The sequence below is a fragment of the Juglans microcarpa x Juglans regia genome, chromosome 4S (genome assembly GCF_004785595.1).
Source record: "Juglans microcarpa x Juglans regia isolate MS1-56 chromosome 4S, Jm3101_v1.0, whole genome shotgun sequence".
Classification (NCBI taxonomy): domain Eukaryota; kingdom Viridiplantae; phylum Streptophyta; class Magnoliopsida; order Fagales; family Juglandaceae; genus Juglans; species Juglans microcarpa x Juglans regia.
In genome coordinates this window covers 14,567,968-14,630,203 of record NC_054601.1, presented here as the reverse complement: position 1 = coordinate 14,630,203, position 62,236 = coordinate 14,567,968, and the positions used below count along the sequence as shown (strand labels likewise).

General features: G+C 37.6%; 2 protein-coding genes across 3 annotated transcripts; one reads left to right on the top strand and one right to left on the bottom strand.

Moving 5' to 3' along the window:
• Positions 1-5,473: 5,473 nt before the first annotated feature.
• Positions 5,474-12,476, bottom strand: LOC121263823 (serine/threonine-protein kinase Nek2-like). The gene is made up of 15 exons (XM_041166903.1): positions 12,197-12,476; positions 10,640-10,746; positions 10,489-10,555; positions 9,986-10,051; positions 9,796-9,842; positions 9,625-9,670; positions 9,410-9,490; positions 9,278-9,320; positions 9,097-9,146; positions 8,928-9,009; positions 8,777-8,826; positions 7,957-8,030; positions 7,720-7,771; positions 6,701-7,165; positions 5,474-6,270 (listed from the first exon to the last, which is right to left on the bottom strand). The coding sequence occupies exons 2-15, from the start codon at positions 10,723-10,725 to the stop codon at positions 5,641-5,643; spliced, it is 1,839 nt and encodes a 612-aa protein (XP_041022837.1). The 5' UTR covers positions 10,726-10,746; positions 12,197-12,476; the 3' UTR covers positions 5,474-5,640.
• Positions 12,477-36,363: 23,887 nt separating this feature from the next.
• On the top strand, positions 36,364-44,903 carry LOC121263540 (sulfate transporter 3.1-like). 2 transcript variants are annotated; one of them, XM_041166488.1, is made up of 12 exons: positions 36,364-36,742; positions 36,844-37,051; positions 37,471-37,642; positions 38,251-38,316; positions 39,819-39,932; positions 41,379-41,495; positions 42,029-42,155; positions 42,395-42,681; positions 42,977-43,167; positions 44,085-44,170; positions 44,273-44,349; positions 44,481-44,903. In XM_041166488.1, the coding sequence occupies exons 1-12, from the start codon at positions 36,442-36,444 to the stop codon at positions 44,661-44,663; spliced, it is 1,929 nt and encodes a 642-aa protein (XP_041022422.1). In that variant the 5' UTR covers positions 36,364-36,441; the 3' UTR covers positions 44,664-44,903. The 2 variants fall into 2 exon arrangements, with proteins under 2 accessions (XP_041022422.1, XP_041022423.1); XM_041166489.1 differs by having other exon boundaries at positions 36,556-36,746.
• The last annotated feature ends 17,333 nt before the right edge of the window (positions 44,904-62,236 follow it).

Here is a 62,236-nt window from a genome sequence, read left to right as displayed (position 1 = left end):
ACGTGCCAATGGTCCTTCAATTGAAGAAAGATATTTCAAGAATGGTTCAAGATCATGATTTCAGTATTTCTTATATCACTCGGTTGAAAAGCTATTAAGATGAGGTCGTAACTTTTTGTCCAACGCCGAAATGCACTTGTGCAGTTTTGCAAATTGCATGTCTTGCAGTTTCTATAAGGTTTTAACGAGACATATGCTAGTGTTGGTGGCTGGATCTTCTGCCAAACATAAACAACATCTTCCCTCTTGTTCTTAGAGAAAAAGGCAACGATCTATCACTCTCATGACTAATATTCTAGAACCTGTTGTGATGCTCGTGGTAAATATAAGTGTATTTGCACACACTATGGAAAGAAGGTCATACCACCGACAAGTGTTACAAGCAAAATCTCAAATAATAATCATTTTACTATCTATCCTCTTGCTAAACAAAAGAGGCTTTCCTTTCCAGCTAGTTAGTATATATAGCAAAATCTACTTGTGTGTTTGATCTCATTTATTGTGGCATATGGGGTCCATTTCCCACCCCATCTTATCAAGGTTTTCATTATTTTCTTTCCATAGTAGACATTACATGACATCATTTTTCCAGCTTTTATAAACATATCTGATTCCAAAATCAAAGTTATATAATCTGATAATGGCAACAAATTCAATATGATAAATTCTACAATAATAGACGTGTTATATACCATAAAAGATGTGTATACACACCTCAACAAACTAGTGTTGTTGAATGTAAGCATCAACACATTCTAAATGTCACTAGAGTCCTCACATTGCAATCAAACATTCATCTTCTTTTTGGTCTAATTGTATTCTTACCTTAGTTTATATTATGAATAGATTACCTACATTGTTATTGTCTAACAAATCCCCATTTTAAATGTTATCTGAAAATTAATTTCTTATAATCATTTTGAGGTTTTTGGATGTCTCTATTATGCATCTATACTTGCTGCCCATCGTTCTAAATTTGATGCAAAAGTTCTACCTTGTGTCTTCCTTGGTTATCTTCCCGAAATTAAAGGCTATAAATTACTTAGGGCTCGTTCGAACATTTAGAATATTTTAGAATTCTATGAATAGTTATGAAATAGTTTAAGTTAAGATACTTTATTGAGTTTTGGAAAATGAGAGCAAAATTTTAAATTAAAATATTATAAAGTTAAAATTTATTTAAATATTATCTTTGTTTTGAAATTTGAAACAAGTTGTATTATTTTTTGTATTTTATTCGAAAGTTTGGGAAAGTTATATTGGATTTTGTGTTTGGATAATGGTTAGGTAATTGTTAGATGAAAATGTTAAAGACTTGAAATTGAAAAGCATTTTGTGTTTTAGTGACGTTTGGGAAAGAAATTATGAGAAGATTTGAAAATATCTGAAAATATCTCGTTACCCAAACTAGCCCTTCTTTCTACCAAATCTATTTTCAACTCCAAAGATGTTATTTTTCATGAGGACTCTTTTCCTTTTCAATCCTCCTTACCATCTACTTCTATTTTAGATCCATTTCTAGTCATTCCTTCTCCCATTACAAAAGAAAATAATCTTCATTCTATTCCCATCACATCTAATGATACTCCTCTTCCCACTCAAAGAGGTCTCTTAAAATAGAAGACAACCTTAATGCTTGCAAGATTACCTTTATTGATTTCTCCAATCCATCTGATTCCATAGGAGATGGTTCACACACTGCAGGTACATTATATCTGATCTCTTTTACTCTATCTTATTCAAAATTGTCTACTGCTCATCGTGCTTTTACTTGTCTATTTCTTCCCATTATGAACTTAAAGCCTTTAACCAAGGTATCAAATACACATACTATAAAGAAGTAATGGTTGCTTAATAAATGCTCCTAAAGAAAATAAAATCTGGGCTCTAATTGATTTACCATCAGGTAAGAAATCAATTGGTAGTAAGTGGGAGTACAAATGTAAATTTAATACAAATGAGACTTTAGAACATTGCAAAGCTACACAATAATAAAGTATTAGTTACTCTAATACATTCTTCCTTGTTGCAAAAATTGTCACTATTCAGTGTCTCCTACCTTTGGTAGCTGCTCGCAACTAGCATTTACATCAACTTGATGTAAATAATGGTTTCCTTAATAGAGAGCTAGATGAAGAAGTATATGTGCAAGTCCCACAAGGTTTTACAAAACAAGGAGATACACGAGTTTGCAATATAGTTCAGCTAGTAGATGTTATTGTGCTACCGATATCCGTGGGAATAGAGCCATGCACAATCACCACCATGGCAGACTTTGTAGTGGTTAAGACCCATTTCTCCTACAATGCAATTATAGGGTGATCAACTTTGAACAACTTGAAAGTCGTCACCTCCACCTACTACTTAAAGATGAAGTTCCCAATAGAAGTAGGAGTCAGCAAAGTCTGTGGCGAGCATGCATAGCACACAAGTGTTACGTGCAAGAACTTAAGGATGGAAGAAGGGATGTGCACGTAGCAGAGACGACGATGAGATCAAGCATTGGAGAGATGCCACCACACCACCTCCCGAACTTATCGAGCATGGGGTTGAGGCATGAGACGAGCAAAAATTGAAGCATGGAGGAGTTTATAAGCCCTTGGAGCCCATAAACATGGATTCAGATCGCCCCGAGGCAACAACAAGAATAGGAACAAGAATGGGGACCGAAGTTAGGTGTTGACTAAAGTGACTCCTAATAGAGCACAAGCCTGGTATTGATGCAATCATCCAGCACCACCCCTGTGTTTGCCTAGAGGTCATGAAGCTTTGCCAGAAGCGAAGGAGCTTCAAAACGAAGAAATACACAACAATAACAGAGGAAGTCGAATGCCTCTTGGCTGCAGAGTTCATCAAGGAAGTCCATTACCTGGAGTGGCTCTCCAATGTGGTCTTCGAGAAGAAGTCAAACGACAAATTGAGGATGCGTCGACCTCACTAATTTAAAAAAAGTGTGCCCAAAGGACAACTTCCCTTTATTCGCCATTGACCTGATAGTCGATGCCGAGGCGGGTCATGGAATGTTAAGCTTTATGGACGCTTACTCCAACTACAACCAAATCTGGATGAGCCCAGAGAACCAAGAGAATACCTCGTTCATAACGGATAGGGTTGTATTGCTACCAAGTGATGCATTTTGAGTTGAAAAACACTAGTGCCATGTACCAAAGGTTGATAAACCATATGTTCAAAGACCAAATTGGGAGCAACATGGATGCCTATGTGGACGAATTGCTTATTAAGAGTAGGGTGCACGAATACCACGTAGTAGACTTACACAAGGCTTTCGTTGTTTTGTGGCAGTACAAGATGAAGCTCAAATTGACAAAGTGTGCTTTTAGAGTGGATTCAGACAAATTCTTGGGCTTTATGATCTCAAAAAGGGGAATCGAGGCCAAGCCCAAAATGATAAAGTGATAATCGACATGAAGGTGCCTGGGAGCCTCAACGAAGTAAGGAGATTGACCGACAGGATAACAGCTCTCAATAGGTTCGTGTCCATGTCAACATATTGGTGTTTTCCCTTCTACCAAGTATTAACAAAAGACCTACTCTTGTAACAGTGAATGCGACGAGGCACTTGGGCAACTAAAGGAGTACCTGTCCAACCCGCCCCTCTTGAGTCAAGCCAGGCAAGGGGAAACTATATGCTTGTACTTGTCGATTTTTTCATATGTAGTCTCAAGCACCTTAATGAAAGAAAACTAGAACACTCAAAAGTCAGTGTGCTACACAAGCCAATGTCGGTAAAGAGATCCATTATGCGATAAAGTTTGCGTTCAAAGTCACCAACAATGAGGCAGACTATGAGGCGTTTAAAGAAATAAGATTGTATTAACAAGGAAGTTTATAGGTTTGAGATATTTAGTGGTCAAATAATAATATCATATTCCGTACCAACAACAACAAAGGTATAAATCTAAAGATTTATAAAATTTGAGTATAGAAGTGGAGCTTCATCCTTCATCTCATTTAGGGGTGAAAAATGGTTGGTCCGAATCGGAGAAACCGACTGGACTGGACCAAGACTAAGACCGGTCAATCTTAGTCCATGTTTTAGAGGACCAAAAAGTTTTGGTCCGGTCCGGTCCAAGGTTTTTCCACCCCAGATCTAACCGAATGAAAAATAAAAATAAAAGATATATTTTTTATATATTATTTATATAATAATTGTACAATTTATCATGTAATTTTCATCTAACCTATCACCATTAACAATATAAAATTATAAATATGTTATTAACACTTGCTAATATTCTATCAATTAACTAATATATAATAAAAATTAGCTAATTATATAGTAATTATATAAATTAATAATGTAATTTTCATTTAATTAATTATCATTGACCATATAAATTTTTTTTTATTGAATTAGTTACATAATCCACATTAATAAGTCACTTAATTTTAATTTAGTATTTTAAATAATTAGGCCGGACCGAATGGATCGACCGGATCGTATCGGACTGATAGTTACTAGTCTGATTCGGTCCCTATGGGTGTTCAATCCGGTCTGGTCTAGGAAAATGGAACAAAAATGGTTGGTCCATACCGGATCGGACCGGACCGACCGATTTGCACCCTTAATCTCGTTGAATATAAAATTTATTTGGATTATACCTACTCATTGTGGGTTTATAGATTGACCCGCAATTGATTCATGTGTCGGGCACGACGAGTCCCTATTCTAGATTAAAAAAAAAAAAATTAGTAAAATTGACTTTTTAATTTTTTTATTAAAAATAATTTTATAATTGTTTTTAGTTAAACTGATTGTTGTAAGCTCTTTTTAGCTAAACATACTTTTTAAGATTTTTTTTTACTTAAACTGATTTTCTTTAGTATTTTAAGTTAAACAGATTTTTGTTTTAAAAAAATTATTTTAGTTAAACTGCTTATTTTTTTTTTATCTAAATCAGATTAGTTTAATTCTTGTCATAGATAGAAGTGGCTAATTACAAATTATTTAAAATCTTAGATTTCAATGTTGCGTCATGCGTGTGTGAAAAACCGAAATGGCTTTCTGTAAACTAACTGAATTTGTAATCAACGGCGCAATATTGATTCAAATTGAACAAAAGACATTGTGTTTACACAAATCTACAATCATCTCCAAAAGTGTAAGGGTGAGTTTGGATAGACAGTTCAGATGAGATGAGATGAGATGTTTTGTTGAAAGTTAAATAAAATATTATTAAAATATAATTTTTTAGTATTATTTTTATTTTGAAATTTAAAAAAGTTAAATTGTTTATTATATTTTTATATAAGAATTTAAAAAAATTATAATAATAAAATGAGATAAGATGTTTTGTATATCCAAACTCGCTCTAATTATTAGCTAGGAAAGGTGGTAGCAGTGGATGAATAATGATGACCCTCCATCCAATGCGTTTGATCCAAAAGTTAGGATAAACAACTTTTTTGCTATTTTCTCCTCTTTGAGATAAAAAGAAACTAACCAAGTACTTAGCAAATCTGATTCCTGTCATAAAATCACAACATGTTGAGTCTAAATAAGTGTTAGTGTAGTTATCACTTATCAGTCTATGCTGCCTTCAAGACAAATTCTCTTTCAATCATCAGGCCTAGAAACAACTTGCATTTGCAACAATCATTGTGGTATCACTATTTCATCTAAATTGCTGTCTCCTTGAAGCTCTTAGTCAACCATATTGCAGTTTCCCTCGGAGAAACTTTCTCAGGCCCAAATGGCTTCAACAACACACCAAGCTCATCAAGCCTTTCCTGCTGTAAGAGCCGCGCGCTGAACTCAAGCAACCCTTCCAATGCCTCTGCACGTTGCTGGTATGATGAGGTGTCAAACCGACGCTGCTGTGACTCAGAAGATGAACGACTTGAAACACCAGTTGGATTATGCTCCAAGCATTCGCTAACATTTCCTGCAACTCCATGGCTGGCATCAGTGGGATTGGGCCTGGCAAAGGTTCTGTCCATGACTTGGACTGTACACTTGTCCTTTGTGATTGAGCAGTCACCTCTGTCTGGCGAGTTAGAAGAGCATTGTGCAGATGTTGATGAAGTTTGATGGATTGGAAAGAGGGGATCTTCAGAAGAAGCTAAGTGGAATTTGGCAATCTTGTCAATCTGGGGGGCATTGACAGAGATGTCTGTAGACTCCATGCTGCCAAGTAAGCCAACATTAGCTCTATAAGGGGTTCCCGAGGCTGCAGCTCTTGTTGGCAATGGAAGAGACGCTCTTCGTGTTGCCTGAGATCTTCCCAGTGGAGTTTGTGACATCGGAAGCTGCAAGTATAAGCATTGCTTTAAATAATCAACCAGACAAGTAACACAAAGACAAGACTTGGGTTCTTAATCACGATCCTCGAATCCTCTACAGAAGTGGGGCGTTGCAGGATTCCCAATAACTTGGTAGTAATAGATGATCATCAATCACAAAATCTTATTATTATTTTTTTAACCATTTGATTTGACAACTGTCTTTGATAATAATCATATAAAGTAACAAATGCAGTGACACTTCACAATAACCACACAGCACAAAATTAAGATACCAGACTCTATTTTCTTCCAGCTGGAAAATTTCAGAAAAAAATATAAGGGATTAGAAGTCTTGGAAGATGTTATTCCGGCAGCTATTAACGTTAAGAACGTTGATATGTTGCATGAAAAATGAAGCTGAAATGTTGCATTTACCACGTACACATATACTTACTGAGTCGCGTTTGGAAACAATATGGGATATCTTTGATGGTGTCGTCTGTCTTTTTGGCGTAGCAGAAATCTTTCTTGGTGTGAATCTTGGGGTTTTGGAAACACTTGAAAACTTGCTGGTTATTGACTTGTCAAGATCATATTCTTTGTGCATGCAACCAACAGATAATTCTGCGAACTTTTGATTCATGCTTGGGAATTCAAATACCTGCGCTCTCTGAGAAGAACACACGGAGTCTTGTTCAGTTCCAGATATACTAGGATTCAGTGTCCTGTCATTGCTGAATGACATTCTCTTCACTTTCACAGAATGAATTGAAATTGTTTCTGGCTCCACAAATCTTGTTCTCTTTATGTAGTTGGAATCAGACCACCGGGTTGGGATAGTCTGTCTTGGTCTATTCAGGTTTAGATGAATCTTAAGGACGTATGGTTGAAGATGTGGATGAGTCAGCAGCTCTGCAGCCTGACAAAACAAAGTTACACCTATGGTGAATAAGCTGTACGAAGAATGAATGCTGAAAGCATATACATTTGAATAATTTATACTGACAAGCTGTGGCATATTATGGACAGGGATATGGTTCTTAATTTTGGACATCTCCAAAATCTTCTAATTTTGGGCCTTAAGTTATCAATGCTGATATTAATCAACACCAATCTGTTTTCTTAGTTAAATATTACTTAAACAGAAGAAAATTCTTGACTACAAAATGTATATAGAAATCCCATTCATACAAACCATTGCATTTGTTTTAAATTTTAATCCAATCCAAAGTATCATACCCATAGGGGTTATTTATCATATAAATCCAACATGTGGTAATCCGTAATCGATTCAGTTACGAATGGCAAGCATGGAAGTGACTCAAGCAAATACATCAACAATTCAGGGACCCATATGGAACATAGACTTCATGATTTAAATGCCAAATGCATATGGCCAACCAGATAACAGAAAGGATACGTGCTGATAAAATAAAACAAGTATTACAAGAAGAAAGGAACAGATAGAGTTACGCTTGGTCTAAGTTCCGGATTTTTCCGCAGCATGCTTTTAATGAGCCCTCGACTGGTGAAAAAAGGACAGGAAAACAGCAGCGGTGGCCAAAGCCCATTAGTTCATGGCACAGAGAGAGAGCATTCATTTAAAGAACAAAACAACTTCATTATTTGCTGCTCGGATATTTCAAGTCATTAATGACATTAAACGATATAGAATTATAATAATTTCAAAAGAAATTGTTGAGGACTCACAATGCACCGGTATACATGGTTGGAATGGGAGCCACAATAGACTTATTTATCTTGTTAATGAGAGCTTGGATGTCCTGCTCAGAGAAAGAAGACAAACTCATAATAGTTATATAAAGTGGACCGAAAGAGCAGGAACTTGACACTAAAGGACAAGAGACCGATAGAACCAAACACATGAATATCAAGGGATATGGAATCATTTTTTGTACTTTAAATAGCATCTTCAATGAGTGTCTCCAACAGAATATCTTTCTAAGGGTTTAGAGTAAGAATTAAGAACTATAAGAAAGAAATTCATTACTGGCGATTTGAAATATGAGTGGACTCAATTTTACTTTGTATTGCTTATTTAAGGGAAGCATTTCTTCAACTGCTATGGGAAATATACTGGAATTCTGCATTTAGTCATCCACAAGCACACAAAACAAATTGTTTGAATTAAATTAGCATTTCTTTGTAATTAAGTAAAGAATTAAGTTGCCAATTGCCTATACAGTCTCATATCATAAGTAGAAAGGTTTCCATATTTCAGTCTTAGATGATACCTTTCCTCCCCCACCCCCGCCCCCCCCCCCCCCCCCCCCCCCCCCCCCCCCCCAACTTTGATGTGACAGGTAAGATAATAGCAACACAATCCCATATGATCCAAAGATTAGATTTTCTGTCATCATCACAAGGTTCCGGAGGCCTACTTAATTGAAGAAAATAGAAAATAACAGCACTAATTAAAACTCCTTGGTACTTAAAAATGTCCCTAAACAAGGAAAAATGGCAAAGAGACAACATTACAATCCATACTTACTGCAGGTCAAAAACTTACAAAGGCTTTAAATGCAGGCTTGTGAGCAGTCATCTCATAAATACAGCATCCTGGAATATGCACAGCATTACGTTTGCACATTAAAATCCAGCAATCATGAACACTGATCAAGTCCAGAGTGATATTCCAAGTTTAAAAAAATGCAATTTACCCAAAGACCATATGTCTGATTTGGAACCATAAGGTAAATCAGCAAGAAGCTCAGGACACATGTAACTTGGAGTTCCGACAATCTGGATATGAAGCAGAAGACCCATGGTGACTATGCAAAGCAGAGGTTGGGAAAAGATGTTGTCATATCATTGGTCATGTTAACTTACAGAGGAAGCAAGATCATCAGAAGTCAACATCTTAGCAAGACCAAAATCACCTGTAACAAATTTTCAAATTTAATCTGGTAAAACTAATTAAAATGTGCCGAATGATAAACCAAGACATAATTGAACAAAGACAAAACAAACTTATAACATACACCAAAGGGACAAAAGGAGGACCACTTACCAAGACGAGTGTCTTGATCTTTTGTAAGAAATATATTTGAGCACTGAAACAATTTTGGAATCATCAAAGCAAATTAGCTATGCGACTTCATGTATAAAATCAAACTAGCTTCTCTATTAATTTTCCACTAACCTTGACATCGCGATGAAGAATATGGTTGGCATGCAAGTAATCGAGCGCCATTAGGAGTTGAACTAACCATCTACAAAGTTTCTGCATTTACCAAAAATTTCAAGTATGAACCACACATGGAGCGCCTTAGTTTTCAAATAAGTTCCTAATACAGAATATTCGATTGTATTTTCCAAAAAAAAAAAAGTGGAGACTCAGTCCAAAAGTGTGACAACCTCTTCAGAAAAATGAACACCGTTGGCCCTTTTAATTGCTTCTGCCCTGCATAAAAAGAGGTGGGCAGTTGTGCATAGGTCAGAAAACTATACAGAATAAATTATGTTCAAGCAGATAGCAAAACATTTAATCAAAATCAAATGACCAACTTAACCGTTAAATTTACTAACATGTCTCCTCCTTCACAATATCCAATGACAATGCACACAAAGCAACCCTGCAAGTCAAAACACAAACTGTCATCAACTTTAGATTAATCATAATTGGGGTCATAAGTTCCTTAAGATGTATGGGACCAAGCAAAAAATCTACAACGCTACATTAGAAGTTAGACAAGTGAAATGCATGCTCAAAACTGACCTTTTCCACCCAGGAATCTTTATACTCCACAATAAATGGATTCCGTACTTGAGAAATAAGCTCCATCTGCAGGATAAAGAATCAATACAGCATCTTACAAGCTGGTAATTATGAAGAACCATATCTGGATCTAAACATCAAGCAAATCTAAAATTGAAGACAAGCACCTAATAAAGTATCCAGTACGCTAATATGAGCAACTGTAACTTCTCAAATATTAGTAAGACTGACCGTTTCCATTTCTTTACATCTTTATAATACAAAAAAAAAAAAAAAAAAAAAAAAAAAAAAAAAAAAAAAAAGAGAAAAAAAAGAGAACTAATGTGTATTTAGTTTAAAACAGTGAGTCAATAACTCTTAAATTTCACCTCTTAGATCACTTCAAAGACTAGAAATAAACTCTCACCCTCTATCCCTTAAATCTTTCAACAGAAAGGAATAATGACACTAATATTACTTTTGAAGCTTCAGAAAATGATAAAAAAAAATACAAAAATACTGACCTCCTGGTGGGCAGATCTGCGAGTCCTATCAGTCTGGCGTGCAAGACGGATTTTTTTCAGCACATACCTTACATAGGAAACAAGATTTCTCCTATCAGACATGGTTCAAGTTTCAAATCAAATGTTAAGCATGAACGGGTAATGTCCTCACTTCTTTTTCTCATTTCTATGCCTCACGAGAAGAGCATAACCAAAAGAACCTTTGCCAATCTGCTCTAGAATTTCATACTGCTCCATTTTTCTTGTTACAACTTTCCCCTGCTCAGAAAAGAGCTATCAGTCCTAGCAATTATTTAGAAAATAAAAATGAAAATGAAAGATTACACACAACACATTTAAAACAGTCTTTACTAGGTAACGCATAGCTACTACGAAGAACTAATGAAATCATGAAGAGAGAACAGTAAAAAAAAAAAATAGTGTCTGAAACCCCGCACCAGATGAGGACCTGACCAAAAAGGTACCCTGGAAGTCATATGAGATTAAGACAGGCCATGAGAAGGCATAGAAATGAGGATGTACAGACTCATAACGCTCCATGATTTGAACATCACAGCACAACTATGAAGTACATGTCCAGAGGGTTAACTGCTAGATCTAAGCTTCGCCTGGTCTAAGTAGGGTTTTACAAATATCATTTGCTTTTGGGTTTTACTCTGCAGTACATAAGATGCTTCCGCAGATTTCTACATGCTGAATTGAGCTGGATGGCATCAGACTGATGAAGGGATCTAAATTTAATGGCTGAAGGAATTGTAAACAATTTATACAGCCCAAAAGGGTCGTGAAGCTTGTTCTTCAGAAACTGTGTGCCGGGTACAAATCTCCGTTGGGGGGCATTATTTCCCTATTTCCACCGACCTATGTGGTGTTCACAGGCAAACACTGCCTAAATTGAACAACCCCCCCCCCCCCCCCTCCCCCAGGAAAAAAAAACCCGAACCACCCACTGAGGCGATCTGAACTAAAAAAACTAGATGACCATCTACCACCTTTGTTATTGAAGTCATTTATATTAGAATCACATGGTATTTAGGTGTCAAACCCAGGAAAATGAATCCTTGAGGACATGTATGGACCACAAGGAATGGAAGGCGAGCAGAGTTGCATCATTATTGAGGTAAATAATGGTAAATTTTTAAAGTGCCTCCATCATTCGCTACCCAATTGTGCCTTCGAATGTAAATGAATAGAATGAACTCATCAAAGCCCTAAACCTACTATTTGAAAAAATATAGGATAAAAGTGAGCTGAAAACAATCAAAGCTATCTAGAGTTTCTTTTGGCTCACGATTATAAATTTATATAGGATCAACGCGCCGAAGCCACTAAATGTAACGCACAAATAGAAGCCACTAAATGTAACGCACAAATACCACTCCTCCCCCCCCCCCCCCCCCAAAACCCAAAACCAATCCTAAATCTGAAAGATTGAAGCCAGCAATAACAGGCAAAAAAAAAAAAAACAAGATTTTGAATGCATTCACTTCTTGAAAAAGAAATTGTTTAAGGAAACTGAGACCAGTAGCACCAAGAAACAGATACAACATTTTCTAGCTGCGAAAGGTTATCTAGAAGGTAAGACAAGAAACCCAAAAACGAAAAAGCTCGAGAAAACAAGAAATTTTAATGGGTAGTTTTAAAACAACAAATAAAGAAACGAAATGGAGAAACGGTGCAGAAGAAAAGCAAAGGAAATAGCAAGTACCTGAAAGCTGAAGAAGATTGGGTGAAGAAGTAGATCCTCAAGTTCGTGGTTGAAAGAGAAAATGGGGAACTAATTCAACTTCATTTGAATTTGCGGAGATATTTGAAAGACCAACACAAGGAGCTGAAAGAAACCTGAAAGCTCTCCATCTACTGTTATTTATTATATTATTCTATATGTCAGAGAGAGAAAGAGCGGCAAAAGAATCGCAGATTAAAATCAAATGTGGATCCCTCCGTACTGTCCTAGGTTAGATTATTTTCTGTCTTAATTATTGTAGCTGAGATTTTCGACTTTTTTTTTTTGTGTTCATTTTAATGCTTAAAACAGGAGGTGAGATTGTCGATAAATTAATTAATTTATTTATCTACTTGTTTATGCTGGTTCTTGAGTTTTATTTTGAGATGATTTAAGTTGCGTTTGATGAGATATTTTAAATATTTTGTAAATAAAAATAAAAAAATAATAAAAAAGTATTAAATAGTAATGAAAAGTATGAAAAAAATAATAATAAAATAATAAATAATAAATAATAATAAAATATTCTAAAAATATCTTATTCTAAAAATCTAAATTAAACCTTAAATGATCTCACAAATAAATTATTTTTAATAAAAAATTAATTAAAATATGAAATATTAATTGAAACATATTAATAATTGAATGAAAAATAATAATTTTTTTCTAATTACAATAACACAATAAAAGTGATGGAAATGCTACTAATGTTTGAGAGAGAGAGAGAGAGAGAGAGAGAGAGAGAGTGGGGTCAAAGCAAAGGTCATTTTAAACATTATGTTTGATATTGTAGAGATTCCTGAAAGTGAAAGGTGTGCACGGGTGTAAGCCTTAGGGAAAGGGGATCCGGTTCTCTACACCGGTTTGTACCGTACGGATCATCCTGTTTTCCTTCCCACGTGTGCAGCTATTTATTTATTTATTTTATTTTGTTTTATTTTGTTTTAGTTTTTAAATTAGTAAAGGGTGTTTGGTTTAAGAACACTCTTATTAGATTATAAAAATACAAATTCAGTGGAGGGTTTGGCTTAGGATCCAAAAATGTGTTGCATTAGATTATGTAAATGAAAAAATAGATAACTTTTTGTTACAGTAAATTAGTTCTTTAAGTCATCTTCGATAGTCACTGTAATATGATCAAAGGAATAAAAAATATTTTCTTCCTTGCAAACTCTCTCTCTTCCCTCTGTTTTGGCTTCTACTTACCTCTTCTTTTTTTTTTTTTTTCCACATCTTCTTCGTCTTTAGCATCATTTGTGTACGTAATTGTGTTTCGTTATCCTTCCCTGTTGCATTAATAACAATAATCGTTAAACCCAATTATTTCTTTGTAGCATTAAGAGTATTAATTGTTGTATACTGAACAATTGTATTAATTTTCCAATTAATGGTTGTATCATGAATGGTCGTATACTCCAAGTCTCCCAATTATTTATAGATGTTAAAATTATCAAAATTACCATATATAGGTCAACTAAAAAATGTGCCATATAGAACATTGAGACAATTTTTTGTTGGTACTACACCACTACAATTTCCAAAAGCTAAATGTAGGAGCAGAATACAGGTAATGCGTGATCTTAGTGGAGGGTGCTCCCTTACTTAAGTTAGAAGTGATATTAGGGTTTTTGAATGCATGGATGGAGTCCAAAGCCTCGTATGTCTTTCAAGGGAGTATTTATAGCAATTGGAGTGTTTCTTGTGTGGTAAGTTTTACTACACCTGATCATCTAATGACTTGTATTTAATGATGTCATTTTCCCAAATGTATTTAAAGATGATCATGCGTTAAGTTTTAGCGTCGCTATTGTCAAATCAATCATGACCTGCCGCAGGCCATATTTTCACTTTTATTATGCAGTCTAATCACTCATCTTGTGAATCCTTACTCCTTGATGCTACCCTCCCCTTGGTGGTTCCCTAGCTTTGGTCGGGGTTCATCTTGCAATTCAGTGGGACCCTCATTGTTGGGCTCTGTCTTGCCTCATCTTCTACGGTGGGGTGCTCACGTTTGATCCTCATGCGCCAACTTCTTTAGGAGATGTCCCTTGTTGAGGCCTCATCTTGCCAATCCTCCGTATCGGGTTCTCATCCTGTGACATCATATCTAGGCATGCTCTTGGAAGTCTTTTCCTAGCACGTCGGTTAACTCATGTCTTCTCTCCCTTCTTTCCTAACCCTATTTCCTTTGCCATTCTTAGGTACTTTAAACTCATCTATTGGGAAATAACTACTCTTCTGATCTAACCATTTTAGTCTTCTCGTGTGGCTAGTATGCTCTGACCGTAATTCTATTATAAGGAAACCTTTCTCTCCCTATACAAGAAGTTTCATCATCTTGAAATAAATTACTAACTTTATCAATAGCCTTCTCAATCCTTTTTAAGGCTTGAAGGACTCTAATGATAAGTTCCTCATTTTGCGGGAAGGAGCCCGTTGTTAATTTGATGGTCTAGTCGTCCATTTTGAAAAATAATAATATAATTATCTATAGAAGTTTTGAGAAGTTTTTATTAACTTGAAAGTTATTTTAAGGACAACCATATAAAATAACGAAAAGAGGAGTGTCACCAATTAGCTAATTATTACATAAATTGTAACATTTTTACCTCACAAAACATATTTATACCTACATGCGCGCTTATAGGACAATGTTGAATAATATTATAAGTACACAAGCATCAGTTGCATATAGGTTTCGTGACTAAAAAAATCCACATTCAAGCACAAGTAGTGTTGAGGACTACCCAAGTAAAAGCATATTTGATGCATTTTCTGGGATCATTACAAGAAAAAACACTTTTTGCAACGAATTACTTTTTTCAATGCCGAAATTCGTTGCAAAAAGTAGCCAAAATTGCCGCAATTGATCTTTCCCGTCAATTTTTAGTTCGCTGCACATTTGTTGGAATTATAGAGTCACTTTTGCTCTTAATCAATGAAATCCAAAAATAGTCGCAAATAACTTATTATTTCCAGCGATTAAGTTGGTCTCAAATAATTGAAAAGTCGTCGCAAATGTGCATTCTTTTCCCGATGGAAATTGTTGAGAAAAAATTTTTGCGGTGATAATTGTTCGTTGCAAATACTGTATAAATCACCGCAAATAAGCAATTCTCAACGAAATTTTGTTTCGACACTAAAAAGTTATAGAAACCATAAGGACTTTTTTGCAACTAACATTATTCGCCACAATCATACATTTCCATCGACCAAAAAATCATCGCAAATATCTATAGCCTTTTTCGTCAAAAATCATCATTGCAAATAACGTTTTTTCGACGAATTTGGATTCTAACGCTGAAAGCATATTTGTGACATACGTTAATCATCACAAAAATCTATTTTCAACGAAAAAGGGTTCTTTTGCAGCGACTAAAAATCTATTACAAAAATAAATAAAAAATACTAGTGAAATGTTTCACTAGTATTCCAATCCATTGAACGAAGTATCATTATCCTTATGATAGCTTTTTATAGTATTATCAATATGGATTAACTTCTTTATTGCACAATCAGTACTAGTACTACTACCTTCAAAAAACAGAAAAAGCAAATTTACTATAATTACAAAAACCAAAAGCTATTTAAGCATATATGCCTCCAATTTAAGATTAAAGAACCAAGATTGCATAACTATTGTGGATAAGTTAAAAAACTGCACCCAATTGTGAGAACTTCATGTGACTAAAGTGTTCCTAGGTAATACATTAATTCATAAGGGGCAGTTATGACTTTAACATTAGCATGAAGCCACTAAATACATATAGAGTTGGCATGCACTTGAATTGAATGGGAGAAGCTAACCTTGTCAAAAGAATTTGATTGTTTCTCAGTTGGCAAATAAGTCTTAGATCCACTCCTTTCAAAAGAACTCTTCTTGTTGCTTTCCATCAAGTCATTCTTGCATCACATATTTTAGAAAATGTGATCTATAACTACTTGTTAATTTTTAAACAAAATCCCATTTGCTTACTGTGTGCTCACCATACCTTGTTTTATAGGTTTTTTTTTTTTTTTTTTGACACATATGAGTGTACATCAAAGGAGAAATGCTTTTACATCACAACGCCAATTACTAGGTTTTCTAGATATCGAATCTCAATCATACCAAATACATGACAAAACTAAAAAGTACAAAGTACAAACTTTTTGAGCCTAAATCGAAGTGTTGCATTAGACTCTCCACTTACCCAAGAATTAATGCTTCTAAAATATGGAAAGAAAGATATTTTAATATTAAATCTATGAAGATTACGAGTATATATAACTTACCTAGGGAAAATTGCCCAATCCAACACTTTTTAGTGTATCAACTTAGGTTGTTAACACGCATCCACAAGTTCCCATTCTTAGAAGTCTATAAACCAGTATCAAAGGTCAATTATGCTACTCAAATTCTGTAACGTCAATGTAGAAAAATCACACACAATCCATAAACCTAAACTCATAATATAGCGATGAACTCATAATGATCCAAGTTGGTACTAGTCTATTTGTTTATGAGTAATGCTACTCATCATCCTAACTTCCATCATCCTTTCATTATTCTATGATGTGGCATTAGATGAATAGATTTTTTCTTTGTTTATAAGCATAACCTCCACCTGTAGTCATGTATATATTTGTTCACTAGGTCTAGAATCAATCTCTTTTATTTTAGAATTATCATATTCAATGGTTTAGATTATCACCTTTATGCATATTCTTGAATTTTGTTTCACTTGGGCAATATTAAATGCTTGATAAATGTTATAGAGCCTACTCTATGTCTATCTCTCTTACATTTTAAACCCTAAAATTCATGAACTCTAGGAGATCTAAACCCATATTCTACAAAGTGAACTTGTAGTAATGTGCAATGGGAGTCTCAGGGCTCATTTGGACATTTGCAGTATTGTAGAATTATGTGAATGTTAATAATTAATTATTATAAATAACTCAATTGAAATTTTTGTATTTGAGTAATATTTAGGAAGGAAATTGTGAGAAGTTTTGAGAACTTATCATCTCATTTCATTGCCCAAACAAAGCAATAGTTAACAATTGATTCTAAATTTTGAGTTGTGATTCTTCTCTTACATAGGATTGTTCATTCGGGTTCTGGCCCAGGAATTCGGGTATGCCCGGACTGGAACCCGGGTTTCAAAACCGGGCCGGAACCCGAATGAATCCGAGTTTTAAACCGGGAATCCGATTTTTTTTTTTTAATTTGAATGTTCTGATCTAAAAACCAAAAAGGCATACACGTATGTTTGTAAAATCCTTTTGTTGGATGTATGTTTGTAGAATCCTATTCGTCACAATTTCATCCGTATAAATTTTTAAAAAATGGTTATAATCATCATGTTTGATGGCAGTCAAGACGAACAGACACTATGTACCATGATTAATTAGAAGAAATTATTCATTGTTTGTGAAATTGATAGTATCAATTTAGTATATATTATTCGGTATTTTAATTATTTTACTTTGACTACAGAAATTGCAATTAATAACCACGTGTCATGTGAAGTGATCACCAGTGCAATCATCTATTAATAGAGTCAACTCAAATGCCTTTTCATTACATACAACACCACCTTGGTTTCCAGATCAAAACAAAAAAAGGACAGCATCAAACCAAAAAGCATTCAAACATCAAAATATTCAAACTGAAATGAAAAAAAAAGGGTTCCTGGTTGTAAACTCAGTACCCGGACCGAGTGTACTCGAATTTTACAACCCGAGTTCCAGCCCGGAACAACCGGAATTTGGTTTCTCGGGTTCTGGACCGGGTTGGGAAAAAACCCGGCCCGGATGAGTAGTCCTACTCTTACAGAACTTGTTATAATGAATGTTATTTGCTAAGAACTAAATATGATATGCCGAATAGTTCATAAATACGTGCATTTCTTCCATTTAATAGGAGGTTTGTCTAATATATGCTTGCCACAAGACTTCTAAGAAAATCATAATAAATAAATTATTTATTATATATATTTCAATTGATGATGACATATTAGTAGCATACTATATATGGCTTTGAGGCAACATGATATGTCATCATCAAGTTTGCAAGTTTGCCAGTAATTAGAACATACTTCGAGAGTGCAACACGATTAGAATACCATATTAACTTTTTTTATTGTTGTCTCAAATCCATACTAGATGACATAGTTTGCATAGCTCTGAGGCAACTTAGTTTAATTAGAACATACTCCATTGATGAGATGGTTTGCAACATGATTAGAACATATTTCCAGTTTGCAACATGATTAGATCAACATAATATATATTTGATCGACTTATATGTCAACATCAAGTTTCACATTGATTTGACTTTCGTAGACATGATCTTGATTCGAATATGCACTACAACAATGTCCACAGCTCTACTCAGTAGCATGCATGTGCAGATCTCAATGTTGTTGTTGTAGTTAATGGGCGCTGGTGAAGACATCCTTGACAAATTAATGACATTAATTCAAGAATGAGGGTTTTGGGTTGTCCATTGTATAACCCGAATATAGCATGCTATCCACAATATTATTCAATATTATACATAGATAGAAGACTTAGGGTGCGTTTGGTTACCAAACTCACCTCAACTCATCTCAACTCACCATTACAACTTTTTCAAATCCCAACACAAAATATAATAAACAATTCAACTTTTTTAAATTTCAAAATAATAATAATATTAAAAAATAATATTCTAATAATATTTTATCATCACAACTCAACTCACTTTAACATTCAAACACACCCTTAATATCAAAATTTGTTTAAGTTAGTTTTCTATTTGATAAGGATGAGGTCTATGCAACTTTTTTTCTTTTTGTGTAACTCAATGGTGAAAGTTGCTGAAACTAAAAAGGAGGGGGAATGAAATTGATGGAGGATGTTGGGACCTGGAAAAAATATAAATGATAAAAACATAAACAGAAGCTAAGAAACACATCCCTAAACATAGAATTAATGTCGGATAAATTGAAGAGCCTTTAGGGTTTTAGCTACAATGAAGATGATAGAAACATCAAACCGTGATAGAAAAAAATTGACTAGCAGCTGGGGAAGATAACAAACGTAGGTTTTGCTTGATACGATTGATTTGAGAATTAGGAACCTCGTCTTTGGCAAAAAACGGGTGAGAAAGAAATGGATGATGGAAAGCTAATCAACTTGTTTATTCCAAATAACAGAAAAAATCAAAGTTGTTTCCTTCTTGTACACTTTGTACTTGCATCCATTATTCATGATCTCTATTCATTTGCAGTTATAAGCTTGTTGTAAATATATGATTACGAGTTTATGCTGTAGCCACCAATAGTTAATCTTTTTTTTCAATCAATAGAAGATTCTTTTATTAAATATCAAAGAAGATTACAATTGGTTGTCCACTTAGACAACTTGTGCAATAAACTTGTCCACAATGTAATATATTCTAAATTTCAACCATATTTTGCGAATCTGTGTGCCACTTCATTTCCCCATCAGCTGACATGTTTGGACCCTACAGCTGCTAAAGTTCTTCATCATAGCTTTAATCTTTTGAACAACATTTCCAAGTGAAGACATAGAGTCCTCTTCAAATTGTATTTCCTTCACCACCAGCATAGAGTCACTCTCAATTATCAAATCTGAAATGCCCATGTGCATGCATTCAAAAGCATAGTTAGTAATTCAATGTTCTCTGGCTCTTGAACCTTATATTCCTTTTTACTAGCCGCCATCACAACTCCCCCGTATGCATCCCTAAGTATAGCTCCAACCCCTGCTCGTTGTTGATCAAAGAACATAACTCCATGTAACAACCCCGCCCCAAGAAGGGTTGGATCGCTACGTACATACCTATTCTTTCTTTCTTTCTTTTATTTTCTTTTCTTTTCTTTTCAATTAAAGTAATATGAGATAAGCATGAACATAACACATGTGTACTCCAAATTTCTAATTTAATAAAAAGGAACACCTGATAGACATTCTATTTAAACATTCATCCATAAGATACTCTCAGAATCTATCCTAACATAAGACGTCTATACATAAACATAACCCATCATCCATGTAAGGTCAAACCAACAGGGAATACGCTAAGCGTCTGCCTCTCCTTCTGTAGTAATGCCTTGCTCCCTAGCCTCTTTGTCATTACCTGGACGTTCAAAACATAAACACAAAGGTGAGTCGAATATTTAGTAAGTAGTACACCATGCAGTGAACATACTAGACATCTATTATTTTTCTTTTGAAAACATCCATACATAAACATTTTGAGAATTTGACAATGCTTTCATGCATAAACATTTAAGGAATAAACAATACTTTCATGCATAAACATTTTAAAGAATAAGCAATACTTTCATGCATAAACATTTTTAAGGAATAAGCAATAATTTCATGCATAAATATTTAAGAAATAATTATGCTTTTATGTTTCACTTTCCTTTTGGCCGGTATACACTATTACACCCCGTGTGTTAGGGTTAGCGATCTTCTTTTGGACCTGAATTCTGCCCGTGGCCACAGGTTAGGAATCTCTTTCAGTCAAGGGGCAACACTAGGTGCACTATTAATACTACTTACCCAGCATTGCAATCTGCCCAATCTTTATGATACCATCATTCATTTATTAGTCATGGCCGTTACGTATTTTCATACATTAAAAAATTCATTTCCTTTCAGTCAGTTCTTTCTTTCATTCAGTCCTTTTCTTTTCAGTCCTTTTCATTTAACAGTTCATTCATGAAAAAAGTCATTTAAAGCATGAGTTTAAACATTATCTTTCAAGGCATCCTTTAAAATGTTAGTTCATGGCATCCTTTAAAACCTTAGTTCTCAGGGACATTTTAAAACACCAGTTTTCAGGGACATTTTTAAACGTCAGTTCTCAGAGACATTTTAAAACGTTAGTTCTCAGGGAAATTTTAAAACACTTTATTCACGTCATTTAAAGCATCAACTCATAGGGACATTTAAAAACACTTTCTCCGCATTATTTAAAGCATCGCTTAAAGCATAAGGCGTCAGACCTTCATTTCATTTCATTTGCAATTAAAACATTTTCATCATCTTTTTTAGTCCGATGCACATGCATTTTTTATGACCAATATACATTTTCATGCTATATTACATATAGAAATAATCAATAAGTTTCTTGAGAGCGCATGTATGAAATCTCATGATTTAGAATCTATGTGCATGCATTACCTTATACACACACAATTATAATCGATATGGTGCTTAACAGGGGCTATCAAGAAAGGGCTTGTACATACTATATTCATTTATTCTTTTCTTTAGAAGAACATTTGCAATAAGAGAGAGACATTCTTTTATAAAAAGAACTTGGCATAAGAAGCATGGTCATAACTACTTACCTCTAAGCTCCTCGGTACTTCCAATGTCAATATAGGTCCTATTTCAATAAATAGCATAAGTGTGTTAATACTCACACAATATTCTTTAGCACTCACTTTAAAAGAGAAAGCCACGATATTAAAATCTAGCATTGTAACGCCCGTCTTTGTGGATTGACTTTTTATAAAATGATTTTAGAAAGGAAGACGAGAATTACCGTTCAATTTAAAACTTTTTATTTCCATACCCAGGATGCAAAACTCTACGTTATAGAATAAAATGTGCTTTGAGAATAAAAGAGATTTACAACGGAAAATATTAATCTTAAGATAAAAAAGCCTCTTATACAATTAAACTCTCATGCCTAGACTTCTGTGCTCTTTTCCATGGGTTGTGTCCGTCCTGACGCGTACTGTTCATTCAGTTCGTGTGGGAGAGGGGCACAGATAAAAACTAAAATGAGTCGATGACTCGTAAGCATTACTTCATACGGTTAAAATATAATAACATAGGTTTTCAATCATGCATTCATCATTCCATACATACTATACGTACATGCATACGTGCATTCATTTGGAAACATCACTGGACGAGATTTTTCTTTAAAAATGTTTTCTTTTCGTAAAACGTTTCTCTCGTCAGTGCTTTCATTTCTTCAAGAGTTCGATGCATTTATGCATTCATACATTCTTTCTTATCACTTTCATTGGCTGGGGTTAACGGTATTTTAGACTCGGACTTCACCCGTGACCACAAGTTAGGAATCACTTTTCAGTCAGAGGGCAGCACTGGGTGCACTACTAGTACTACTTACTCGGCATTGCAATCTGCCCAGTCCTTCATTCATTCATATGGTTGTTACGTATTTTCATGCATTTCATTTTAGTCCTTTTAGTCCTTTTCATTTAGTAGTTCGTTAATGGAAAAATATCATTTGAAAGCATGGGCTTAAACATCATTTTTTTATTGCATCCATAAAACATCAGTTCATAGGGACCTTTTAAAACAACATACTTTCTTTGTGTCATTTAAAACATCAGTTATAAGGCTCAACATTTCTTTTCATGAAAAATACATACAATAGATACTGTTGTAACACCTCGCTCATTCCTTCTTACGTACACTCATTCCTTCTTACGTAAGTAAATTCCAAAGACAGAAATTATGTAACAATCTGCCCCTTCTCTCTAGCGACTGTGAACCTCGTTATGCATACTGAACCTCGATGGCGTGTTCCAAAAGATATTATGTGATTTCTAAAGTACGTCCAATGTTTTAAATGCACTAGAAATATTTATATAGGGTATTTCTAGTGTTATTGAACTAAGCTTGATTTTAAATAAGACAATTATAATATTTTTGAAGAGCTCCAAAAATATTATAATTTTCGAAAATCATTTTAATATTATTATTAAAATAATTTTAGTTATTTAAAATATTATGGAATTTGAATTATGTTAAAAAATCTAATTAATTAAATAGTTTTATTCTTTTAAAGATATTAAATAATATTTCATCATTTTATTAATGATGAAGGAATATTATTTTATAAATTAAAGTTTAGTTTAAATAATATTCTACCTTAATTCCTCTCAGTGCTTTTAATTAAATTAATGTTTACTAGGGGTGTAACCGGTCAGTTCCGGTATGGTTTTGGACAAAATCTAGGACCGAACCTGTATGTACCAGTTTTTCATTTTTTAAAACCGATTACGCCCCGGTTACCCTCCTAAACAGGTACATCCGGTTTTACTGGTTTCGGTCCGGTTTGGTCCGATTTTTCGATTTTTTTAAAATGTAAAAAACATATAATAAAGTGTTACTTCTTATGATAAAATGTTATTAATAATGTAATATATATATATATATATATATATTATGTTTAAAGCATATGATCAATTAAATTTTCATCTTTAAGATTAAACTTTTATTTTATAAGTTATAATAACATTATCTTATATATAATTATATTAATAACATATGATCAAACAAATTACAAATGTTCATATTTAAATTTTATGTTATAATTTATAAATTATAATATGAAATTATTTCACATATGATATATAATTATATATTATATATAAAAATTTAATATATAATTATATATTATATATAAAGCTTATATATATAAATATTTTGTATAATATATAAAATTAATTTATATATATATATTTTTTCCAACCGGTTCGGTCCTGTCCCAGAATTCTTACGCGATCTCGAAACACTAAAAAAATAAAAAAAAAATTGATCAGGATAGACCTCCTCACCAATTCCATGTTCATGCTACCGTTCAAAATCAAAATGGCCAAAAAACTGAAAAGCATTTAAAGATCTACCTTCTAGTGATTCAAAATCAAAATAACTTTCTATTTTTTTAGATCATAAAGAATTTATTAAAAAAAAAATTTGGTATTCCAAAATTAAGTTCGGTCGGGTAATTAGAACTACGGAATGGTGCTGAAAACTTGTCGGGTCGGAACATTGAATTTCGGGTCGAGCCAGGTCAGGTGAACAATCCTAATCATAGGGGTAGAGAAAATGAAACAATCGAAAATGATTCTTTAGTATGGTTGTGGTGCTGGCATAACAAATGTAATCATTTTAGTGTACATATAAATCGGCTAACATGATGCAATTTTATAGTGTATATGGTGGATTTTTGGTAAGTATAATGCCTCTTGGGGGGGAAATAAAAGGAGAAGGTTGGGGAAATATTCACAGAGTAATGTCACTTTCAAAATTTTATTTATCAAAATTTAACAAGGAAAATGATAGAACTATTTACCCCTAAAAATATCAAATGAAAACATACTTCAAATTTTTAGAGCTATTTGAATTGTGTTGAAATTAGGTCCCAATTACCTCTGCTTGTAAAGTATTTTAATTGTAAGTTTTGAATTGTGCTATTGAAAATCCACCAGTTGTTGAATTGTGCTAAATTGCATTAAAATGGTATTTTTTTTCCTCTATATTGTTGTATTCAAGTTTTTGGAAACCCACCTTAGTGTGTGGACCATGATCAACCATACAACAAACATCCCTCCACACAAGAAACATCTATTCACCTTCTTTTATTAGAAATTGGGTTTGGTTGCCACAACAACCATTCCTCAGAGTACACCAATTATACATTCCAGAAATATGCTTAGAACCATTAAACCTAATACACAATATTTACAACCATTCAAAACTACATGTCAACAAGAGCTTGAATAATCATTAACAACAATATTATTAAATATGTTTACAAGCATTACAAGTGAAAGTCAAAAAATACATTTACAAAAGAATGTCTGATCTATTAACTTAGTATTTACAACTTGTATAAAATACACATTTCCTAACAAAGTACACCAACTTCACAATATTAATAATTGCAAAAAATACAACCTCCTCTCCTCCATCACAACCATGTACAATTCAATTGACATAGATAAAGTCTCAACATTTTCAACCCACAACATAGTCTTAAAATGACTACAAAATACAAGCTTTTCTACTTCAACCAGTAATGAAGGTAATAATATCAAAGTTTCAAACATGTATTAAATGTTGTTAGATATGAATATCACGTTAACTTCATTTTCACCTGGCTAAAAATAAATACAAAAAATATATTTAAAAATACCCACGAGTGTCTATATTTACCTCTTTGCTAATAGAAGAACAAAAAATGCTTTCATCCACAAGCCAAAATGTGAGGTTGCATCTATACAAAAATACTAAATAAAAAGCACATGTTAAAATAAAAATACTAAAATATATTGTGGACAAAATAAACAATATCTTCATCCTTGATAGTGCAATCGACGAAGCACTAAAATTAGGCAGGATATGAGTTCTAGTCTTAGGTCAGATAATTGGGCATATTTGTGATCATAACCCATGATGATGAAAAAATGTTAGAGATAACTGTAAAAATAATGATATACATATGATTTAACAAATACAAACCAAAGCACAATTAACCTTATTTTGTTGATTGTTTTGTATTTTTAATGTTTTCACTACTTTTTTTTTTTTTAATGTAGACCATTTTCTCTTTAATGGTGGTCTCCCTTTACTTGTCACCTTGATAGAGCTACCTTAACACTATTGCCCTCTCTCTCTCTCTCTCTCTCTCTATATATATATATATATATATTCTCCACTTATATGATCTAAATAGCAGATTAACTTATTACATACAACCCTCATCGCTACATGATGCAGCTGATACTGCTTTATAAGACTTGTGTACCAACCTATCATATCATTGTACCTTTAGACATTCACCAAACTCATCGTAACTTCTCTTCACAGGTGTATATTTCGGCTGCAAATCTTTACTCCAATGATCAAGGATATATTTTGAGGGCAATTTATCCATATTTAATTAAGTTAAGGCATGAGGGCATGTCTACATACCATCCTTATGGATTCAGACAATAGACAACTACATTTTAATTCAAACTCATCCTCATTAAATGAAACCCAAAACTTGCCTGTTTTATGAATCCATCACTCATTTTAACCTCATTGGCCACGTGATAGGTATATATTACATCTTCTAAGCTAATCAAATCAGCACAATAGTATAGAATTCTCCGAAACACATCCTGGACTTCTTTAAATTTGGTGTTGGTGTATACTTCTTACAGTTGTCTCTCAATGGAATAATGGCTAATATATGAAAATTGAGTGTTGAAGGAACTAAAATAAGCAACAGCTTCATTCTCAATCTTTTGTCTCAAGGCATTATCATATTACTTAACAAATTATTTCAAAGTTGTTTTGGAGTTTACATAACCATAGAAAAAGGCATCTATACTTTCATCCCGCTGCGTTGTAGTCATATCAGCTCAAAAATTATTTTTAACATAGGTTGGTACCCAAAGACACCTCTTAAAATATAGTTAATCCAACCATGCAGAGGTCATAAGCCATGAGTAGTAATTGCCAATACTCCTCAAATTCATCACAAGTTAAAGAATCATATATACACTTTTGTAATAATTTTAAATAGCTTCATACTCAAAGCATGCCTTGAGTTTTTCTAATAATTTTTCATAATATGCCAGAAACAAAATATGTGTTCGGATGTCTGAAAAACCTTTATAGTTGCATTTTATATTACGTTATCTTGCTCAATGATTATTGCATTTGGAGATCGGTCGCTCATAAAATCTAACAATGCCTCAAACAGCCATACAAAAGTCTTCTTATTTATGCTTGATATTAGCTTACATCCCAATAAAATAGACTGGCCATAATGATTTACCCTCACAAAAGGAGAAAATATCATCTTTGTATGCATTCGTCAAATATATGGTGTCGAATGTTATTACGTCTCCAAAATATTCATAAGTAGCCCTACTTCTATTTTCATTTCTCAATCTATTTTCATTATTAACATCCAACACATAATAAAATCCCTCTCCAAACCGAAGCAGCCTTGTCTCACGAAGGTAATTGCGACATTTTTTTTCTTCGAAAAATAAATTCTCATAACCGCTGCATCGGAAACAAGAGATTTTAAATTTTTGCATACTCATATTCTGGCCATGTCAATTACTTCAAGTATCCTCTTGGTGTAAGAATTTAACTTCTTGTGGAATAAAAAAAACCTTGCTTTACCAAGACTTAAAGCATGAATGTAAGCACAACACATGACAAAGTAAACCTTCCATTAGCACGTAGAGTCGCTTTAATCATAGTCTTGCGCCCAAATTTCTCCATTGGTTTAGATTTAATAATATTTGAATATGTGCTTCTTGATATTCATTTCTGCATTCATACAAGCGTCAAGTATCTTAACTTCCCATCCTTTTCGGTTGTAAAAGTTCTCTTCGCTATCCCGATTCTCGTTTGTTTTGCATATTTCATATACTACGATCTTAATTCTTCTTCCAAGTCAAAATGCATTTCAACTTTCGGTTCTTCCACAACTTCATACCCAACTTTCTACTATCACTTTCCACAAATATTATCTTCATTATACACATGTGACACACCCGAGTCCATTTGCAACATTAATAAGATAATAAACATTTATATTAAAATAAAATTTTATATTTAACTATATGCGACATTAAAAAAAATGGTTAGCTTGAATGTTTACTCGGTTATGCAATAATTACGACTCAAGAAAATTGGTTTACATTAATAAAACTTCCTTCATCAGCCAATTATGTTTCAATTATTGGTATAATTAAGCACTATGAATAGTATAGAAAAATGAAAAAAAAGTAAATATCACATAATGTAACGCCCATCCTTATGATGAGACTTTTTATAAAATATTTTTATAAAGGACAACGAAAATTACCGTTCGATTTAAAACTTTTTACTTGCATACCCAGAGTGTAAGACTCTACGTTTATAAGATAAAAAATGTGCTTTGATAATAAAAGAGGTTTACAACGAAAAACATTATTCTTACAATAAAAGGGTCATTCCTACGATTAAAACTCGTGCTTAGACTTCCTTGCTCTTCCCCACGGGTCATGTTCGCCATTTTCACTTAGTTCCTGTGAGGGGGAGGGACATGCATAAAAACTAAAATGAGTCGATGACTCGTAAGCATTACTTCATACGGTTAAAATATAATAACATAGATTTTTATTTATGCATTCATCATTCATACATACTATACATACATGCGTGCGTGCATACGTGAGTTCGGTTGAAAACTTCATTGGACGGGGTTTACCTTTGAAAATGAACTTTCCTTTTGTAAAACGTTTCTCCCGTTAGTGGCTTCATTTCTTAAAAGTTCATGCGTTCGTGCGTTACGTGCATACATGCATTCATACATTCATGCATACATACATTCTTTCTTTTCATTTTCATAGGCCATTACACATTGTTACGCCTTGTGTGTTGGGGTTAGTGGTCTTCCTTTGGACCAGACTCCACCCGTGGCCACGGGTTGGGAATCCCTTTCATAGGGGGCAGCACTGGGTGCACTTCTAGTACTACTTACCCGGCATTACAATCTGTTAATTCATTGGTACCCCTTCATTCATTCATATGGCCGTTACGTGTCTTCATACATTTTATGCTTTCATGTCTTTTTTTACTTTTCATTCATTCGTTCATGCCAACTCTAAAGAGCTGAAGCTTTCATTCAGTTCTTTCTTTCATTTAAGATTTAGTTCATGAGAAAACATTCATTTTCATGAGAAAACATTTCTTTTCATGAGAAAACATTGTTAACAGTTCGTTCGTAGAAAATTTCATTTTAAAACATACATGAGCTTAAACGTCGGCTTTAATAGCACTAAGTGTCTCTTTAAACGTCGTCTTTCACGGCATCCATGAGCATCACCTCATGACACACATGAAAGCATCGGTTCGTAGGATCGGTAAAAGCGTCTGTTTTCATATCTTTTGTGCAGTTCGTGGATTTTCTTAGAAAATACATACAATACATACAATATATAGTCATCCATTCACATGCGTACAATTAATACTTTCGTTGCGTAAAAAAGGGTTGCCGAGAAGGGCCGTACATACGTATACCTTTGAACACTTAGTATTTTCTTTCGTAAAACGTCTTTCGTGTCTTTTCGTAAGGCAACGTGAGGAAAATCGTTTCTTTTTCGTTTCTTTATATTTTAAGAAGACTCTAGAAGAGTATGAACATAACACTTACCTGGACTCCATGCTACTTGTATATCATGCAGTCCATTTATGTGCGTGTCAGGTGGCAACCTATATGCATACACATAACCTTAACGTCATTCTCTATCTAATACATAAGCAACTTAAACTAAAAATAGAACTACACATCACTTGGAACACTCTCCTTCTATCTAATTCTCTTACGAGCCCCTTAACTATGTTAAACCCTTTGAGGACCACTTATGGTCACCACATCTTCCAACTCAAGGTCTTGCCTTGAGTGCTCATCCACTAAAATGAACCTAAGATTCACCTTAGAATTAAGACACTAAGACATTAGTCTTACTCTTCTTACTAACCTCCTTCGACGCATGATTCCGATCGATGGAATCACGCATCTCAATCCTAACAATACACCCATCACTACCTTCATGCACCTTAGCCCATACTAAATCCTCATTCCCGTCCATACAAGCCACATGGCTCTAAGCCAACTCTGAGGTTTAAGTACTGTGTAACTTTGCTCATGACAGATTACCCATTACATATGGTGAATCTGTCCGATGCATGTGTCTAATCAGATTACACATGTACCTTACCCCTTTATCACCTAAGATCAACATATAATATGTTGATCACCTGCTCGTAGAGACAAGGGCCATACTCCGATACCAACCTTCTCTTAACTCGGCTAGCATGACTCTTCATGTTATCCGTCCCTTTTGACAGTTCATCTTAACACTTAAACACGACAAGACTCCATTCACCATTACGTCTTATGTCACGTCATATAGCTCGAGACTACATCCGAGCTACACCATGACCTTGTCACGTCACCTGACATCTCGCTACGTCATTTCTTACATCAACCCTTAACTCAACACAAGTACGGTTCCTCACGTACTCCTGTCACATCGTGACATCTCGTTACGTTCCTGCTACACCATTTCTACAATAACTCCTCACCCATCATAAGCATGACTGTTAGGAACCACGTCACTTCGTGACGTTGCCCAGTCATGCTTCTGTTTCTACAATAACTCCTCACCCATCATAAGCATGACTGTTAGGAACCACGTCACTTTGTGACGTTGCCCAGTCATACTTCCTCTGCGTACTCTTATTCTTGTTCTGCTACTTCACGTATATTCCTAGCCATAAGTCCATCACGGTGACACTTGTCACCTCAGACTACAAGCTACGCCATAACTACTTCGGAATACTGTTCTACAGTTTTTGACACTATTCCCCAAGTTCCACGCCCATCAATTACACAACCATCCTTATCTCTGTGACACGCTATACGAAGTGTCGCTGCCTTGTGGAGTACACTCCACATTTACTCCCTTCACACATATTACGCCACATCACCACTATGGTGTACCCGCCATATGGTGCATTGCTCCACTATATGGAGTACACTCCGCGTATACTCTTTTTTCACACGCTACAATCTATCATCATTATGACATACCCGCCATACGGTGCATCACTCCACCATATGGAGTACACTCCACGTGTACTTTCTTCATACACGCCATGCCACACAAAGTACACTCCACGTGTACTCTTCCCATTCCACAATATGCCAGGAAGGTATATTCTATATATACTCTCCTTATTCCACATTACGCCACATCACCATTATGGCATACCTGCCATATGGTGCGTCATTCCACCACATGGAGTACACTTCTCGTGTACTCCCTTCATACACACTACGACCCATCACCATTATGGCATACTCGCCATATGGTGTATCTCTCCACCATATAGAGTATACTTCTCGTGTACTCCCTTCATACACACTACGACCCATCACCATTATGGCATACTCGCCATATGGTGCATCACTCTACCACATAGAATATACTCCACGTGTACTCTTTTCACACATTACGCCAGGAGGTATATTATACATATACTCTCCTTATTCCACACTACGCCACATCACCATTATGGTATACCTGCCATATGGTGCGTCATTCCACCATATGGAGTACACTTCTCGTGTACTCCCTTCATACACATTACGACCCATTACTATTATGGTATACTTGCCATATGGTGCATCACTCCACCACATAGAGAATACTCCACGTGTACTCTCTTCACACATTACGCCAGGATGGTATATTATACATATACTCTCCTTATTCCACACTACGCCACATCACCATTATGGTATACCTGCCATATGGTGTGTCATTCCACCACATAGAGTACACTTCTCGTGTACTCCCTTCATACAGACTACAACCCATCACTATTATGGCATACTCGCCATATGGTACATCACTCCACCACATAGAGTACACTCCACGTGTAATCTCTTCACACATTACGCTAGGAGGGTATATCTTACATATACTCTCCTTATCTCATATTACGCCACACACACACACAGAGTACACTCAGACGTGTACTATTCCCATTCCACATGCCACGTTACCAATACAACACATACTCCACAACCATACTACACAACACAATCCACAACACTGCACAACACAATTCCCAACTACGCTCCACACTTCACAGCGCACTACACAGATATGCCCAACACTTCACTACACAGAAAGCAGAAAGCCTAACACTTCACTACACAGCACATCACCACAGAGCGAACTCCACATATACTAATAGCACAGTCCACAACCTAATCAACTAATCAACATCTAACATAATTAATCGAGGGATAGAGGGTTATACCACCCGTGTGTTGCTCGCCGATCGTCACAGTCGATGATACCGGAAGGGTCGTATGTGGCGGCTAACCCACGTACGGTGACTGTTTGGGCATTTGGATAGCTAAGTGTGGTCTTGGAAGGGCTCGTGATGGCCTTGTGATGGTGGCAAGGAGCGTAACATGGCGGATCTAGCCGTGTACAGTGGTGGTCAGCCACGCGCAGTGGCTGTCCATCACGTGTAGTGACTACCCACCACATAAAGTGGTGGTTTGGACCTAGGGTTCGGCTAAGGGAGTTGCTAGTGGAGCCATGGAGGCTCGGAGGTGGTGGCACGGTGACTTACGATAGCGGATCTGGCCGCACGGTGGAGGAGAAGCTGTGGGAGAGTGAGAGAGAGTGTGTGTGTGCATGGGTGGCAGATTGGGGCCGTGGTTGGTTGGGATGGATCGGTGGTGGCTTGAGGAGGCTGAAGCTGGCGGTTACACGATGTGGGTGGCGGTGCATCGCGGTGGAGGGTGTGAAACCCGTGTGTTAGAGAAGGGAGAAACCGTGAGATGGAGGAGGGGGCTACTGGCCATGGGTCACGTGGAGGAGGAAGGAGGAGGGAAGAGGAAGTTCATGGTAGTGCTTGGTGGCCGTGGGTGGCCGTGTATGGCGGCGTAAGGAGGAGAAATGGGTTAAAAACCCATTTCGGCTACTTACCATGAGGGGAGAGGGAGGGCTGCACGGTGGAGGCCAGCTTCGGTGGAGGAGGATGGGCGGTGGGAGTGGAGGCTGCCGTGGGAGTGGTGGCGTCGTTGGGTGGCGCACGACGGTGCAACGAGTACTAAGCCCATTCGAGCATTGCACAGCCAGCGGAGAGAGAGAGAGAGAGAGAGAGAGAGAGAGCGTGGGAGAGAGATATCGGGTTGGGGAGGCTTACCAGAGGGAGGTAGTGCCAATGGTGGTGGAGGTGAGGCTCACCGGCGCACGGCGGCGCCGGGCTGGGCAGTGGAGCATCGGGCGAGAGAGAGGAACAGCGTACCACGTACGCATGAGCTGAGGGAGGAGAGAGAGAGAGAGCTAGGGCAAAAGTGAGGGAGAAGGAAGGAGGGTCTGGGTATTTAATCCAATCCCTTCATCTGGGGATCCTTACAACGATCTAGCGATGAGAGATTAAAACACTGATTTGAAAATGCGTAAACATTAACTTAATTAAAAACACTTAGATGAATTAAGGTAGAATATTATTTAAACTAACTTTAGTTTATAAAATAATATTCTTCATCATTAATAAATGATAAAGTCTTATTTAATATATTTGAAAGGATAAAACCATTTAATTAATTAAAGCTTTCAACATAATTTAAATCCCATAATATTTTAAATAGTTGAAATCATTTTAATAATAATATTAAAATGATTTCCGACAATTATAATATTTTTGGAGCTCTTCAATAATATTATAATTGTCGTATTTAAAATCAAACTTAATTCAATAACACTGAAAATACTCCTTATAAATATTTTCAGTACATTTAAAACACTGGTGTGCCTTAGAAGTCACATAATATCTTTTGAAACACGCCATCGTGGTTCGGCACGCATGATGAGGCCCGCAGTTGCTAGATAGAAGGGGCAGACAATCACATATTTTCTGCTCTCGGAATTTGCTTACGTCAGAAAGAGAGAAGAGTACGTAAGAAGGAAAGAGTATGGTATTACACATAATCATTAGAAAAAGTCGCAATTGCTTCACAACAACAGACATAATTCATTAATAAGGTCACATAGACATGTCATTTATCTCATCTTTTCCATATATTCTAGGCACAAGCAATCTAAATTGTCCAAAAATGAGTCAAAGAAAGGTACACGAAAATCTTTAAATTATGCAAATTTCATGCTCATAACATTTTTTTTATAATGCAAGTTCATATCAATTAAAAGATTAGAGATATATAAAATAAATAAAGTGGTCATACAAAGAAAGGTTTATACAATAAATAAAGCTTTTATGAAAGTTTTGAAAATATATATATATATATATATATATGCAAAAATAAAGTGACTTTTTTTTTTTATTATGTTCCATCTAGTCATTATATGTTTGATAACTTTTCTAATCAATAAATATACCAAAGAAAAAGAAAGGATTTAAAGAAGGTGCTATATTTGAGAATAGAAAAAGCTTTCAGAAATTGCTATCACCTAAACTTTAATATAGTACTCTCAGTGTCCACTCTACAAAGCATATCTTTCCTTGTGATCATGATTCTTCACATCTACAATTTCAAGTTAATATTAATTCATCAAAATAAGAAGAGAATTGATCCAATATTATAGACCTAGCCCAATTAAAAACTTCATCTAGAGATTGAATGAAGCCACCCATGGGTGGTTTGAAATTATCTTAAAACTCAAAAGTCAGATTTGAACACACAATGTTGGAGTCCCTCTAGTTAGTATTGGTTAAATTCATCCAATTTCAAGTTCTAATAAGGAGAACAAAGGCAAACACAGTAATTGGCTAGCAGAATGATTTTACCAGTACTAATGTAGTTTCCATTCTCTTTGCACATTTGAAAGGAAGACAAGCTAAAAATTAGGATACATGTGAGAGCCCCACCAACACAAGGGTCGGTACAAGCCACCAATGCGGTTGAGCGGAAAAAAAGATGAAGAATACTCCATTGGTTGGTGCAGAAGATTGGTGTGGGTTCTGCAAAGTGCAGCTAGTCCAACATGTGGGTGAGCAAGCACCTTGTAGATGTCCTGGAAGATATGTCCCAGAGCAAGGTGGAGATGTGTGCATGGTATGCGAGCTAGAAAAGTTGCCCACCATGCAGACCAAAACGAGGAGCTAAAGAAGCTAGTGGCTCTGATGAGACAAGAGCTACGCACCCATGGCTAGGAAGGGTTACACGCCAGGGGGCAAGCAACGGTCAAGGACATGCTGTGTCAAATATGAGAGCTTTTCAGAATAATATGAAAGATGCTCAGAAGAGTGATAGTGTCATACACATAAACCTACACTCCACGTGAAGGGTCACATCCGGAGTGAGTTTGCCAGAGGTATTACGACTCTAGAAGTCATATCATCTGAATCCAAAAGGTATGGCCCGACGCCATTTGGAATGCTCTGGACGTTTGTCTCTATCATCCTGCAATGCGAAAGTCAATTTGAAAGGACTAATATTCAAGCATCCCTAGAGTCAGAGATGTGTTAAAAAGGATGTCTGATAGTCCCACCCTATAAAAAGAATTTGGACATAGGATAAAATCTCACTTTTACGATCTTAGGCATCGAGACCTCATGAAGTCGAAATCTTTAGAAGAAGCAAGGAATGAATGACACGATTGAGTAGTGAGCCCAAATATGTGAGGTAGGTTAGCTTCTATAATAGAATTGGGGATGTGAGATAAATGTTATATGTAAGAGGCATTTGCATTTTCTATAACCTTCCCCTTTCTGACATAAATAAATCTGTTTTGGATCATTATTTTTATCTTATGTTCACTTCTTGTTTTCTGCAACTTTGAATGTGTTGCTTTTTTTCACTGATTCGTGATCCCGATATGTGTATCTATATCTCTGTGTGATTTTCCCCTTCCTGGTCATGGTGGTCTAACGGCAGTTTCCGAACGTTTCAAGTTTTGACTCAAAGATATGATTGAGAAAAGGTCAGTTCTTCTTTTGGGTCAAAAAACAAATGGGTTTCTCCTCTCATAATATTTGTGGACATTCGAATTAAAGCGCGCGATCTTTTTCTACTATAAATTAAAGCAACTTTTGAGGGTTAAATAGAGGAAGAGAGTTTCAAGCAAACACACTTCATCACGTGGCATAAGATGCTTAGACTTTTGATCGAACGATTTGTCAATTAATGATGTGACCACTAAGTTTGCAACTCCAATCTTTTTTCTAAATTAATCTGATAGAAGTATAGTAGCTAGTACTTAAGAAAACACATGTCAAATTATGTTAGAGCCTCTTCAAAGACATCTAATATAATTATGAGTTTTGCTACAAATTAGCAACTGCTCACATCACATACCTCAAACATGACGTGATTTTTTTTTTTTTTTTATAAAATGTGAGAGTGTTTTTATAAGATATGAGATATAAGTGACTGATGTGAAAGAATTTTTCTATAATTATACTATGCACGTAATTGCAAGCTGCTAGGACATGCAACAATATTGGCTTTAGGCCAGGAAGGTTGCATTGATCTTGATCCATCTCTTGAATTAAACAACATACAATATTATACGGAACTTCAGTGATATTTGCCACCTCATGCATGAGTCATGAGCTTTCACATTAGGGAGGAGATTCTGAACAGGGAAATAAATCATCAAGATCGAGGTGGGGCTCCTCAAAAAACTTTTGAAATAAAAAGCCATATATCATGTAAACGTGTCCAGACACTTATTATTTCCTAGGCGGGACCCTTTACTCGTACGCATTCAAATTCTAAAGGCCAATCCCATGCGCACACCGTACCATTCGGTCCATTTTATATAAAGCTCCACAAGCACCTGGCATTCTTTCCTTTCCTTACAATACTGATCAGAAGTACCGGTAGCAAAAAATACAAACACAGTTTGAACATGGAGTGCACGCACCGGGTAGCCATTCCACCCCCACAACCGTTTGTGAAGTCACTCAAGTGCTCTCTCAAAGAGACTTTCTTTCCTGATGACCCATTAAGGCAGTTCAAGAAGCAGCCACCATCAAGGAAATTCATGCTAGGACTGCACTACTTCTTCCCAATCCTCCAATGGGCACCTCGCTATACTTTTGAGTTCCTGAAATCTGATCTTGTATCTGGGATCACCGTTGCTAGTTTGGCAATCCCTCAGGGGATCAGTTATGCAAAACTTGCCAATTTGCCTCCTATTCTTGGCCTGTGTGAGTGCGTGCTTTACAAATTCGACACAAATGCATATATAACTGATCATCAAGCTGTAGTTTAATTTCAAATTTTTTTTTTTATTTGTAAGAAAATGCAGATTCGAGCTTTGTTCCACCATTGGTTTATGCGATGATGGGCAGCTCCAGAGACTTGGCTGTTGGGACTGTAGCTGTTCCATCGCTTCTTTTGGCTTCAATGTTGGGGAAGGAAGTTAATGCTAATGAGAATCCTAAGCTCTATCTTCACCTTGCTTTCACGGCGACATTCTTCGCCGGTGTTTTCCAAGCCTCTTTAGGCTTATTAAGGTTAGATCAATTGCCCATTAATCCATCAGAAAAAGAAAATTCATGAGTATTGCATAATATATAAGAAGAGTTGAGAAAATGATAATTATATCGGTAAGTTTCTCCTTTTTCTTAACCTATCTTCAGGTTTGGTAAGATGAACGATCGATAATAAGTAACGTCAAAAAGTACTTTAGCATTAATGCTCTCTAAAAGGACATGACGTAGTGTGCTAAATAATAGACCCTAAATTCGTAGAAAAATTAAGTGATAATTAATTAGCACTTAATTTGGCAAGAAAAGTCATGTTAAGGAAACGTACGTATTATGCTTGATCACTCTCTCTCTCGCTCATCTCTGCTGGTTTCTTACATTCATACTGTGATTCGTGACCTATATATCGATCGGCCTTATATATATATAATTGGTGGGTGATGAAGGCTAGGGTTTATCGTGGATTTTCTATCGCATGCAACCATAGTAGGGTTCATGGCAGGAGCAGCCACTGTGGTGTGCCTGCAACAGCTAAAAGAAATCCTTGGCCTCGACCAATTCACGCATGCAACAGATCTTGTGTCAGTGTTGCGTTCTGTCTTTACCCAAACACATGAGGTAGGTAGCTAATTTTACCATTTCAACGCTAGCTAGCTGTGTTAAAATGGATTTAATACTTAATTGACTTACGAGATCATGTTCATTAATTAGGAAGCTGACTTTTCATTTCTTGTCAAGAAATTAGAAGCAGATCATGTACACTTTCAAATTCTCCATGAGCTCTATTCATGACATGTAATTCTATCATTATTTCCTCTATATAGTCTGTCTTTCGTTCCATTTTGTCTAAATATTATTTGAGGAGTGAGATAATATGAGAATTTTATGAATAGTAGTAAAATAGTTTGTAAATAGTAGTGAAATAGTTTGAGTTGAGTATTTTTTTGAGTTTTGAAAAATAAGAGAGAAAAAATTGAATAAAAAATCTTATAAAGTTAAAATATTATAATAATATTATTTTTGTTTGGAGATTTTAAAAAGTTAGAATTGTTTTTTATTTTTTATTTGAAAGTTTGAAAAAGTTATAATAATTAGTTTGAAAATTTTATATTTGAATTATGTTTAAGAATAAGATGAGATGAGATGAAATAAAATCATATGAAAATTTTGTGTCTTATCTAATGTCCCAAACCTGCCCATCTAATGATCATTGGTGGATATTACAGTGGAGATGGGAAAGCGGTGTTCTGGGATGCTGTTCCCTTTTCTTTCTCATCAGCACGAGATACTTTGTAAGTACTGAATCTAACCTATTTTTCCATGATGCAAACTTTTTTATTCTTGATATTCTTAGGCCTAGTTGGGTTACATAGATGAAATGAGATGAGATAAAAATTGAAATATGAATAAAATATTGTTAAAATATATATAATTTTTTAGTATATATTTTTATTTTAAAATTTGAAAAAATTAAATTGTTTATTATATTTTATATAAGAGTCTGAAAAAAATTATAATAATTATATGAGATGAGATGAGTCTCGTCTCGCTAACCAAATCAGGCCAATTAATTCTTAATTCATACCTAGTCATGTCATATAAAAGTCACATATAGCTAGCACTACAACTAAATAAATCACTAAAATGAAAGAAAATCATGGGGTATATATATTCAAGAAGAGGTAGTACTCATATATACTTATTTTTTAAAAAAAAATATTTGCAAGTCTGTTTATTCACAAACTTTAAATACATTATTGTTGGGGAAATTTGTTGCATGAGTTAACACAATTTATAAAAAGTATTTTTGTTTTAATATCTTAATAACTTTATATAATGGATGATCACATCATCCATGATAATTGATGTTTTATCTACCAACTTATAAATAGTACTAGAATATGGGCATTTCTCTCAAACTCTTCATCAGCATCTACCAATATTTCTCTCTCTCTCTCTTTATTTTTTTTAATTCCATTAGGCTCAAACCCACTTCAACTTTTTAATATCTTTAGCTAGCTGTCGTGTGACTTACTTCAACCCTAAATGATTAACTGATCCCACCCCAAGTTAAGCAAAGTTTCAACTAAAGTTTGAGTAGTACTCCTAGTACTATGCACGCACTTGCTTTCAGCCCCGCCCCAGCATATATATATAAAGCATGAAAATAACTTGGAAAACTAAAAGAAAAAATTGCATTATTTGACGTCCTTGCAGCCTGCCCCATTTTAGACAGAATGCGCATGCGTCTTTAGTACGTCTGTACTAAGAAAGCAAAACATGATAAAGTGACTCTGGGCAGGCAATTCTTTCATATAAACTAACGCAACTGAGATGAACTTTTCTTCTTTTTCAAGCATTCTCTCGATCCTCATTATCTCATCGCACCAACCAAACATGATATCAATTTAGAAGCTAGAAATGCTGCCCTCTAGCTAGCTAGTTAGGCCTTCACATGCATGCATGCATGCATGCATATATTTGACATGATGAGGGTAAACATAAATTCATACACAAATCTTATATATTCTTTTTCATTTTAATTCCTTATTCATGTGTTCGATCTAGTTTTCACAGGGAAATTTGAAGGGCTATTTTGAGGTAGAAAAATAATATGATCTTATAATAATATTAATTGTGTACATGATATTTCACAAATGAGGAATTCTATAAATCAGTCATTATTCACTTTCACACCTCACACTTATAATTTTTTTTTTTTCATAAGATGTGAGATGTGGGATAATATATAAATAGTAGCTGATGAGAAGAATATCTCTTTCACAAAATGCAGAGTAAGAGAAAGCCCAACTTCTTTTGGATATCGGCGATGGCACCATTGACGTCTGTCGTTTTGGGAAGCCTTGTCGTTTATCTAATCCATGCTGAGAAACATGGTGTTCAAGTGGTGAGAATCCCCGGCCCCCACTCATCATGCTTTCAAATTCCCCTCTCTTTCTATCTCTCACTCTCAGTAATAAATGGGCACTCGATCGGCATTTGCTATTAATTAACGTCGGAACTAGAAATTTATTTTCAGAGAGGTGGATTATTATTAAACTATTAAAATTATTTTTATATATGTTCATTATATAAATTATAATTTATAGTACCATAATAATTGTATAGAACGTACAATATGTAGTATAAAAATAGAAAAATTCTACTTAGCAGCCCCTATAGTACCATACACCTGCTTTTATTTTTTTATCTTTTTATTCTTTTTCGCTCAGCAAATATGTGGTGTAAATCTATTGAGTAGAAGAACTCATAAAAATATTATCAATATATCTATCAATTGGAGATATATGACGTACATTTAAGGGTTTTATGAGAACTTAGATGAGGTGAGATGTTCTTATCTCATCTCAAATTAGTTTGATTTCATAATTTTTTTTTCTCAAATATCACTAAAATACAAAACACAAATAAAATACAAAAAACAATACAATTTTTTCGAATTTTAAAACAAAAATAATTTTTAAAAATTATATTCAAACAATTTTTTTTTTAACTTTATAGTATTTTTATTTAAATTTTCTCTCTCCTTTTTCAAAATCCAATAAAATATATTAACTCAAACAATTTAACTACTATTTACAAACTATTTTACTACTTTTTACATAATTCTCGTTTCATCTTATCATTACCCAAATATGTTTTTAAAGTAATTAAAAAAGTAAGAGTTTTCCCTTCTTTAACAAATAAAATTTTCTGTTAACTACAAGGAAAAATGTTAGAGCAACGTAAAAAAATAAGTCATGCATAAAACAGATATATTGTAAAAATAAATAAATAAATAAATAAAAAATAAAGGAGACGACCCAAATTTAAGAAGAATAAAAAAAAAAATAGACGCTTATATGAATTTCTTTAATATATAAATTTTGGCTTTTAAAATGTTTTAGCGTCAAAAATAGAATTTTTTAAGCAAAAATCAAATTTGTATAAGATTTGGGGCTATAATATAAATTCTAATAAAAATAAAATTATATATATTGTTAAGTTTTTCTTAAAACATAATAAGATTATTATACATATATAATTTTTGAATAGGTGAGAATTTTTTAAAAATTTTCAAGAACAAAAATAAATTTTTCAATAATTTTTTTAAAAGATATAAAGTAAAATGAATTTTTTTAAAAAAAAAAAACATTTTCTAGATCCAGTAGTACCACTGCACTGCAGCCGTTGCCCACTGGTAGTAATTTTTTTTTTTTTTTTTTTTTTTTTTTTTTTTTTTTTTTTTTTTTATTGGTGTCTTATTTGAATGGTGAAGAGGTCTGAATTAATGATGCATGCTGCTAGTGCTGCTACTGAAAGCTTTTTTTGTTTTGATTTGTTTTGTTTTCAGGTAGGAGAGTTGAAGAAGGGGCTGAATCCAGTGTCGTTAGGGGATCTAGAATTTGTTTCTCCTTATCTCAAAGCAACTATTAAAACCGGCATCGTCACTGGTGTCATTGGTTTCGCTGTAAGCAAGCACTTTTGCTACTCTGATTGAATTGAGACACCGAGCTAGCTAGGGTGTATGATCATAGTATAGATTAATAAAGTTTTATTTTCTCTCCTCTTCATGACAAATTAAGAGTTTAGAGACTCTGCAAACACAACATATCTTTCTTTCATTTTTAAAATTTTTTTTTTTTTATGTCGGGAAACCTCTCCAAGGTAGGACCCTTCAGACCCACTCCTGTAAAATAAATCCCGGTCCTGTGCACCACATCCTTAAAAGTAATTTCCTTACACAAAATTGATTAAATCGTTAACTTTTTTACCAGGAGGTGTGGTATACCTAAAGAATTGTTTGCACTCCTGAAATGTTGAATCTTGGACCTTGAATGGAGTAATACTCCAAGACCAAGATCTTCACCACTTGGATCTTCAACACAACATATCTTTTACTCAGTTCAACTTTAGAACTGCAAACACAACGTATCTCTGGTTTTTTTTTTTTTTGTCGTGGTTAATGCTTGTGATGAAGGGACTGCTCATGGTTATGTGCAGGAAGGAATAGCAGTAGGAAGAAGCTTTGCAATGTTCAAGAATTACCATATTGATGGGAACAAAGAGATGATTGCTTTTGGAGTGATGAATATTGCTGGTTCTTGCACCTCTTGCTACCTCACCACAGGTACATGCATGCATGATTAATTCATTTGCCCAACCTCTTTGCATGCAGTACTCTCTCTATATATCTGATCTCACTTCTAACTTGCTGCATTTATTATAAAATAGTGCCTAAAGTAAGCATAAATGTTTTCATGGCCTAATTACAATCTATCAAATGCTCAAAGCCTATTTTTCTACTAATAATTAAGTAATATTCTATGTTTTTGCTAATGATTTAGCATTCTCGTACAATTTAATTAGGTCCATTTTCAAGAGCAGCAGTAAATTACAGCGCAGGATGCAAGACAGCATTTTCAAACATTGTGATGGCAATTGCTGTCATGTTTACATTGTTATTCCTAACTCCCTTATTCCACTACACTCCCCTCGTTGTGTTGGCGGCCATAATCATATCCGCAATGCTGTGTCTAATAGATTACGAAGCGGCCATCCATCTATGGCAGGTTGACAAATTCGACTTTGTAGTATGCATTAGCGCATACATTGGAGTGGTTTTCGGCAGCGTCGAGATTGGGCTAGTTATAGCGGTATGAAACACTTGCCTCTCACATTCGAATTAAGATCTTAGGTCGAGATAAATACATGAAGTGAACCCTACAACATTTAGTATTATCCGTCTAAACTTTTTTGACATGGAGCATCAAATATTGAATAAATGTCATAGGGTTTACTTCATATGTTTATTTATGTACCAATTGAGTCTCAGATGATTTTAATCTCTCACACACTCATATTATCAACAAATATGCACTTTGTTTACTTATTGACTCACAAAAATGGAGAATTTAATTATTACAATTTCTTAATGTGCAAATTATGCAGATGGCAATATCTTTGCTTAGGGTACTTGTATTCATTGCCAGACCAAGGACCATGGTGCTTGGAAACCTTCCAAATTCCACCATTTTCAGAAATGTTGAACAATACCCAAATGCTAGCAATGTTCCTGGAGTTCTTATACTCCAAATTGATGCTCCCATTTACTTTGTCAATGCAAGCTACTTGAGAGAGAGGTAAATAAAATCTAGATTAATGTTAAATGATAATTAGGAAAATAATTGATAAGGTCTACTTTTACATAGTACTAATTTAGGAAAAAGTGCATGCAAGGCACACTCTCACCAGTGCCTAAAGTTTTCTACACTGCTATTAAGGCTAACTTCTAGCTTTTCATTTTTTTTTTTCCTTATTTTGTCCTAAAACACCTTTGTACACAACTATGTGCAAAAGAAACTTCTCCACACTATATATATACCCAACAAAACTCAAGTCAATCACCCTATATATAGCTAGCTAAAATTCAATTCTATATGATAAATAAAACATATACTCCTTGGAAACTTGTTTTTGTTTTTAATAGAATGTATAATTTCATATTGATTCAATGCCTTGACTATATATATGTCAGTCCTCACTTACCAATTACTCAAAATACTAAAATTAGAAATTAACTCATAATTATTCTATTGAAAATTGTTATATATCTGAAATTAAACTCATATTTTATTAAATAAAAGAATTTTACACAATTATATATAAAATCACTTACCACAACAATAATGTGTCTCAACAGATTTCAGCATTTGTTAACTCTTAATTCTAAAACTTGCAAATAATTGATATTTATGATCTTTTACAAGTTCAATACATAATTAATTTTCGGAAATAAAAATTTAAAATTTAAAAAATAATTTATGTATGATAGATTAAAGGTGATGAAATTTATATGGAGAGAATAAAATAGCCTCATTGGTCAATTGAAAATGTATTTTGAGCCTCACTGATCCTTTCAAGTGAAAAGCTTAATTATCGTAAAGCACTTAATTTATTAGTAATCATGAGATAAATTTGTCCTCTATCAAAGTAAATAGGCACAAATTTTCTGTTTTGGGCAAAAAGAACTTGCAAAAATTTACTACTTGACTCTTAGGATTGCGAGGTGGATCGATGAAGAGAAAGATACAATAAAATCTTCAGAGGAGACCTGCTTACAGTATGTAATAATGGATATGAGTGGTAAGTGATGGATTTGGAAATCATTGAAAGAATTAATACAATCTCTTTCGAAATGAAAATTCCAACTCCAACTCTAACATGCAATATTATTTTGTTTGATAGCTGTTGGTAACATTGATACTAGTGGAATTAGCATGCTTGAAGAGATAAAAAAGGCTATTGATAGAAGAGGGATTAAGGTACATTCTTTATTTATATTTACTCTTCGACTTTTTTCATGACATAGATCAATGTTATACCTCTTTCTATTCCTTTATTCATAATGCCTATTAAGTTATGAAATTTCCCTTTCTCCATCGTGTCTGTTTAGCTTGTATTGGCCAATCCTGGAGGTGAGGTGATGAAGAAGTTGCACAAGTCCAAGTTTGTTGAAAACATAGGTCAAGAATGTATCTACTTGACAGTTGGAGAGGCAGTTGCAGGATGCAAATACATGCTTCAAACATGCAAATCCAACCCTGTGATAGAATCAGAGACATGGAACCTCGTCTGAGCTCTCCTATTGTCTACTAATGAAGTAGAGTTTCATTAACTGAAGTATGCATGCCATATGGTTGTATCATATGCAATTATAAAAGAGATGTCAACATATTGGACTCGTTGAATCAACAAAAGATTGATTTTCATTAACCTTAATGTTTAATTGAGTTGTACTTGTAGGTATTTAATACCTTCAAGATTATGTAAGTTGCATAATTATATAAAGCACAGAAGAAATCTACAATGGCAAGAATTTTGGGGTTGCAATAAGCATTCAAGGGTCTCTTTCTTTTGGTAAATTCATGACCTAAAACTAAATTGTAGGGAATAAAATAATAAGACTTTTGCTAATTCATAAGGATGGTTAGCCAAGAAATTAGCAAGTTTCTAAATTCACAATTATAGCTCTAAAAAAATCAACCTAACCAATCAAATCAAATCACAAAAGCTTTCATTCTCTAGAAGTGACCCGCTACAAAAAATATGACTTTTCGCAGGGAGGAGTTTTCGCCACGGGTTTGTCGGAAAGAATTGTCTCAAAAGCTCATTTGCAAAGAATTTTAGATTCTATAGGAAATACGTGTAATATGCCTCAAGGGAGGCCCAAATCACATATGAGATTTACTTTAAAAGGCTAGTTAATGATACAATTGAAGTCCCATTGAATGATTATAAAGAGCAAGAATTTCTCCATCCCAAACAATGTAGAATCCTATACACCACCTACACTTAAACTAAATATGGGGTATCACAATCTCCCTCCTCTTAAATTCTTGACTTTCTTGTCTGGCCATTCTATTGTAAATGCCATGGCTCACACTTCTAATTGGTATAGACCTTGATACTATTTGTAACACCTCAAGGAAGGCCCAAGCTACATTTGGGTTCTACATTTGGCCAGCATGCTGGGCGCCCCGTGCATGTCAATGCGCGGGCCAAGGCATGCATGCATGCTGGGTGCCCCGTGCGTGTCACGGCACGGGCCAAGGCATGCGTGTAGGCGGGCCATGGTGCTGTCCTTGCCTCTCAAGGGCAATGTCGAGGCTTGTCCCGAGGGCACTTTTCTAGGGGTTCTGACAATCCCCGTCTCTTCAAGTATATCCTTCCTCTCAATGATAAATTTAGGAAATCTCACCCTCATATCCTCATAATCCTCCCAACTGGCCTCTTCTCTCGGCACTCCACCCCATTGTATCAAAACTTGCCACACGTTGTTACTCTTCCTTCCCCTTGCTAATCCAAAGCTTGCCTCAAAGTGACCGAGTCTTAGTTCTTCTCTTGCTTGGTCCACGTCCAATGATGGTCAAAGTGACCAAAGGGGTGATTTGATATGGTGAGGTTAGGTGTTTAGGCTAGAAGGATGATGGTAACAAGGGAATGGTTTAAGGTAGTGTTTGGCTAGGAAGGGTTGAGGGCGCACGGCACTAGGAGGTGCTAGGGTTGGCGCCACTTTGGGATGGTGTTTAGGGTTTGGAAAGGAATGTTGGGCGGCTAGGGTTTGAACAAGGATGGAAGAGTTGGACGGCTTGGGATTTGAATTTAGGAAGGTTTCCTAAATTTATGGGATTTGGAGGGAATCAAGGATATGGCCGGATATGGTAGAAAAGGGTCAATTAGGGTTCCTAAATTATAGGAACTCTAACTATGGGAAGTATGGGTGTCGGCTAGGGCAAGTTAAATTAGGCAAGTGATTGCCGAATTTAACTTGATTGCTTATGGAAGAATAGGCTAGGGTATCACAAGGAATCACTCAACTATGGAAAGTTGACTAACACTTGTGTTGGTCGAATTTGGGAGTTGGTTCGGATTGGATGATGGTAATGGAATGGTTTTCACCAATGAACAAATGATGAACAAGATGAACAATGATAAAATTATCAAGAACAAAGTGAGCAAAAGAGAGCCAAGTCAACTATGATTCACGAATTGCACATAGATGAAATAAACCTCTTCATTGATGAACTTGAACATAAAGAAATAAACCACAACTTGGATTCACGAATTGCACCAAGTTGTGAAACAAGATAGATAAATGAATCGCACCTATTCACGAATTGCAAGGTATGATCCTCTTTTTGGGATTCACGGATTGCACCCAAAAAGCCCAAGTGCTCTAGCACCGAAATGTGATCTCAAGAACAAAAGTCTACCCACAAGGGAATTTGCCAAAAGATGTTCATGCAATGACTAAGGTTCCTATTTATAGGTTACAACTTGGAAACCCTAAAATGGTCCCTTCAAAGTAAATAACAATTAATTAAAGGATTAAGTAAATAAAATAATAAGATAGAGCCATGGACTAAACCATAGTTTGACATGCTCGGGCCCATGGTGGGCTAAGTGGTTGCATGTTGGTTGGTTGGCCCATGGCTAAGTGTTGGTTCGGCATGGTCCAAGTAGGTGGCTTGGACGTTGGCTGCATGGCAAGGGCTGGAGCCGTGCGCTGGGTGGCACGCCATGGGGCGTGCCACTAACCTCGCTGGTGCTCTGCAGGATGGGCGTGGGCGTGCTGGCGTGCGGCAGGGGCCCATGGTCAATCTGATGTGCTGCAGGAGCTGCTAAGGCCATGCGGGTGTGCGGCATGGCTCCCTTGGGCGTGTGCGCGCGCGCGCGGGCTGGCTTGCCTGTGCGGCGCCTGGTTGATCGCAGGGCCATGCGGCCCACTGGTGTGCGCGCGGGCCTGCGCACTGCGAAGAGTCTGGGCGTGCGGCCCGCTGAGGCGCCTGGTGCCGCGCGCATGCGCGCGCTGGCCTGCGCTGCGCGCATGTGCGCGCGGGTCTGCGCTGCGCATGCTGCCGTGCGCCTGTTAGCCTCGCTAGCCTGCATGCTGGGCGCCCCGGGGGTGCCATCGCGCGGGCCAAGGCATGCATGCATGCTGGGCGCCCCGTGCGTGTCATCCCACGAGCCAAGGCATGGTTGTAGGCTAGCCAGGGTGCTTGTCTCCACCATGACTAGGGCCTGGGCGGCTCCTCTAGGGCCAACTCGACGTGGGGGTCTAACAATCTCCCTCTCTTTAAGTATATCCTTGCCCTCAAGGATAAATTGAGGAAATCTTGTCCTTATGTCGTCGTAGTCCTCCCAAGTAGCCTCCTCCTTTGGGGCTTTACCCCACTTTATCAAAACTTGCCACACACTTTTTCTCATGGTTCCTCTGGGAACCACCCTATAATTGAGAGCTTCCTTTGGTTGTAAAAGCATTCGCCCTTCATCATCAAACTTAGGTAGCTCATCCACAATGAGACTAGGGTCCCCAATTCTTCTTTTGAGCACGGTGACGTGGAAAACCGGATGTAGTTTGGAGGTTGGGGGAAGTTCCAACCTATAAGCCACTTCTCCCAACCTTTCAAGCACCTTAAAAGGACGGTAATATCTCTTGGCCAATTTCAAGTTAAGTTTCTTCCTCAAAGTCTTTTGGCCAAAAGGTTGCAATTTCAAGTACACATAGTCCCCTTCTTCAAAGGCAACCATCCTTCTCCCTTCGTCATAGTACTTCTTCATCCTTTGTTGGGCCTTAGCAAGTTCCTTCTTCACCTTTGCTAAGACCTCGTCTCTAGTAATTAGCTCTTGCTCCACTTCCTCATTCTTGGCCGTGCCCCTCTCATAGTTCACCAATGTAGGGGGTGTCCTTCCATAGACCACCTCAAATGGACTCTTTTGTATGGAAGCATGATAGGAAGTATTGTACCAATATTCCGCCCAAGACAAGTAACTACCCCACCTTCTTTGTTCTTCGTGGCAAAAACACCTTAAATATTGCTCTAGTGTTCTATTCACCACCTCGGTTTGGCCATCGGTTTGAGGGTGATACGATGAGCTTGCCTTTAGCTTACTTCCTTGAAGTTCAAACAACTCCTTCCAAAAGGAGCTCATGAATACTCTATCACGATCCGTGACTATGCTCTTCGGGAACCCATGGAGCTTTACCACATGCTCAACAAAAGCCTTGGCCACACTCTTGGCCGTGTAAGGGTGAGTGAGTGAAATGAAGTGCACATACTTGCTCAACCTATCAACCACCACAAGTATCACCTCACACCCTCCACTAATGGGTAGCCCCTCCACAAAATCCATGCTCAAGTCTTCCCAAATCAACTTGGGAATGGGTAGTGGTTGTAACAACCCGGATGAGGGCTTTGTCTCATACTTGGTTTTTTGGCATATGTCACACTCGGCCACAAGCCTCTTCACTTCCTTTTTTATTCCTTCCCAATAGAAGAAGTGTTTGATCCTTATGTAAGTTCTTAGCCAACCCGAGTGGCCACCCTCCTTACTATTGTGAAAATGGTCAAGGATCTCCTTCCTCAAGTTAGGAACATTCGGCACATACACATGCCCTTTGTAGTAAATCAAACCATCATTCTCTTTGAAGCCCACCACTCCATTACCTTCGGCTTCTAGGAGTTCCACTATCTCAATGGCTCTTGCATCAATTCTTGTAGCTTCACGGATCTTGTCCCAAACTTGCCACTCGGCTCCACTCAAGGCCAACATTGATGAGTCTTCTTCTTCATGTACTAACCACAAAAGAGAACTTCCTTCTTTTCTACTTAAGGCATCCGCCACCTTGTTCTCCTTACCCGGTTGGTAAATGATGTCATATTCAAACCCAAGTAGCTTCACTAGGAACTTTTGTTGCTCGGGTGTCACTATCTTTTGTTGAAGCAAATGCTTCAATGCTTGTTGATCCGTGATAATGGTAAACCTTCTAACCAACAAGTATGGCCTCCACACCTTCACGGCATGTACCACCGCAAGCATCTCCCGAGCATATGTGCTCCATGCTTTCTTCATGGGTGCAAACGCCTTTGAAATAAAGGCTATTGGCCTCCTTTCTTGAGCCAAAACAGCCCCTATGCCTTCATCACTTGCATCGGTGTATACTTCAAATGGCTTCTCAAAGTTTGGTAATGCTAGCACGGGGGTGGTGGTCATAGCCTTTTTTAGCTCCTCAAAAGCATCTCTTGCTTCTTGAGTCCATGTGAAATTGTCCTTCTTTAATAAGGATGTAAGTGGCTTCGCAATGAGCCCATAGTTCTTCACAAACCGTCTATAGTAGCCGGTTAGTCCCAAGAATCCCCTCAATGCCGAGATGTCACTAGGTAGAGGCCAATCAACCATGGCCTCAATCTTTCTTTGGTCCACTTTTACTCCTTCACCCGAAATGTAATGGCCAAGATACTCAAGCTCCTTCTCCATAAAGGCACATTTGGAAGCCTTAATGAAAAAGTGGTGCTCCTCCAAAATTTTCATCACTATTCTCAAATGACCCTTGTGCTCTTCTTTGGTCTTAGAGTAAACCAAGATGTCATCAAAGAACACTAGCACAAACTTTCTCAAGAGTGGTTTGAAAATGGTGTTCATGGCGGCTTGGCTCACTTTGCAAAAGAGAGCCAAGTCAACTATGATTCACGAATTGCAAAGTGAGCCAAGCCGCCATGAACACCATTTTCAAACCACTCTTGAGAAAGTTTGTGCTAGTGTTCTTTGATGACATCTTGGTTTACTCTAAGACCAAGGAAGAGCACAAGGGTCATTTGAGAATAGTGATGAAAATTTTGGAGGAGCACCACTTTTTCATTAAGGCTTCCAAATGTGCCTTTATGGAGAAGGAGCTTGAGTATCTTGGCCACTACATTTCGGGTGAAGGAGTAAAAGTGGACCAAAGAAAGATTGAGGCCATGGTTGATTGGCCTCTACCTAGTGACATCTCGGCATTGAGGGGATTCTTGGGACTAACCGGCTACTATAGACGGTTTGTGAAGAACTATGGGCTCATTGCGAAGCCACTTACATCCTTATTAAAGAAGGACAATTTCACATGGACTCAAGAAGCAAGAGATGCTTTTGAGGAGCTAAAAAAGGCCATGACCACCACCCCCGTGCTAGCATTACCAAACTTTGAGAAGCCATTTGAAGTATACACCGATGCAAGTGGTGAAGGCATAGGGGCTGTTTTGGCTCAAGAAAGGAGGCCAATAGCCTTTATTTCAAAGGCGCTTGGACCCATGAAGAAAGCATGGAGCACATATGCTCGGGAGATGCTTGCGGTGGTACATGCCGTGAAGGTGTGGAGGCCATACTTGTTGGTTAGAAGGTTTACCATTATCACGGATCAACAAGCATTGAAGCATTTGCTTCAACAAAAGATAGTGACACCCGAGCAACAAAAGTTCCTAGTGAAGCTACTTGGGTTTGAATATGACATCATTTACCAACCGGATAAGGAGAACAATGTGGCGGATGCCTTAAGTAGAAAAGAAGGAAGTTCTCTTTTGTGGTTAGTACATGAAGAAGAAGACTCATCAATGTTGGCCTTGAGTGGAGCCGAGTGGCAAGTTTGGGACAAGATCCGTGAAGCTACAAGAATTGATGCAAGAGCCATTGAGATAGTGGAACTCCTAGAAGCCGAAGGTAATGGAGTGGTGGGCTTCAAAGAGAATGATGGTTTGATTTACTACAAAGGGCATGTGTATGTGCCGAATGTTCCTAACTTGAGGAAGGAGATCCTTGACCATTTTCACAATAGTAAGGAGGGTGGCCATTCGGGTTGGCTAAGAACTTACATAAGGATCAAACACTTCTTCTATTGGGAAGGAATAAAAAAGGAAGTGAAGAGGCTTGTGGCCGAGTGTGACATATGCCAAAAAACCAAGTATGAGACAAAGCCCTCATCCGGGTTGTTACAACCACTACCCATTCCCAAGTTGATTTGGGAAGACTTGAGCATGGATTTTGTGGAGGGGCTACCCATTAGTGGAGGGTGTGAGGTGATACTTGTGGTGGTTGATAGGTTGAGCAAGTATGTGCACTTCATTTCACTCACTCACCCTTACACGGCCAAGAGTGTGGCCAAGGCTTTTGTTGAGCATGTGGTAAAGCTCCATGGGTTCCCGAAGAGCATAGTCACGGATCGTGATAGAGTATTCATGAGCTCCTTTTGGAAGGAGTTGTTTGAACTTCAAGGAAGTAAGCTAAAGGCAAGCTCATCGTATCACCCTCAAACCGATGGCCAAACCGAGGTGGTGAATAGAACACTAGAGCAATATTTAAGGTGTTTTTGCCACGAAGAACAAAGAAGGTGGGTAGTTACTTGTCTTGGGCGGAATATTGGTACAATACTTCCTATCATGCTTCCATACAAAAGAGTCCATTTGAGGTGGTCTATGGAAGGACACCCCCTACATTGGTGAACTATGAGAGGGGCACGGCCAAGAATGAGGAAGTGGAGCAAGAGCTAAGTACTAGAGACGAGGTCTTAGCAAAGGTGAAGAAGGAACTTGCTAAGGCCCAACAAAGGATGAAGAAGTACTATGACGAAGGGAGAAGGATGGTTGCCTTTGAAGAAGGGGACTATGTGTACTTGAAATTGCAACCTTTTGGCCAAAAGACTTTGAGGAAGAAACTTAACTTGAAATTGGCCAAGAGAAATTACCGTCCTTTTAAGGTGCTTGAAAGGTTGGGAGAAGTGGCTTATAGGTTGGAACTTCCCCCAACCTCCAAACTACATCCGGTTTTCCACGTCACCGTGCTCAAAAGAAGAATTGGGGACCCTAGTCTCATTGTGGATGAGCTACCTAAGTTTGATGATGAAGGGCGAATGCTTTTACAACCAAAGGAAGCTCTCAATTATAGGGTGGTTCCCAGAGGAACCATGAGAAAAAGTGTGTGGCAAGTTTTGATAAAGTGGGGTAAAGCCCCAAAGGAGGAGGCTACTTGGGAGGACTACGACGACATAAGGACAAGATTTCCTCAATTTATCCTTGAGGGCAAGGATATACTTAAAGAGAGGGGGATTGTTAGACCCCCACGTCGAGTTGGCCCTAGAGGAGCCGCCCATGCCCTAGTCATGGTGGAGACAAGCACCCTGGCTAGCCTACAACCATGCCTTGGCTCGTGGGATGACACGCACGGGGCGCCCAGCATGCATGCATGCCTTGGCCCGCGCGATGGCACCCCCGGGGCGCCCAGCATGCAGGCTAGCGAGGCTAACAGGCGCACGGCAGCATGCGCAGCGCAGACCCGCGCGCACATGCGCGCAGCGCAGGCCAGCGCGCGCATGCGCGCGGCACCAGGCGCCTCAGCGGGCCGCACGCCCAGACTCTTCGCAGTGCGCAGGCCCGCGCGCACACCAGTGGGCCGCATGGCCCTGCGATCAACCAGGCGCCGCACAGGCAAGCCAGCCCGCGCGCGCGCGCACACGCCTAAGGGAGCCATGCTGCACACCCGCATGGCCTTAGCAGCTCCTGCCGCACATCAGATTGACCATGGGCCCCTGCCACACGCCAACACGCCCACGCCCATCCTGCAGAGCACCAGCGAGGTTAGTGGCACGCCCCATGGCGTGCCACCCAGCGCACGGCTCCAGCCCGTGCCATGCAGCCAACGTCCAAGCCACCTACTTGGACCATGCCGAACCAACACTTAGCCATGGGCCAACCAACCAACATGCAACCACTTAGCCCACCATGGGCCCGAGCATGTCACACCATGGTTTAGTCCATGGCTCTATCTTATTATTTTATTTACTTAATCCTTTAATTAATTGTTATTTACTTTGAAGGGACCATTTTAGGGTTTCCAAGTTGTAACCTATAAATAGGAACCTTAGTCATTGCATGAACATCTTTTGGCAAATTCCCTTGTGGGTAGACTTTTGTTCTTGAGATCACATTTCGGTGCTAGAGCACTTGGGCTTTTTGGGTGCAATCCGTGAATCCCAAAAAGAGGATCATACCTTGCAATTCGTGAATAGGTGTGATTCATTTATCTATCTTGTTTCACAACTTGGTGCAATTCGTGAATCCAAGTTGTGGTTTATTTCTTTATGTTCAAGTTCATCAATGAAGAGGTTTATTTCATCTATGTGCAATTCGTGAATCATAGTTGACTTGGCTCTCTTTTGCTCACTTTGTTCTTGATAATTTTATCATTGTTCATCTTGTTCATCATTTGTTCATTGGTGAAAACCATTCCATTACCATCATCCAATCCGAACCAACTCCCAAATTCGACCAACACAAGTGTTAGTCAACTTTCCATAGTTGAGTGATTCCTTGTGATACCCTAGCCTATTCTTCCATAAGCAATCAAGTTAAATTCGGCAATCACTTGCCTAATTTAACTTGCCCTAGCCGACACCCATACTTCCCATAGTTAGAGTTCCTATAATTTAGGAACCCTAATTGACCCTTTTCTACCATATCCGGCCATATCCTTGATTCCCTCCAAATCCCATAAATTTAGGAAACCTTCCTAAATTCAAATCCCAAGCCGTCCAACTCTTCCATCCTTGTTCAAACCCTAGCCGCCCAACATTCCTTTCCAAACCCTAAACACCATCCCAAAGTGGCGCCAACCCTAGCACCTCCTAGTGCCGTGCGCCCTCAACCCTCCTAGTGTCGTACGCCCTTCTTCATCAAACTTTGGTAACTCTTCCACAATGAGCCTCGGGTCACCAACTCTCTTCTTAAGCACGGTCACATGAAACACCGGGTGTAGTTTGGATGTTGGAGGAAGTTCCAACCTATAAGCTACATCTCCCAACCTCTCAATCACTTTAAAAGGCCCATAATACTTCTTGGACAGCTTCAAATTAAGCTTCCTTCTCAATGTCATTTGGCCAAATGGTTGTAGCTTTAGGTACACATAATCCCCAACTTCAAAGGCAACCACACACCTTCCCTCATCATAATATTTTTTCATTCTATCTTGAGCTCACCAACTTTGATTCACGAATTTCACAAAGTTGAAAGGAAACAAGATAGATTGAACCACACTTATTCACGTATTGCAAGGTGATGATCCTCTACTAGGAATTCACGAATGTCACCCAAGTAGCCCAAGTGCAAAAGCACCGAAGTGTTCACAAGAACAAGTCAAACCGTTCCACATAGGGAAAAATGTCAAATGATCAAAGATTCTAAACTAAGGTACTAAGGGTCCTATTTATATAGAATACAAGGTGGAAATCCTAATTGGTCCATTGATAAATAAAATAAATAAAAAAATAAAGAAATAAGTGATAGTGATGTGGGGCCCACGTCATTGGCCATTGGAGGCCTAAGTTGGCCCATGGCATGTCAAGGGGCTGTCAGGGCTGAACCATGACATGGTCAAGTGGGAAAATGTCAGCCATGTACTAATTGACCCGTGCCATTCTTGTAATTTTCCTAGGGAATCCACTAGATCCCTAGGGGAGTCCTCCAAAGTTAGGCTTGACCCCCAAAGTGGTCCGCTTTCGACTAGCCATGCATGCCTAGGACCTTTTCCTATGGTGGTTTTTTATGGGGTCTTGACATTCCCTCTTCCTTCAAGAAAATATCATTGCCCCCAAGGATCGAATTTGACAAACTCAAGCCCACATAGTCATTACTTGTCTCCTCCAAGGCAAAATAATTTTCCCCACCTATATACAATGACTTGGACATAATGGCCTACCAAGGCTTGACTTCCTTGATTGGCAAAGTGGTCAACTTCTTCTCTTCTCCCCCATATCCTCCTTGCCTTTCCAAGGAACTTCGGTTCACAAGGGTTGAAACAACTTGCTCCCCATGTCCTTAGATTGTCACTTCTCCATGGTAAGGCTTCTTTCTAATTTCTCCCCCTTCCTCTTCACCTCATGGAGCCTTGTAGGTTGCCTCAACTTGCTCTCCTTGGTTAGCAACTCACATGGATCCCCCATAAAAAACCACCCTAGGACAAATTCTTAGGCATGCATGGGTAGTTAAGAGTGGACCACTTTAGGGGTCAAGCCTAGCTTTGGAGGACTCTCCTAGGGGTCTAGTGGATGCCCTAGGAAGATTGCAAGAATGGCACGGGTCAATTAGAACATGGCTCACATTTTTCCACTTGACCATGTCATGGTTCAACCTTGACAGCCCCTTGACACAGCCACTGACGTGCCATGGGCCAGCTTAGGCCTCTAAGGGCCAATGATGTGGGCCCCCATGGGCCCCACACCAATATCACTTATTTATTTATTTATCAATGGACCAATTAGGGTTTCCACCTTATATTCTCTACAAGTAGAACCCTTAGTACCTTAGTTTAGAATCTTTGATCATTTGACATTTTTCTCTATGTGGAACGGTTTGACTCGTTTTTGTGAATACTTTGGTGCTTTTGCACTTGGGCTACTTGGGTGACATTCGTGAATCTCTAGTATAGGATCATCACCTTGCAATACGTGAATATGTGTGGTTCAATCTATCTATCTTGTTCTTTTCATCTTTAGGGTGCAATTTGTGAATCCCTAAGGATTAATTAATCTTATGAGTATTTTCCATTCCATCTATTGTCTTCCATTTTCCATCCTTTGATCTTGTTATTTTATATGCATTGTTCTTGAGTTGTTCTTGAGAATTCATAGTGTTCATCCATTGTTCATTGCCATCATTCACGTATTGTCTCATTTGATCCACCCAAACACTAAGTCTCGCCCATTATAGTGTTTGCCCTAGCCCACCTTCCATAAATTACCTTGCCGCCCCTCCTCCATAAAATTCTAGCCATATTGCCCACATACACCACTCGACCAACCCTAGTGTTGCCCTACTTTCCATAATAACTCTACTTCCCATAATTGCCCTTCAGCCCTCAAATACATTGCCCTAGTTGTGAGTCATACTTACCATACTTGGCTTGCCCATAAATTTTCTCATCTCCATAAAACTCTAGGCGCCAACCTCAAGCCTCTAAAGCGTAATTACTTCCTTTTATGAGTCTTGCCTTCATCCATCAAGCCAAAACCCTAATTGTCTTCCATCTTCCCATACTTATCACTTACCATATCTAGCCTCCCTCATCCAACTAAGCCCTAGCCAAAATACACATAGCCTCCACCCATTCAAACCCTAGCTGTCCATCAAGAGTCCTCTTGGGCAACTTCCTTAATTCAAGGAAAGTTGACTCAATCCAATCACATCCCCTAATTCTAGGAACTTCCCTAGAATCCCTTCATCCCTTGAATCACTCCACTCTTCCAATCCTCTTCAATCCCTTAAATCACTCTTCCTAAAATCCCTCAAGTCAACTATTGACTTGCCATCTTAGCCAAAATTCGAATTTCCCTATTCCCTCCAAGATTCCTTTCATCTTAGAATCTTTCCATATCCATTCCTAAATCATCCAACCCTAGCCAACCCACCAAACTCGCCAACCCTAATCCTACCATATCCATTTCTGCAACCCTAGTTGCCTTACACTCCAAACCCTAATTACCCATCCTACCCCACGACAACCCTAGTTAACCATACACCGAAACCCTAGCCACATCTCATCCACTCAACCCTAGTCCATCTACTTGGCGCCACTCACCAAGAACAAACCCTAGCCGCCCACATTGATTTGCCTTCCCTAAACACTTAGCTTATCCAAGTCATCATCATCTATATCATTTCATCACTCAAACAACATTCCATTGTTGAAGGCCAAGCAAGTTGGCAAGGTCACTTGGTCATCATCCTCACCAAGGCAAGTTCGTGGTCCTTAGCGTTAGGAACAAGACTGGGGTCCCTAACATTTGGTCACTAGCCTGTCAGGGACCTCGGTCAAGTCACTAAACCCCCAATAGGTCCCTTGAAAATAATTAAATTAATTAAACTAAATAAATAAAATAAATAAACATGATAGTGGCATGGACCATGGTGGGCAAGGTTGGTGCATGGTGGTCTTCGGGCTAGTCCATGGCTAAGTGGTGCGGCATGGCTTGATGATGGTGAGCCATGTGTGTGCGCTGCATGGCCCAGGCTGGTTGCCTAGGCGCTGACTCTGCATGGCCCAAGCTGGTAGCTTAGGTGTTGAGGCTGCAAGGCATGAGCTGGAGCCATGCGCTGGATGGCATGCCTGGTGGGCATGCCACTGGCCTAGCCTACAAGGCACGGGCTAGAGCCGTGCGCTGGATGGCATGCCTGTGAGGTATGCCACTAACCTCGCTAGCATGTGGCAGGTGGCTGTGAGTGGGCGCGCGCTGGCTGTGCAGCACCTAGGACGCGCGCAGGGCCACTTGGCCCATAAGAATGTGCATGGGCCTGCGCAATGGAGCGCGCATGCCTACGAGTATGGGTGCGAGACGCATGACTGCACGCATGGGCAGGCGCTCACTAACCTCGCTGGCCAGCATGCTGGGCGCCCCATGTGTGCCATCGAGCGGGTCAAGGCATGCATGCATGCTGGGCGCCCTGTGCGTGTCACCCCACGAGCCAAGGCATGCTTGTAGGCTAGCCAAGGTGCATGTCCCCACCATGACTAGGGCATGTACGGCATCTCTAGAGGCAACTCGACGTGTGGGTCTAACAATCCCCCTCTCTTCAAGTATATCCTTGCCTCAAGGATAAATTCAGGAAATCTTTCTCTTATATCATCATAATCTTCCCAAGTAGCCTCTTCACTTGGAGCTTTACCCCACTTAATCAAAACTTGCCACACACTTTGCCTCTTTCTTCCTCTTGGAATAACTCTATAGTTAAGAGCCTCATTTGGTTGTAAGAGCATACGTCATTCTTCATCAAACTTGGGTAGCTCTTCCACAATGAGACTAAGGTCACCAATCCTCTTCTTGAGCACGGTTACATGAAACACCGGGTGTAGTTTGAACTTGGAGGAAATTCCAACCTATATGCCACTTCACCCAACCTCTCAAGCACCTTGAAAGGTTCAAAGTACTTCTTGGCCAACTTCAAAGTTAAGCTTCTTTCTCAATGACATTTGGCCGAAGCTTTAAATATACATAGTCTTCCACTTCAAAAGCAATCATTCTTCTACACTCATCAGAGTGCTTTTTCATTCTTTGTTGAGCTTTAGCAAGCTCATTTTTCACCTTCACTAGGATCACATCCATAGTTAGCAATTCCTTTTCAACTTCTTCATTTTTAGTCGTGCCCCTCTCATAGTTCACCAATATTAGTGGTGGTCTTCATAAACAACCTCAAATAGGCTTCATTGTATGGAAGCATGGAATGAAGTGTTGTACCAATACTCGGCCCAAGACTAATAATCACCCCACTTTCGTTGTTCTTCATGGCAAAAGAACCTCAAGTATTGCTCAAGTGTTCTATTAACCACTTCCGTTTGCCCATCGGTTTGTGGGTGATATGATGAATTAGCCTTCAACTTGCTCCATTGGAGCTCAAACAATTCCTTCCAAAAGGAACTCATAAACAATCTATCCCTATCCGTGACAATACTCTAGGGGAACCCATGAAGCTTCACAACATGATCAACAAAAGCCTTGGCCACACTCTTGGTTGTGTATGGGTGAGTGTGTGGAATGAAATGCCCATACTTGCTTAGTCTATCAACCACAACAAGTATCACCGCAAAACCACTACTAATGGGAAGCCCTTCAACAAAATCCATGTTCAAGTCCTCCTAAATCAAATTAGGAATAGGGAGGGGTTGTAATAACCCGGATGGAGGTCTCATACTTAGACTTTTGGCACACATCACATTCGGCTACAAGCTTCTCCACGGCCTTCTTTATGCCTTCCCAATTGAAAAAATGTTTCACCCTTATGTAAGTCCTCAACCACCCTGAGTGTCCGCCCTCTTTACTATGATGGAAGTGATCAATAATCTATCTTCTCAAATTAGGCACGTTGGGAACATAAACATAATCTTTGTAGTAGATTAGGCCATCTCGCACCTAGAACCCGATGACTCATCACCTTGAGCTTCTAAAAGCTCCACAAGTTCAATGGCTCTTGCATCTAACTTTGTTGCTTCCCGGATCTTATCTCAAATCCTCCATTCGGCCCCACTCAAGGCTAACAAACTAGCTTTATCTTCATCATGAACTTGCCACAACAATGAACTTCCCTCTCTTCTACTAAGAACATCTGCCACCTTGTTTTCTTTACCTGGTTGGTAAATGATGTCATACTCAAAACCAAACAACTTTACTAATAACTTTTGTTGCTCGGGTGTTACTACCTTTTGTTGAAGTAAGTGCCTCAATGCTTGTTTATCCGTGACAATAGTGAACTTCCTTCCCAACAAATAAGGTCTCCACACCTTCACGACATGCACAACCGCAAGCATCTCTCTAGTATAAGTACTCCAAGCTTTCTTCATAGGACTAAGTGCTTTGGAAATAAAGGCTATTGGTCTTTTTTCTTGAACCAAAACAGCCTCTATCCCCTCACCACTAGCATCGGTGTATACCTCAAAAGGTTTACGGGAGTGGTAGTCATAGCTCTCTTCAATTCATCAAAAGCCTCTCTTGCTTCTTGGGTCCATGCAAAATTGTCATTCTTCAACAAGAAAGTAAGTGGCTTAGCAATAAGCCCATAATTTTTCACAAACCGCCTATAGTAGCCGGTCAACCCCAAGAAACCCCTCAATGCCGAAATATCACTAGGTAATGGCCAATCAATCATGGCCTCAATCTTCCTTTGATCCACTTTTACTCCCTCTCCCGAAATAAAATGCCCCAAATACTCAAGTTCATTTTCCATGAAGGCACATTTAGAAGCCTTGATAGAAAATTGGTGTTCCTCTAGTATCATCGCTACAACCTTCAAATATAGCTTGTGTTCTTCCACGAACTTGGAGTAAATCAAAATATCATCAAAAAATACTAACACAAACTTCTTCAATGCTCTATAATCGGTACAAAACCGCCAAGTGTCATCCTTCTTTCTCACCAATAATACCGGTGAAGAAAAAGGACTAGTACTAGGCCTCATCAAACCTCCCTTCAACATTTCCTCAACTTGCCTCTCTATTTCTTCTTTTTTAAAGTGAGCATACCAGTATGGAGGAACATTAACCGATTTACTCTCATCCACCAAGGCAATGCGATAATCAAAGGGCCTAGTGGGTGGCAAAGTAGTTGGCACCTCTAGGACCCCCCCAATGGTCTCTCAAGACCTCTTGGACCTCCACGGGCAGCAAGGACAAGTCATCCTTCTTGCTCCCCTCTTCACTCTTTTCAACCCCAAAAAGTGCCTCTTGCTTTGCTAGAATGATGGCAAAGCAACTAGCTCCACCCTTGCATAGTCTTTCAAACATCATAGCTTCACAAGACTTTACTTTCTTGAATGTCAAAGTTGTCCACAACTTCTTCTTGGACCCAATTCGAAATTCCATGGTCATTTTATCATAGTCATTCACAACCTTGTCAATGCCTCTAAGCCAAGCATTGCCCAAGACAACATCTAGTCCCACTAGTGATAAAACATGCAAATCCGCAACAATTCTCACCCCTTGGACATTCATCTTGGCCTCTCTCACAAGGCCTTCACATCTTAGCTTGTCTCCATTGGCAACCTTCACTTTGGTTCAATAATGCTCGGCTTCAATCCAACTTTGGTGACAATATTGGAATTGATAAAATTGTGGGTTGAGCCACTATCAACCAATAATGTAACCTCAAACTTGCCTATCCATGACATGACCCTCATAGAAGTGGGCTTTTGAACCCCGAACATGGCATGTAGAGACAATTCGGCATTCTTCTCTTCATCACTAGGTTCGGCCTCTTCATGTTCGGATTCATGACTTGAAGATTCTTCATGTTCATCATCACAAAGGCTTTACCTAATTTGCAAGAGTGCTCCTTGCTCCACTTATCTCCACACTTGAAGCACAATCCCTTCTTAATTCTCTCTTGAACTTCATCTCTAAAAAGTTTCTTAACCTCATATGACTTAGGTTTAAAAACATCCACCTCCACTCTATAAGGTGATTTGGTTTGCAAAGTTTTTGAGGCTTTACTCCCCACATCCTTGGAAAACTTTCTCTCCATGGTGTTACTTTCTTCAAGGATCCCGGTCATCCTCATCACCTCTTGAATTCTTGTAGGTTGCTTCAACTTAATTTCCATAGCTAACCAAGGCTTCAAGCCATCAATGAATGTACCCACAAGTGCCTCTTCGGACCATCCTCTCACAAGGGTTTGTAATTGCTGAAATTCTTCAATGTAGTGGTGAACTTTTCCTTCTTGCTTCAATTTAGCCAATTGCCCATGATGATTAATGGTGGGCGAAGGGCCAAATTGTAGCAAAAATTCCTTTTCAAATGCGGTCCACCCCAATCTCTTCTCATCCTTCTCATATTGATCTCTAATCCATCTCCATCACTTGCTTGCTTTTCCTTCCAAGTAAAAACATGTGTAAACACTCTTTCTCTCTTTGACACCTCATAAGTGTGGAAGTAGTAATCCACCTTGTCAAGCCATTCATATGGATCTCCCTCAATGAACTTAGGGAAGTCCACCTTAGGTCTCTTGGATCCCCAGTCACTAGTCCAGTTTCCCCTTCTTTCTTCAAGGAATTCATCATCAAATCTTCTTTCATGATTGCCTCAATTTCTATCATAGTAATGGTTTCTTCTATCCTCACGGTTTTCATGGCCCCAAGGCCTCTCATCTTCATAAGCATATTCGACCTCATGGCCATTTTCATATCTTGGTATCTCATATCTCACATCTTGATGTCTTCCTCTAATGCTCGGGCTTCTATGGTGGCTTCCACCATGAATCCATCTTTCAACCGCAACATTATCATGTTCAACACGTCCACCTCTTCTCAACTCTACTCTTGGTGGTTCATGCATAGATTCGGTCACACTTGTTTCAACACATCCACA

Excerpts from the sequence above, each read along its gene's own strand:
- LOC121263540 (XM_041166488.1), top strand. The coding sequence starts at position 36,442 with ATGGAGTGCACGCACCGGGTAGCCATTCCACCCCCACAACCGTTTGTG. Across the intron at positions 41,496-42,028 it reads CTGGTGTCATTGGTTTCGCT|GAAGGAATAGCAGTAGGAAG; the intron begins GTAAGCAAGCAC and ends GGTTATGTGCAG. Across the intron at positions 44,171-44,272 it reads TGTAATAATGGATATGAGTG|CTGTTGGTAACATTGATACT; the intron begins GTAAGTGATGGA and ends TTTGTTTGATAG.
- LOC121263823 (XM_041166903.1), bottom strand. The coding sequence starts at position 10,725 with ATGGAGCAGTATGAAATTCTAGAGCAGATTGGCAAAGGTTCTTTTGGT. Across the intron at positions 9,321-9,409 it reads TTCTTCATCGCGATGTCAAG|TGCTCAAATATATTTCTTAC; the intron begins GTTAGTGGAAAA and ends AAATTGTTTCAG. Across the intron at positions 7,772-7,956 it reads ACCATGTATACCGGTGCATT|TCGAGGGCTCATTAAAAGCA; the intron begins GTGAGTCCTCAA and ends TTTTTTCACCAG.